The sequence below is a fragment of the Leucoraja erinacea genome, unplaced genomic scaffold (genome assembly GCF_028641065.1).
Source record: "Leucoraja erinacea ecotype New England unplaced genomic scaffold, Leri_hhj_1 Leri_634S, whole genome shotgun sequence".
Lineage (NCBI taxonomy): Eukaryota > Metazoa > Chordata > Chondrichthyes > Rajiformes > Rajidae > Leucoraja > Leucoraja erinaceus.
In genome coordinates, this window is record NW_026576547.1 from 18,329 (window position 1) to 89,242 (window position 70,914).

General features: G+C 45.8%; 2 protein-coding genes across 2 annotated transcripts in view; one reads left to right on the forward strand and one right to left on the reverse strand.

Moving 5' to 3' along the window:
* Nucleotides 1–4,042, reverse strand: part of LOC129694354 (tubulin alpha-1 chain-like) — a gene marked incomplete at its 3' end in the record, with an annotated part of 22,283 nt that extends 18,241 nt beyond the window's left edge. The window contains exons 1-2 of the mRNA XM_055631057.1: nucleotides 3,893–4,042; nucleotides 1–145 (exon numbers count right to left, since the gene is read on the reverse strand). The exon at nucleotides 1–145 is cut by the window's left edge and continues 89 nt beyond it. Of these exons, the coding sequence (XP_055487032.1) occupies nucleotides 1–145; nucleotides 3,893–4,042 (295 nt within the window). The remainder of the gene's footprint in view (nucleotides 146–3,892) is intronic.
* Nucleotides 4,043–24,475: 20,433 nt separating this feature from the next.
* Nucleotides 24,476–45,309, forward strand: LOC129694355 (NXPE family member 3-like). Its single transcript, XM_055631058.1, has 5 exons — nucleotides 24,476–24,692; nucleotides 26,426–26,562; nucleotides 30,912–31,699; nucleotides 42,010–42,103; nucleotides 44,533–45,309. Exons 2-5 carry the CDS (start codon nucleotides 26,461–26,463, stop codon nucleotides 45,109–45,111), a joined length of 1,563 nt encoding a protein of 520 aa, XP_055487033.1. The 5' UTR covers nucleotides 24,476–24,692; nucleotides 26,426–26,460; the 3' UTR covers nucleotides 45,112–45,309.
* Nucleotides 45,310–70,914: the final 25,605 nt, after the last annotated feature.

Below are 70,914 nucleotides of genomic sequence, written 5' to 3' on the forward strand. Positions count from 1 at the left end.
CTCCAAGATTTTCCTCCATTGTATTTAGAATCTTCGTCTCTTCCTCTCGGATATCTGCCAGTACGCGTTGCTCTTTCTCAGTGACAATCTGGTGCTGTTCAGCAAACTGGGATATGATATTGGACTGAAGGTTGTGTGACTGTTTCTGTGAAAGGAAAGGTGAAGATCAACATATAATGTCACTGATTGTGTTTCCTCACGACTTTGACTGTGACATTTGCCCGGTGCATTTTTTATTTGCTTTGGTATTTCAATAGCTTCTCTAAATGCTTCTGAAATGTTGTGAGGGTAATCTTATAACTCATCAATCCAGTAATTTACAATATATATTTTGATGAGGAAATTAAATGTAACATCTCCAAGTTTGCGGATGACACAAAGCTGAGCGACAGTGTGAGCTGCGAGGAGAATGCTATGAGGCTGCAGGCTGACTTGCATAGGTTGTGTGAGTGGGCAGATGCAGTACAATGTGGATAAATGTGAGGTTATCCACTTTGGAGGCAAGAATAAGAAGGCAGCTTATTATCTGAATGGTATAAGAAGCAACTTCAGATGCTGTTTAAACCGAAGATAGACACAAAAAGCTGGAGTAACTCAGCTGGAATAGGAAAAGGAATACTTTATTGTCACATGTGACTAGGCACAGTGAGATTCTTTGCTTGTATACACAATGTATACAAATAGCAGCCACCTGCGGCGTTGACAAAGTTGCAAAGCACGCCTCTCCCCATTTTGCCCCCCCACACCAAATCTCCATTGTTCTTTGCCCCTCCCCCCGGGGGAGAAGGAATGGGTGATGTTTCGGGTTGAGACCCTTTTTCATTCAATTGGTGTTAGATTAGGAAAGGGGAAGGTGCAATGAGACCTGGGTGTCCTTGTACATCAGTCACAGAAAGTAAGCATGCAGTGAAGTATTGTGTGCAGTATCGTTCTCTTAATTTGGGAAGGATATTCTTGCTATTGAGGGAGTGCAGCGTAGGTTCATCAGGTTAATTACCAGGATGGTGGGACTGACATGTGATGAAAGAATGGGTCGACTGGGATTCATTGGAATTTAGAAGGATGAGAGGCAATCTTAGAAAAACATACAAAATTCTTAAGGGATTAGACAAGCTAGATACAGGAAAAATGTTGCCGATGTTGGGGGAATCCCAAACCAGGGGTCACAATTTAAGAAAAAGGGTAGGCCATTTAGGACTGAGATGAGGAAAAAAATGTTCACCCAGAGAGTTGTGAATCTGTGGAATTATGCCACAGAAGGCAGTGGAGGCCAATTCACTGGGTGTTTTCAAGAGAGACTGAGATTTAGCTCTTAAGGCTAACAGAATCAAGGCAAATGGGGGAAAAAGCAGGAACGGGGTACTGATTTTGGATGATCAGCCATGATTATATTGAATTGCGCTGCTGGCTCGAAGGGCCGAATAGCCTACTCCTGCACTTATTTTCTTTGCTTCCAGGACCATTGAACCAGCGTATATCGGGGTCGTGGAAGGAATCCGACGCGGTCGCAGGGAGAAGACGTGAACCACACGGGCAGCACCCGAGGTCAGGATCAAACTCGCTCACCAGAACTAGGAGACAGCAGCACTACTTGTGTCACTGCGCTGCCCTATTATTACACGCATCACAGGGATCAAATCTACACAAGATCAGGAAATCAAAGCTGGAAAGCCTCACCAGAACTCCAGAAATTATCTGTTTCTGTTGCTGCTCCATTTGCTGGATCTCTGATTTCTTTATTGTGAGAGATTCGAAGGAAGATTTCACCTAATCCTGGGATTGTGATTGAAAATCAGATAATTAAATTGTTGAACAATAAGAAGGAATTAAAATGATGTGATTAAAATCAGTTTGCATTTACCTTGTATATTTGAACAGCTTCTTTGATTTAAGTCTTTTTATTTGAATTTCACAGCAATTTGAATACATACAATGATAACAGACAGTGACAGTCAAGGTATAATTGTGCAACAGCATGTAAGCGGCCCTCAAAGCCCTTACCCTTACCCACCTACAACCCACCCGAATCAGGTCGGAACCAAACGGGGACAAACAACACTCACATACGTACACATCCACACAAATGTGGTTAGATAAACAAAACAAAAAGCACGAAAAAAAAAGAAAAAAGAAAAAAAAGGGGGTCACTAATAACAGTAAATAAGTAAGTAATTAAATAAATAAGTGTGGGGAGAGGGGGGTGGGATTAAGGGGAGACCAGCTGCAGTAGAGCAGAACAATGGTGGAGAGCACTCAGTCCTCTTCCGAGTCTGGGGACAAGTTGAAAGAGTTAACAAGTTCCAAGAAAGGGTTCCATGTATCTAGGAATGTCTAGGTAGAGCCTTTGAGAGAGAACCTAAGGTTTTCAAGCTTTAAGTTGTAAAGCACCTCCTTGATCCAGCGGGGCTTTAGAGAGGATTTTGAGGTCCACATTCAAGAGTGAAATTGGTCTATAGCTACTACAAGGCAAGGGATCTTTCTCCTTTTTAAGAATTAGGGAGATAGTAGCCCACGACAAGGTGGGCGGTAGGCGACGATGTAAAAACGCCTCATTGTGCATATCTCTCAGGACTGGTGCGAGGAGAGCAGAGAAAGCTTTGTAATATTCTGTAGTGAAGCCGTCAGGGCCGGGTGATCTTCCGCTTTGCAGCGATGTGATGGCTGCATGGACCTGAGCAACAGTTATGGGTCCACCCAAGTCTCTCGTGGCTTCATCGTCAATTCGGGGAAACGTCATACTACTGAGCATGTCACCTGCAGTGGGAGGACAATCGGAAACGTATAGTTCAGCGTAGAATTTAGCAAATGCTTCATTAATTCTAAGAGGATCGGTATGAATCTCTCCTAAGCTGGATCTAATGGCTGGAATTAGCCATGAAGTCGCCTCGGTTCTGGCCTGATGGGCCAAAAGCTTCCCAGCTTTATCCCCAGATTCAAAAAAGTGTTGCCTAGATTTAAGCAGTCGTAGCTTGGCTTTATTAGTAGACATGAGGTCAAAGTCTGTTTGTAACCTAAGGGGTTCTCTATAAAGGTTAGGGTTTGGGTCAGATGCGTATTTATCATCAATGTCCTTTATTTTTCGTAACAGGTCTGCCGTTTGGGACGTCTTGGTTCTTTTCAGGTTGGAGACAAAAGAGATAAGTTGGCCCCTAATGTAGGCTTTTGAAGCTTCCCAGAGTATACCTCTTTCTATGTCCAGCGAGTCATTCAGCTAAACATATAAGGTGATTTGGGAGTGCAGGAATTGCTTGTAGTGAGCCTCTGCTAGTAATGAGGAGTTGAACCTCCACTGTTTAAAGGGGTTAGTTCGTTTACGAAAGTGAAGATCGAGGGAAGTCGCAGCGTGATCTGATATTACGATACTATGGTACTCGCTGGATTTGATTTTGGAGAACAGTCTGTCATCTAAGAGGAAGAAGTCTATACGGGTATAGGGACGGTGCATGTGGGAAACAACTGAAAATAATTTAGTCGTGGGAAATGTATGTCTCCATAGGTCTGTGAGCCCATGTTGTTTGGCAAAAGCATGCAGAGTCTTACCTGATTTAGTTAAAGTGGAGGCTTTGTTCGAAGATCTGTGCAGTATAAGGTCTTGGACCAGATTAAAATCTTCACCCACAATGACGTGGTAATTTTCAATATTTGGGAGAGATGTAAAAAATGTGGTTACAAATGAGCTGTCATCCCAGTTGGGACCGTAAATACTGGCCAATATGACAGGTGTGTCTTGCAGTTTGCCAGAAACCATGACAAAGCGGCCAGCAGGGTCCTCCACAGTTTCTTGTGGTTCGAACATAACGTTCTTACGAATCAGGATAGCAGTACCCCTAGCCCTATAATTAAATTTTGAGTGAAATAAGTGGCTAATCCAGCCTCTCTTAAGCCGTGTTACCTCTCTGTTACGAAGGTGGGTCTCTTGAATAAAAAATATATCACCTTTGAGCTGTTGCAAGTGGGCAAAGATCCTGTCAGTCTTGGTCGGACTTCCCACCCCCCTCACGTTCCATAAGACAAATCTAAGAGTGTCGTTTGTGTTGGCCATACTTAGCTATATCCAAGCGAATGGGCAGAGCGCTGTAGTACTGCAAGTCGAAACGGAAGAGCACATCAAAACCAGCTGCCGAGAGTGGGGATGTGGGGGGGAGAAGGAGTGATAAGAAAAAAACAAAGAAAAAAAAAGATACATACACACGTATACACACAACAAACAAGTGGGACACATATCACTTAACCATCTTTCAAACCTGAGTCCCCGGACCTGAGATCCCCTATGTCCCAACTGAACCTTGAGTGCCCATTGCTCCAAGATGCGTTGTCCTCGCATCCGCATGGAGATATCCGATCTTAACTCCCAATATTTCCACCTCCCAAAGCAACAAAATCGCTCAATGTCAGTAAAGTAACATAAAATGAAATGAGTGTAGTAATAATAATAATAACAATGATAATAATAATTTGAAAAATAGAAAATAGAAATAAAGTAAAATTAAAATAAATAAATAAATACAAAGTTGAAATAATTGCCATAATAGTTGCACTGCCAATGTCATTGCTAACACTAATGGTAATCTTTATTTATTCATCTATTTATTTATTTATCTACTTATTTATTTGTTTATTTATTTATCTATCTATCTATTTATTTATTTATTTATTTGTCTATATATATATTTATTTATTTATTTATTTGTTTGTTTGTTTATTTGTTCCGAACAAGTAAAGACATAAATAGGAATAAATAACAACAACAATTCGAAATAGTCAAATAATTGGACATTCCAGGCAATATTTGCAAAGCAATGAAAAGCATAAAGCAAAATTTAAATGTCCAATACTTTTTCTTTACAAGCTCGAAAAGGAGTGAGAAGAAGAATAACTTATTTAATCTCACCCCTTCTCCCTAAACCCTTCTTCCATATTTAATAATTAATTAATTAATAATAATAATACCCCAGACAATTTTTAGAGATGCATACAGACATATATATACATACAACTGATATACACATACAAGTAATATGTATGAAGTAACCAAAAACATAAATTAATAATAAATAAAATAATAAATAAACATTAACCCCTGTTTGTCACCCATCCACTTCATCCTTGTACCTTGTGAAAAAACGTTTTTTGTATGTCATTTTGAACAGGGTTCATATTTGGTTAATGGTTGTAATGATGATAATAATAATAAAACAAAGCAAATTAACAAAATGGTGATACTGAATAAGCAAGCCAACGTATAAGTGGAGCAAGAATAGCTTCCTTTGGTATTACATAGTATATCTTAAAATCAACAAGGTATAAAGAAAGAGTTAGCGTCAGAGAAGTTAGCGAGTTGCAAACTGGGCTCTTGGATTAAAGCGCATGGCAAAAGAACATCAATTAAGTATTGTTAAACAAAAACGCTGTAGGAGCAGATTAGTATAACACAGCCTTGGCTGTAATGAGCTCTTATCAGCCCCAGCCAGTCCGCTAGGAAGACTAGTGTAAACAAACTAGCCGAATGCTGGCAGCGTTAGCAGCCAGCTGCTAAAAACAAGAAGTCATGAATCATGGTGAATTCTTACCAGCCTCATACATTTCAAGACAGGGGTCTAGTATAATCAGCAAGGCCGAGCGCTAGCAATGGCTAGTTGCTAAGAGCAGTCAAGCTAAAGTTAGTCCATAGTATAACCGTAGATTAACCGGACCCCTGTGCCACTCGGATATAGACGTACAGAGCGAAGTCAGTCGTCTGTGGGTCCCGGTCTGCGTCGACGGTAAGATGAGATGAAATTCTGAGCGTCCTCGGGAGATGTTAGTCGTCGCCTCTTTCCTTCCCCGGCCATGATGAACAGCTTGGCTGGATAATGAAGGGAGGGTTTGAGACTCAGGTTGTACAGCTCCTTCATATCGTCTCGGTACGCGGAGCGTTGTTCAACTATCTCGGGACAGTAGTCTTCGAAAATGTGGATCGGGATATCCTTGTACTTCAGCTTACCCCTCTGCCTCCGAGCCTCACGCACCACCAACTCACGGGTCTGGTATCTATGGAAGCAGATCACAACTGCTCTGGGTTTCTCACCAGGGCTTGGCTTGGCTGTTAGCGTGCGGTGGGCTCGGTCTAGCTCCGGGGCTGATTCCAGTGTGCGTTCGCCAAGTGTCTCGAGCAGGAGTTGAGAGAAAAAGCTGTTGTTTGGGGGCCTTCGATGTACTCGGGGAGACCGACTATCCGTATGTTATTTCGGCGACTCCTGCCTTCCGGGTCCATAAGCTTAGACTTTAGCTTGCCGTTCTCTTCGGTCACCGTAGTTAGCATTGTCGCTATAGCTCGTATGTCTTGGCTGGTGGTATCAGCAAAAGACTCTAATGACGAAAGACGGTGTTGGTGATCTAAAATTGTTGTCCAGCTTCGTTTCCAGTTTGGTGAATGCTGCGTTGAATTCTGTCAGTAGCGATACCTTGTGCTCTGTTAACATGGCTGCTAGCGTGGCCATGCCGGTGCTGGTCGTCGGGTCTTCCGTCTTTTCCTCCTCTTTCTTTCCTCTGCCTGGCATCTTTACAGCGTGGAGAGGTGCTGTCAATGGTGTTTAAATATTTATGGGTAATTATAAAACTTAGGCTGAGCTATAATAAAAGTTGGAGGTGAACAGGTCGGGAGCGTGGAAAAGTGCTACTACTCCAACATGTCGCCCCCAGCGGATCTCCGAACAGCTTCTTTAACGGTGATCACTGTGTTCCCGCGCATCTCGACAAACCAGGCAGATCAGCTTCTTGCCCATTTCACAAAACAGCTTCAGTTCTTCCTGATGTTCCTCGCACTGAAGTTCACTTTCCTTCTCTGTCCGATTCAGGCTCAGTGTTCGAGCTTTCTCAGACAGTCTCGCCAAGGCCCGGTTCACCCTGAGGCTGTGGTCTGTAAACTCCTCTCTACAATCCGGGCAGAGGTTTCTCCCATCCTTGTCCCAACTCTGTGTGATACAGGAGCGGCAGAAGTTGTGCCCACACTCCAGTATAACCGGATCGGTGAAGAAATCCAGGCAGATGAGACAAATTGCCTCCTCAGTTAAACTCTCGATGGCAGAACAGATAGCTGGAAAGAGAGCAGGAAAGATTTACAAGGATGTTGCCAGGACTCGAGGTCACGAGCGAAAGGGACACATCGAAGGCGGTGGGTGTATGAAACAAACTACTAGAGAAGGGAGATGAGCTCGGAACTATAACAGCATTATAGGAAAGGATACAGGGACATGGACCAAACACGGGCTGGTGGGACGTGGTAATCCGGCGTCTTGGTCCGCATGGGCAAGTTGGGCCGAAAGGTCTGTTTCCGTGCAGTGTGACTATATGACTCTGTGAGGAAGGGACAGGGCCGGCGCTAACGAGGCCTCGGGTGTGACTGACTTGCTCCTGTTGGGCAGTGGAACCCGCCACCCGTACCTCCGTTCACAGCCCGGGATCAGGATGGACCCAGTCCTCCCTCCGGCTTCATTCTAATCCCCGTCACTGCACCTGCTTCTCATACACCAGTCTTCAGCTCACACCTACCCTCGCCGACAATGGGTCTACCTAGGCACCATTTGTCATTTGCCCTGTTCCCTTCTCCCCTTTCCCATCAAGCAAATGATGTAGAAGTGTGAAAACGCACTCCCACAGATTCAGGGACAGGTTCTTCCCAGCGGTTATCAGGCAACTGAATCATCCTATACAACTAGAGAGCAGCGCTGAACTAGTATCTTCCTCATTGGTGACCCTGGGTCGATCCTTCTTTCCGGCGACTGGATAGCACGCAACCAAAAGCTTTTCACTGCATCTCGGTACACGGGACAATAAACTAATGTAAACTACACTTACAGCCAGCTCGAATTGGTCCTCGCCTCCAGATCTCCATTCCCACCCCACCCACCCCTCTCGTCTGAATAACGGACTCGACCCGAAACGTAGGTGAGGCTCACACCAGGGTCTCTTCCATACCCCGCAACACTGCTCTCTCTCTCCCCATCCCCCCACTCGCAACAAGGGCAGAGTCCCCCTAGTCCTCACCTTTCACCCCACCAGCCGGCACATACAACAAGTAATCCTCCGTCAGTTTCGCCACTTCCAACGTGACCCCACCACTCGCCACATCTTCCCATTTCCCCCCATGTCTGCCTTCCGCAAAGACCGCTCCCTCCGTACCTCCCTTGTCGATTCTTCCCTTCCCTCCCATACCACCCCCTCCCCGGGCACTTTCCGTTGCAACCGCAAGAGATGCAACACCTGTCCCTTCACCTCCCCCCTCGACTCCATTCAAGGACCCAAGCAGTCGTTCCAGGTGCGACAAACGTTCACCTGTATCTCCTCCAACCTCATCCATTGCATCCGCTGCGCTAGATGTCAACTGATCTACATCGGGGAGACTAAGCGGAGGTTGGGCGATCGTTTCGCCGAACACCTCCGCTCGGTTCGCAATAACCTACCTGAACTCCCGGTGGCTCAGCACTTCAACTCCCCCTCCCATTCCCCATCCAACCTCTCTGTCCTGGGTCTCCTCCATAGCCAGAGCGAGCAACACCGGAAATTGGAGGATCAGCACCTCATATTCCGCTTTGGGGAGTCTGCATCCTGCGGGCATGAACATTGAATTCTCCCAATTTTGTTCACCCTTGCTGTGTCATCCCTTTCCTCAGTCCTCGGGCTGTCTCCTCCCTTCCTCTGCCCTCGTGCTTCTCCTCCTCCTTTTTCCTTTCTTCTCCCCGCCAATGCCCATCAGTCTGAAGAAGGGTTTCGGCCCGAAACATTGCCTATTTCTTTAGCTCCATAGATGCTGCTGCACCCGCTGAGTTTCTCCAGCATTTTTGTAGGCCTCTCTTCTACCCCGGTCCCGGGGCCGCGCTGCCCGAGTCTCCCCACGGCCAACCCCCGGGGATTCTCTGATTCTCTGCTTCTCCCCCCAGTCTCCGTCACCCTGGATGTGGAAACAGCGCATCCGCAGCTCGAGGTGTCTGAGGATCGGAAGAGGGTGAGGTGTACCCGGACCCGGAGGAGTCTCCCTGATACCGGGAAAAGGTTTACAGACAGTTTGTGTGTGCTGGGATTGGAGGGATTCACATCGGGGAGACATTACTGGGAGGTGGAGGTGGCGGGTAGTTGGTGGTGGAGTCTGGGAGTCGCCGCAGAATCTGTGGAGAGGAAGAGACCGGTCACATTGACCCCGGAGACTGGAGTCTGGAGGATCAGCCAGGGGTGGTTTGACGGGTTTGATACAATCACCTCCCTCCATTCCATCTCCCTGCCCGTCCCATCCCCGGAGGGTAGGAGTTTATCTCAGTTACAAGTCTGGGACAGTTTCATTTTACGACACGGACACCAAGTCCCATCTCCACACCTTCACTGGGAATAAATTAACGGAGAAACTTTATCCTTCCTTCTGGACTTGGGATGAAAACCAGTGGCTGAGAATCTGCTCCGGTTCCGCTCCAGGTGTGTAAAAGGGTCGGGTCCCGGGACCATGTCAGGAGTGGGGCTCGGGCTGTGGGGCAGAAACCTGGTGGACAACAGGTCGGCGCTGAACGGCTCCCATTTAATCCCCAAATTCCGCGTCGTGAAACCCCAGTGAGCGCGGAAATAAAACCAGGGGGAATGTAAATGTGGGAAGAGTGAGATAAACAGCAACTGAAATCAGAGCTGTCTGTCTGTCGATCCGTTCGTTTTAACGCGTAAACCGCGCCCGGCAACGGAACAGAAATTACTTTTGTGAACATATAAATATTGAAACAATCTCCCTTCTCACGGGTTCAGCAGCAGCCTCGGGTCCTGAGCTCCGGGCTCCCCCAGGTCCTAAAGTCCGCCGGCTCAGATAATTCATAGCGTGTTTGCAGCATTTGCTCTCCACACAACAGACTCGTTTACTGTGGAACGGATCTTTGCAAGAATGGGTTCAAACCGAATTCCCAGTCCAGGTGGGAGCCTGTTGTGCTGAGGCTCTGCCTGTCTCTCTGTAGGATACGTAGATCATTCCTTGTTTCAGTTGCCGCCAGACCCCTCCCTCACCTCTCTCTCAGGTACATCATGCCTGTATCGGTGCTGCTTCCTGCTCTCATTCACCACTTTAACGCTTCATTTCCCTCACTGCCAGTTTCCAACCAGCTCCCACTTTCCTCTGCTCGAGCCCCGACTCTTCCCTTCGATTTCTCACCGTCTCTGTCTCCGTTTCAGAGAAAACCGCGAGTGACCAAAGTCCATTCCAAGCCCGCGGACACCATCAGCTACTTTGTCCATCCACTACCCCTGTTTGCGCATCGGAAATGGATTATTCCATCCAAGATCGAGTGCGTACAGCAACAACCCGCTTACATTTACACAATGCCCTCGCATTTCTTTTAGGAGACCCCAAAGTGCTTTACTGGTGGAATTCTCTTTGAAGTGCAGCCAGGAATGTCAACTGAAATGCAGGAGTCAATTTGCTGACAGGTACATTCACAAACAGAGTTCAAAAGCAAGCTATACTGTCCAAAGTGATTTGTGTTTATTTCCATTGCAGAATTGGAAGCATCAAGCACATCGTTCGAATAAACACAATCTTTCAATTCGGTTCTTGTGAATGTTACTGGTCGTGAAAATTATCCAACTTAAGCGACAGGGTATTAAATTTATCTGTTGTATTAATCTACTGACCTACAATATTGGAAATGGGTTTGAATTCAATGAACCAACCCTTTTTTATATGTTTTTCTCTCTGATTATCTACCTCTGTTTCTTCCCTTCTTTCACCCCAATACATCAGGTGAAACTTTAATCACCGCCCTCAGCCCAAGAGAGAGAAATAGTCATGAGTTGTTAATTGTCATATGTACCGAGGCAGAGTAATGACATATTTACTTGTCCTTAATCTGAGTTTGCATCGAAATCATTCCTCACAACTTTCCCCCTTAAACTGCGGGACACACTTCTCTTCCTGACTCCAATGTTAGTAAATGATCCTCACTCCTCATTCAAGGAATGTTGCTATTCCATCCCCCATGTCCGTAATCTTCCGGATTTGTAATCAGCATTCCCAACTCCCAACAAAGTGGGTTGCAAAATCTCTGACTCAGACATTTTTGCCTGAGCCCAGACCTCTGTTGTGTGGGTGGACAAAGCTGAGATAGTCAAGTGGGCTTGGCATGGGTCCGCAGTTGGTCAGGCAGGATCTGTGGAGAGAGGACATGAGTTCGCTTCCGTGTCTCTGGGTGAAATTTTCCCTGACCCTGTCAGTCCTGCTGCACATAAAAAAATACAGTTATTGATGTTGTTGAGAATATGAGGCACTGTCCCTCCAGTTTGTGCGTGGCCTCAGTCTGGCAACGGAGAAGGCCCAGGACAGAAAGGTCAACGTGGAAATGGGAAGAGGAGTTAAAATGGTTGGCATCCGGCAGCCCTTGGCGGACCGAGTGCAACTGGTCAGCCAAATGGTCGGCGACTCTGGACTTTCACACAAATGTGCACCAGGCGTCACCAGGAATACAGGATGCAGTAGATGAGGTGACCGTGAACCTCTGTCTCATTTGGAAGGACGGGTGATCCCTGGATGGAGGTGAGGGGGAAGGTACTATAAATGCAGTCAGTTCCGTTGTTCAGTTTAGTTTATTGTCACATGTACCGAGCTACAGTGAAAAGCTTTTGTTGTGTGCTGTCCAGTCAGAAGAAAATCAAGCCATTTCCAGTGTTTCGATACATGATAGGGGTAGAACGTTTAGTGCCAAGTAAAGCCAGCAAAGTCCGATCAAGTACAGTCCGACGGTCACCAAAGAGGTAGATTGTAGTTCAGCCTGCTCTTTGGTTGAGGAAGTATGATTCAGTTGCCTGATATTAGCTGGGAAGAAACTGTCCCTGAATATGGAGCTGTGGATCTTACTAGTGTCTTGTACAGTTGTGTCAAATCCTGTATTTCATTCCCTCACGGACCCAGCAAATGTGCCAACCGCATTCGTCACCACCCTACCCATCCCTGATACAATTTTCATGGAGCTGTGTGCCTGCATTCCAATGTCTCTCTTGTCTGCTAAAAACAACGCATGGTGTAACTTTTTAATGTGTATAATCTGCCCTGGCATGTTTGCATCACTTTTAACCGAGTTAAATAAATCAGCCTTTAATCTGCCGATTGGCCCAGTTCATGAAAATCTTGTTCCATCCCAGATAAATGTATTCACACTACAAAATGTCACCATAGAGAAGATAGAAACATAGAGACACATGATCATGCTGTTCATCCAAAATCAGTACCCCATTCCTGCTTTCTCCCCATATCCCTTGATTCCGTTAACCGTAAGAGCTATATCTAACTCTCTCTTAAATACGCCCATTGAATTGGCCTCTACTGCCTTCTGTGGCAGAGAATGACGCTGATACACAACTGTCCAGGTGAAAATGTTCTCCCTCATCTCAGTCCTATATGATATCGTTGCTGCTTCACACTCTCGTTCATCGCTTTCTTCTTCTTCTTCTTGCCTATGGCGTCCACAGCCTAAAGTTGTCGGACAACTTGTTCTATTTGATCTTATTTGATTGTGCACACTGGGTTGATTGCATTCGTCGAAACAGGGTGGACCACGCGAAGGTTGCTACCCCGTTCATCGCTTTATGATTTCATATCCCCCACAAATATTTCCAAATGTCCCCCTCCATTTCTCAGCGACTCTGTCTCCAATTCTGGGCTAGGGCGGGCGACCAGTTTCCAATCCAAGCCCACGGACACCATCGGCTACTTTGTCCACTCACGACTTTACAGCATTGGAACTGGAGTTTTTTCTTCCAAGCTCGAATTTGTGCAACGAACAACCTTCTTGCATTCATCTCATCTCACATAGGAGACTGCAAAGTACTTTACTGACAAAATAATTATGAAATGCAACCACTATTTTGCAATGTAGGAAATGTTGTGATATTCAAAATCGGAGTTTAAAAGCAAGCAGTACAGTCCTATCATTTTGGGTATTATTTCCAACACCATATTAGAAATACCAAGGCAGATGAAAACCATTCTTCGATGAGATTCCTGTGCATGTTACATGTTGTGCAAATTATCCAAATTCAGTCAAGTGACATTGAATATCTCCATTGAATTTATCTATTAAATTGAATAGAATTAATGATACTGCAAGTACATTTCATCTCCAAGGTCCAATACCTTGACATTTTTACAACCCTGATCATCTTCCCCTGTTGCTTCCCTCCTTCTCCCTAATCCTCGAGGTCAGACTTTGAAGGCCGCCCTCTACCCTGACATAAGAAGCTCTGACACTTGGTGTTGAAACAAAGAACTGCAGATGCTGGTTTATACCAGGAGTAACTCCGCGGGTCAGGCAGCATCTCTGGAGGAACGTAATGGATCGGGTCGGGGCCCTTCAGACTAGTGGGGTGAGTGGGATGGGGGTGAAAAGCTGGAGGCGAGGAAAGTCCAAGATCAATCAGAGCTGGCTGCAACTTTAGTTCAGTCTAATTTATTGTCACGTGTACCGAGGTCCAGTGAAAATTTATTGGTTGTGTGCTATCCAGTCAGCGGAAAGACAATACACGATTACAATTGAGCCGTCCACATTTACATGATAAGTGGCTAACGTTTATTGCAAGGCAAAGCCAGTAAAATCCGATCAAGGATAGACCGAGGGTCACCAATGAGGAAGATAGAAAGGGAGGGAAACTTGGAATGCAAAGGTCCCCGGGTGTTGTACCTCTTGTGAACAGGTTCACCCACTTAGAAGCCGTCGAGACAGAAAACGTTATCACACTGAGCGGCGGATTGGCTTGCGAAGCAAAAAGTGCTGTTGAGCCAAAACCAAAGAGGCCAACGTCAGGCAACGCCATTGTAGTGGGAGACTCCATTGTGAGCGGTACGGACAGGGGTTTCTGCGGCAACAGACGGGATGCGAGGATGGTGTGCTGCCTTCCTGGTGCCAGGATCCAGGATGTCACAGACAGAGTGCAGAATATCCTCAAGGGCGAGGGTGAACATCCGGAAGTGGTAGTGCATGTCAGCACAAACGATGTCAGAAAGAAGGGGATGAATATTCTGCAGCACGACTTTAGAGAGCTCATAAAAATGCAGAAATGCTGGACCTCCAGGGTTGTTATCTCCGGTTTGCTTCCATTTCCTTGTGCTGGCGAGAGCAGGAACAGGGAGGTACGGGACCTGAATATGTGGCTGAGGAATTGGTGCAGGGGGCAAGGATTTAGATTCTTAGATCACTGGGATCTGTTTTGGATAAAGGGGGAACTGTACAAAAGGGGCGGATTGCATCTTAACAGGTGGAGGATCAGCATTCTGGCAGGCAGGTTTGCCACTGCTACACGGGTGGTTTTAAACTGAATATGGGGGGTGGGGTGTCAAATGGGATAGTGGAGGACGGAGTTAAAGGGAAAGTAAAGGGATGGTTAATGATCCCAGAATTAGCGGGAAAAGAAGCTCACAAAGGGATAGGAGAGTGTGGCCAAGTGTAATAGGGATCGATGTGAAAGGTGAGATGCGTAAGGAATTAAAAGTATTGTATATGAATGCGCGAAGTATAAGAAGTAAAGTAGATGAGCTTGAGCCTCAGTCAGAGGTTGGTAGATATGACATTGTGGGGATTACTGAGACGTGGCTGCAGGAGGATCGGGCCTGGAAACTTAATATTCAGGGTTATACATCCTATAGAAAGGACAGGCAGGTGGGCAGAGGAGGTGGGGTAGCTCTGCTGGTGAGGGATGGAATTCAGTCCCTTGCGAGGGAAGACATAGGGACTGACGAGGTAGAGTCACTGTGGATTGAGTTGAGGAATTGTAAAGGCAAGAAGACACTGATTGGTGTTATCTACAGACCCCCAAATAGTAGCCCGGGTGTAGGGTGTAAGTTGCAGCAGGAGTTAAAACTGGCATGTAACAAAGGTAATGCCACTGTGGTGATGGGGGATTTCAATATGCAGGTAGACTGGGAAAATCAGGGTGGTTCATGACCCTGAGAAAGTATTTATAGAATGCCTCTGAGATGGATTCTTATAGCAGCTTGTAATGGAGCTGACCAGAGACCCTTCTTCAGACTGAGAGTCAGAGGAAAGGGAAATGCGAAATATAGAGGGTACATAGCAACGAGAGAGGATGTTACCGAACTCTTGTCATAGAGAGAACTTCAATGTAGGCATACCTTGAGGAGATTTCTCAGTGAAGCAGACAAAATGTGTAGGAAGGAAAAGCAGATGCTCGTTGGCATTGAAGATAGACACAAAATGCTAAAATAACTCTGCAGGTCAGACAGCATATCTGGAGAAAAGGAATAGGTGACATTTTGGATTGAGACTCTTCTTCAGAGTGAGAGTGTGGGGAAAGGGAAACTAGAGGTAGAAGGTACAAAGCATCATGATGAACACTATTAAAGGGCTGTCCCACTTGGGCGACCTAATCTGCGAGTTTAGAAGAGTGTCTTCGACCTTCAAACTCGCATCATGGTTGACATGTGGTCCTAGGAGGTCCTATTTGGTCACTGGAAATTACCTTCATGCTCGAGGGAAGTTCCCGAATACTAGTGGCCTCAGCTAGTCGTGGAAACTTTTTCAGCATTTTGAAAGATTTACCGCGAGTAGAATTTGGTTCAGCATGGTTCTTTTTAACTCGTAGTGGAGTGGGATCGCTATTTAGTTACAGGCACTCGAGGGCAGCCGTTGGCAATCTCCTTCGCTGTCCGAGCATTTTGATTGGCTCATTGGAGTTTTCAGGACCAAGGAAGACCAACCGGTAGGTAAAATGCCCACTAAACTTTATTAAACTTCTTAAAAGTGTCTCCCCTCCTTTCCCCCCCCCCCCTCTCCGCTTCTCCCTCTCATCTATCCCCTTCTCTCCTTCTATCCCCTTCTCTCCTTCTCTCTCCTTCTCTCCCCTTCTCTCTCCCCTTCTCTCTCCCCGTCTCCTCTTTTTCTCCCCTTCTCTCCCCCCCCCCCCCCCCCCCCCCCACTCCGCGCTCTCTAAAGGACTGACCGTTACTGTGCATCCGTTTGACCTTCATCTTCATCGCGAGTGTAAATTTCAGACAGCGCTCCCCCGCTTTCCCTGGCCCCCGCTGTTGCGATGTGTTTGTGTGTGTGTGTGTGCGGTCGGTCGATCCAGCTCGCGGTTTCAACGCGGACGGTCGATACAGCTCGAGGCTTTCCAGGCGAGTGCCGTCGAGCAGGAAGGTTGAAGACACTCTTTTTAACTGGCGGATTAGGTCGCCCAAGTGGGACAGCCTCTTTAGGCACAGTAGAGCAGTGGTAGACGCTGCCCTACAGCACCAGAGACCCATGTTCAATCGTGACTACTGGTGGTGTGTGTACGGAGTTTGTACAGTACCTTCTCCCTGTGACCGCGTGGGTTTTCTTTGGGTGCTCACATACACTGGTGAGGGCATTTGGAAGTTCCGTGGTTAAATGTTACATCTTTGGTAGTCACCCAGGAAAAACAAAATGCGCCTCAAATAATCATTCTAAATGAAACAGCGATTCACTTGCACTTCATTCAATCAGGTACAGTGCATTCGGTGTTCACAGTTTGGTGTCGTTTACACTGGAGAAATGAAACGCAGATCGAGTGGTCGTTTTGCTGGCCACTTGCACGCTGTCGGCAAGGATGACCTGAATTTCCTGTAGTCTGCCACATTTATTCTCAATTTCACCCCCATCACCACCTGTCTGTCTGCATCTCCTCTGTTGCAGCATTGTACTCATCAATGGAATGGGTACAGATCAACAGCAGAGAGGGTTAACAGCTTCAGGTTTCTTGGTATCCCTGTCACAAGCCACTTTACCAGGTCCCTTTACACTGATCTAGTGATCAAGAAAGTGAATCAGCAAGGTTACACAAAAAAGCTGGAGAAACTCAGCGGGTGCAGCAGCATCTATGGAGCGAAGGAAATAGGCAACGTTTCGGGCCGAAACCCTTCTTCAGACTGATCGGGGGCGGGGGTGGGTGGGGACAAGAAAGGGAAAAGGAGGAGTAGCCAGAAGGCTGGGGGATGGGAGGAGACAGCAGGGGGGCTGAGGAAGGGGAGGAGACAGCAAGGACTAACAAAATTGGGAGAATCAACAAATTGGGAGATCAAAGTGAATCAGCATTTCTTACAGTAGGTGCATGAGAAGATTTACCCAAGGATTCTCTCGAATTTTTACAGATGCGCTATCGAAAGTATATTGGTGGGATACACCTCTTCCTGGTATGGCAACTGCTCTGCTGTTGAGTGCCTGAACCTGCAGAGAGTGGTGAATGCAGCCCAGTCCACCAAAGGCTCATCATTCCTTCCATCCAGTTCATATACAGTGTGTTGCACCAGGAAAGCTGGAAGTACCTGGAAAACAAAAACACCTACGCCAGAATCTTGTACATTGACTTCAGCTCAGCCTTTAACACCATCATCCCACAGAGACTTGTGGAGAAACTAACCCTGCTGGGCCTCAACACCACCCTGTGTCACTGGATCTTGGACTTTCTGAGAGAGAGACCGCAGTCAGTCCGTGTTGGCAAGAATACGTCGGGCTCGATCACGTTGAGCACCGGCTCCCCTCAAGGCTGTGTACTCAGCCCACTGTTGTTCACATTGCTCACACATGACTGTGCTGCCAGATTCAGGGACAATAAGATCATAAAATTTGCGGAAGACACAACAGTGGTGGGACTCATCAGCGGAAATGACGAATCGATGTACAGGGAGGAAGTGAAACAACTAGTGGACTGGTGCGGCAACAACAATCTAGCATTAAATGTCGACAAAACAAAGGAGATGGTTGTTGACTTCAGGAGGGCGCAGCCCAAACACACACCCCTCAACATCAGTGGCACCACAGTGGAGAGAGTGGAGAGCATAAAGTTCCTCGGTGTGCAAATTACGGACAGCCTCACCTGGTCCAGGAACATCACTGGGATTGCCAAACGGGCCCATCAGCGACTGCACTTCCTGAGGAAACTCAAACAGGCCTCACTCCCCACCCACATCCTCAGGACTTTCTGCAGGGGCACGGTGGAGTCTGTACTCACGTACTGCATGTACACGTGGTACTCCAACTGTAACTGCTCAGACAGGAAGGCTCTGCAGAGGGTAGTGAGGGGAGCAGAGAGGATCATTGGCGTCTCCCTACCCTCGGTACAAGAACTGTTCCAGAGCCACTGTCTGAAAAAAGCTCTGAGAATAGCAAAGGACAAACTGCACCCCCTCCACACACACCTGGATCTCCTGCCATCAGGAAAGAGATATCGTAGCATCAAAGCCTGGACTACCAGACTGCTAAACAGCTTCCTGCCACAGCCTGTGAGGCTGCTAAACAGTCACCCTGTACTCACTGTCACCTGATTCTGCGGCTTTGCACTGACATTTTAATAACTCTGGCACTTGACATCTTAATGACTGATTTTACTGTATTTTAATGTTGCTGTTTTACCTGCTTTTAACTATTTATACTGTTTCATCAGGGACTGGATTGTTTTTACTGTTATTATGTGTGAAATGTTTAAGTTTTATGTGCGATGCTCCGCTATTCCCTGGGAAACGTCTTCTCATTTTGGACTGTACAACTGTTGCTTTGCAAGATGACAATAAAGGTTGATTGATTGATTGATCCTCAAGAATGCCTACCACCCTGATGAACCGCTACTCCCCAGACCAAGAATACCTCACAGTGAAATGCCATTCCTACTACCTGCCATAGAAATGTATATTGACTATCCTGTTCGCAGTCTACATTCCACCCCATGCTGATGCTAAGCTTGCACCTGAGGAACTGCACACCATCCCCATTAGTGTTGAAACAAAGTGCCCTGAGGCTTTGTTCATAATAGCTGAGGAATTCAATCTGGCCAAACCCAGGAGCTTGACTTCAAAATGCTATCAGCACACCTCCTGTCCAACCAGAGATGTAAACACCTTCAACAACTGCTGCAGAACCAGCAAAGACTCCATTCCCCAACCACACTTTGGTAAATCTGACTTTGACGTTGAAGGACCAAGTACAGGAAGTCATGCAGTGCCGGTCTGAAGAAACAAGTGAGATTCTAGGCGACTGCTTTGAGTTGATGGACTGATCCTTATTCAAGGAGTCTGTCGCTAACCAAAATGAGTGTGCCACACATGTCGCAAACTTCATCAACAAGTGTGCAGAGGAATGCATACCAAACACAATACGTATGTGCCCCAACCGGAAACTATAGATGAACCGCAAGGAACACGTTGAAATCCAATTCTGTAATCAAACGGGTCAAACAATCCCAAAAGGTACAAGAAATCTATCCAGCAGTTTTGCAAAGACATTAAGGATGTCAAGAGGGAATTCCAGACCAAGCTGGAGTCCCCAGGCAATAACACTCACCTGTAGATTGTGGCGAGGCTTACATGTTATAAAAGGCTACAAAGTGAAGTCAGATTGTATCGCTGGTAAATGGGCCCCTCCCCAATGTGCTCAATTCTAGGCTGTAGATCAGTGCATGTTCCTTTAACCATAGTGACCTCCCCACTACTAACCACTCCCCATTGTCTCCAGTATAATTGTAGTGTCCCCACCTCTAGCTCGCTCTCTAGCTCCAGTGATGACCACGGACAGCTACAGCATAGTGTAAAAGAGTTAGTTTAATAAACAGTTACAGTAAAAGACTTGTGTGTGCAATAAGTCATTTTTACATAGGCCAGCTTTGATCAGAAGGTCAGTGGAAGAACGTCACCCACCCCATCAGTCTCGGGTGTGGCTGAACCAATGATTACTGTGGCTGACATAAGATCGGCCTGAGAGTGATTCAGCAGAAAGCCACTGGCCTGGATGAAGTCTCCAGTCACGTTGTTTGGGCCTCCATGGACCAGCTGCCAGAAATATTTACAGATATCTTTAATCTTTCACTACTCCATTCTGAAATCCACACCTGCTTTTACAAGACATGCAAATAATTTATTAGCCAAGTATGTAAGAACATACAAGAAATTTGATTTGTCATACAGTCATACCAAAAAAGCAGCAAGACACACAACTACATAAAAATTAACATAAACATCCACCACAGCGCACTGTGATGGAAGGCAACAACATAATAGCTTCTTCCCTCCTTTTTTCCGCGGTTCGGGCTGTCGAACCATCCGCAGCCGGTGATCGAAGCTCCCACGTCAGAGCGATCAAAGCTTTTAGACAACCACTATCATCGTGGGGCCAATGCAAAGCAAGGTAGTGTGCCTCAATAACTATCATCCAGTGGCTTTAACATCCACCATCATGAAGTGCTCAGAGATGTTGGTGGTAACGCACATTAACACCAGCCACCAGCCTTGATTCATTGCAGTTTGTTTACACGGCAGCAGAGCAGACTCCAGCTCGCTGGCCCAAAACTCATCTCTGGAACACTTGGACAACATAGACACATATGCCAAACTACCATTTATCACCGATAGATTCACCTTCATCACCATAATCCCACCTAAACTGGTTACTGTGGCAGTTGTAAGATCAGCTTTCCTGAGAGTGATTCGGCAGAATGCCACTGGCCCGTGTCCTCATCTCCAAAATCTGGACCAAAGACACAGCATACTTCCCTGCTCCTGGATCCTCGACCTTCTGATCCATAGACCACAATAAGTGAGGATAGTCAACAACACGTACTCCACAATAATCATCAACACCGGTGCCCCTCAAGGATGTCATCTCAGTCCCTTACTGTACTCTCCATACACTCACAACTACTTTGGGGAAACTCTACTCTAATTCCAACTACAAGTTTGTAGATGACACCACTGTGGTGGGTTGTATCATGCACAATGAAGAGACAGAATACGGAAAGGAGATAACCATAACCATATAACCATATAACAATTACAGCACGGAAACAGGCCATCTCGGCCCTACAAGTCCGTGCCGAACAAATTATTTTCCCCTTAGTCCCACCTGCCTGCACTCATACCATAACCCTCCATTCCCTTCTCATCCATATGCCTATCCAATTTATTTTTAAATGATACCAATGAACCTGCCTCCACCATTTCCACTGGGAGCTCATTCCACACCGCTACCACTCTCTGAGTAAAGAAGTTCCTCCTCATATTACCCCTAAACTTCTGTGCCTTAATTCTGAAGTCATGTCCTCTTGTTTGAATCTTCCCTATTCTCAAAGGGAAAAGCTTGTCCACATCAACTCTGTCTATCCCTCTCATCATTTTAAAGACCTCTATCAAGTCCCCCCTTAACCTTCTGCGCTCCAGAGAATAAAGACCTAACTTATTCAACCTATCTCTGTAACTTAGTTGTTGAAACCCAGGCAACATTCTAGTAAATCTCCTCTGTACTCTCTCTATTTTGTTGACATCCTTCCTATAATTGGGCAACCAAAATTGTACACCATACTCCAGATTTGGTCTCACCAATGCCTTTAACATTTTAACATTACGTCCCAGCTTCTATACTCTATGCTCTGATTTATAAAGGCTAGCATACCAAAAGCTTTCTTTACCACCCTATCTATATGAGATTCCACCTTCAAGGAACTATGCACGGTTATACCCAGATCCCTCTGTTCAACTGTATTCTTCAATTCCCTACCATTTACCATGTACATCCTATTTTGATTTGTCCTGCCAAGGTGTAGCACCTCACATTTATCAGCATTAAACTCCATCTGCCATCTTTCAGCCCATTTTTCCAAATGGCCTAAATCACTCTGTAGACTTTAGAAATCCTCTTCATTATCCACAACACCCTCTATCTTGGTATCATCTGCATACTTACTAATCCAATTTACCACACCTTCATCCAGATCATTGATGTACATGACAAACAACAAAGGACCCAACACAGATCCCTGAGGCACCCCACTAGTCACCTGCCTCCAACCCGATAAACAGCCATCCACCATTACCCTCTGGCTTCTCCCATTCAGCCACTGTTGAATCCATCTTGCTACTCCACCATTTATACCCAACAGTTGAACCTACTAAACCAACCTTCCATGAGGAACCTTGTCAAAGGCCTTACTAAAGTCCATATAGACAACATCCACTGCTTTACCCTCGTCAATTTCCCTAGTAACCTCTTCAAAAGATAGAGAGCATAGTTAGAGGATGGAGGACAATATCCATCCCCTCAATGTCAGCGAGACAAAGAAAATATTTATCAACCACAGAAGGTGCGGTGAAGTAGATGCCCCAACCAGCATCAATGATGCCAAAGTGGAAATGGTTGAGAGCTTCAAGTTCCTTAGGGTAAATATTATCAAAAAGCTGTCGTGGACCAATGTCATTGAGGCGACAACCAATTAGGCACATTAACACCTCTGCTTCCTCAATAGACTGAGACAATTCAGCATTCTCCAATGACTCTTACAAACTTCCACAGATGCACCAATAAAATGTCAGAGGGTTGTGTCACAGCTTGGTTTGGAACAGCTCTGCCCAAGACCACAAAAAATTGTAAAGTGTTGTGGAAGAAGCTGAGACTATCACACAGACCAGTCTCCCCACCATTGACTCGACATTTCACAATACCTCAGGAAAGTAGCCAACATAAGCAAGCACCCTGGCCCCGCTCTTTGATTAGGCAGGAGAAATAGAAGCTTGCAAGCGCGCACCATCAGACTCACAAATAGCTACTTCCCCACCTGTTATTAGGCTTCTGAACGGTCCATTCATAAGATAGATTACAGTTCCAATTCTCCAAACAACGCCAATCTGGACAATGCAATTTTCTCTGGAACATGTGTTGGATGAGATTGGAGAAGCCAATTTCTCTTTGCCCTACTTATTGTACTTGAGTTTAACTCGATTGTACTGATGTGTGTACTTTCTGATTTGATTGAATAGCATCTAAATAAAGCTTTTCACGTACCTCTGTCCAAGTGACAAACCTGAAATATTTGTGTTTCTTTTCTTCATTCTGGGAGAAGAGACAGGAGCTTGAAAGCCTATCGTGCAGATTTAAAAACAGCTTCATCCCCTGAACCAACGCAACCACCTATTTCACACTCCCTTCCAGAGGTGCTGACATATTTTTATTCTTAACACTACCTGATACAGTTATTCCACGATTGCACTTTGATTCTTTGCTCCACTTCAAAGAGTACAGCCATCCTTTCCCCAATCTGCTGCTTTGCATTTGTTGTTGTATTTATAGGTGTATCTATCATTGCCATATACTGTTTGACAGGAAGGCACTGCAACGGGTGGTGAAAACCGCTCAGCACATCATCGGTGCCCCGCACCTTGCCATGGATGCCCTCCACCGAAAACGATGTCTGAGACGGGCCGGGAAAATCATCAAGGACCCCTCTCACCCTAACCATGAACTGTTTGCCCTCCTCCCATCAGGGAGGCGGTACAGGAGCCTCAGGTCTCGCACAAGCAGGCTGAGGAAAAGCTTTTTCAATAACACCATTACACTGCTGAACTCAGAGTCCCATCGCTAGCTATCTTTAGACTCTCCCATTTGCATACAGTTATCTGCCTATGTAAAAGTTTTTTTCATCCACAATCCACACATTAACCAGTACCATTTTTTTTGTATGCTTATTTTTGTATTTTATTTATCTTCTTCTATCTTGCACTATGACTATGTCCAGACGCTAAACTGCATTGCGTTTTACCTATACTCGTATCTGTGCAATGACAATAAAGTTGAATTGAATTGAATTGCTGTGTAAAATTCATCTGAACAAGGAAATGAATTGCAACCTATATATATAACCACAAACTAATCTGAATTTGACTCATTTATTTTCGTGACATAAAATGTAATAACCTCTGTACTCTCTTACATAACTAGATATCTTTTAGCTTTTAACGGTATCATTAAGTCTGGCGCTGATCCCAAATCACTTGAAAGAGTTTGTGGCCATCTTTAAGGGTGATCTATCCATTGTGCAGTCCCTTTCAAGTTCTTTGGGAAAGAGACTTTTATAATTGGTTTCTTTTTTTTTTTTCATTCCAATGAAGAGTCGTTGATCTGAAAAATCAATTTTGTTTCACTCTCTGATCTCCTTAAACTTTCTTTTGTTTAAAGAGATATTGAGAAAGCACCTTGACTGATGGTATAATTGTATGGTGTGGCAATGCAAACGCCGGAGGCTGCAGCGGGTGTTGGTCTCATCCCGATCTATCATGGGAACCACACACGTCACAATTGATAGCATCTATATGAATCATCTTAAATATGGGCCATCTACCATCAAGTCCATGCCCACTTCTTAATGCTTCCGCCAGCTTCAGCTACTTTCCCACAAATGTCAAGTGTTTGAACTCTAATCCTGACTTGGCAGCGGAACATTTCGGCCCACTTCTTGCAAAACCATGAATTCGTTTTGCTCAATGTGAACACTGATGTCCTGCTTTTTATATTGTTGTATTATCACCTCCTGAGGAGGAATTCAGAAATGCTCTCATAGAAGTTCAAGACACAGTTTTGCTCCGTGTTGTTCATGATGTCAATGGCCAAACTAAATAACTTTTACTGATACTTTAATTTTTATAAAAATGAGAGTCAAGTTTATTTCGTCTGAAGAAGCGTCTGGTTACTTGTTGCACACGGAACAGGAGTGCGTGCCGAATGTGTAATGGGTGTGCCATTATATAAGGACATATATGCGGAAGGTCAGCGAACGTGGGAAGAGATCATTCAGTTTGACGCATTCATTCGTGTTAAATGTGACCAGGTAATACCAACAGCAATCTGTCTCCTGCAGATAATTTCAAAGCTTCTCGACATCAATGAAAATAAAATAATTGCGAATCACAGGTAATTCAACGCCGTCGCGAACTCGTTTATGTTATTATGTTTTAGAATCAAATGAACAGTTGGTGCCTGAGAAACCACCCTCGCGATAAAAGCAGATACAAGGAACCGCAGATGCTGGTTGACAAAGAAAAAAGACAGGAAGTGCTGGAGTAACTCAGCAGGTCAGGCAGCATCTCTGGAGAACATGGATTGTGGTCAGGACCCTTCATCAGACTGAGTGTGGCGTGGAGGGTTTTTTGAGGGGTAGATATTAGTATCTTTGGTAGATATTGTTGGCCCTAGAAACAGTAGTATCCGACCAACCACCACCACAACCTCTCCAACCACCACAATCAGTCTGAAGAAGGGACTCGACGACAAACTCCATCTTATCGATATTCTCCAGAGATGCCGCCAGATAAAGGCTGCGGCTTTAAAGTCTCGGAAGTAAACTGGTCGATGGAGGGCTGATTCATAGAACTATTATTTCATGTGTTTTTGACAAATTTATTTAAAGTACGGGGCAGATTATAGATTGACTCACGATGAATGACGTAACGCTAAATCAATATCACAGGTTGATCAATAAATCCGATGACGGGCGGAACATTGCGGAGGATGCGTGCGGGTGTTTTACCCGGGGTCTTCATGGGTTCAGCCGTTCAGGGACCAGAATATTCGATTATATTGACAATTGCAAAACTTGAGAGCTTCAGCAGAAGTCATGAAATATACGCGACGGCCGGGTGACAATTTTCCTAACAGAACGCTGTACTTAACGTAGTGAAGCGACAATTACATACGAAACATAACTAACTTCATACCAATGATGTTCCTCCAGTCCTTTGCCACAGTTTTACTCCCACTGTATGCCCCCACTCTAACCTACCTCGGAGTGACCCTTGACAGGACCCTATCCTTCAAGGAACATCTCAAAAGAACAGCAGCTAAGGAGAAGTCCAGAAACAATCTCCTCAGTAAGCTTGTTGGCTCAAAGTGAAACACTGCGCATTTCAGCACTAGCCCTTGCATTTACTTCACCAGAATATTGTGCCCCTGTTTGGTCCAGGTCATCCCACACACACCATGTGGACACTCAACTGAACTCAACAATGTGGATCATCACAGGAACAATCCGCTCAACACTACTCCCCTGGCTCCCTGTCCTATCCAACATTGGCCCCTCCACACATCCGGCGAGTAGTCCTCACTCAAAGGATGCTCCAAAAGACCAAAAACTCCCCTCACCTGCCAATTCACATGGACATCTTCAACCCACCCACTGCTCGACTTCCATCTAGACGACCAATTTGGAAGAACCCACCACCAGCTGATTTCACCATCCAATCAGCTTGGAAAATAGAATGGGAGTCCAAGGACGTCCCAAATAAACATCTGGTGTCAGACCCCACCCCACCGGTCCCTGGCACCAATCTCCCAAGGAAGCAGTGGACGACGCTGAATAGATTCAGGACTGGACATGGCCCCTGCTTGGCCAGCCTTCACAAATGGGGCAGCAGTCCAACCCCACGGTGTGCTTGTGGAGAGCAGCAAACAATGCAACACATCATTGAAGCATGCCCTCAACAAAGACTCAAAGGAGGACTTGTCACCCTTCATACAGCAGATCAAGAGGCAACTGCTTGGCTAAAGGACTTTGCATTCGCTAAATAAATAAACTCCCACTGTCATTTTGTAAAGTTAACGTGTGAAGCCACGGGCGGAAACTCTCGAGCTGTTAATTGTTTTCTTAGTTGTAGATGTACACGGGAGTGCGGGGCCCTCCAACATGGACAAACAAGCTACAAAAACCCCCACTCATGTCGGACGCTTCCTGATTGTGGTGTTGCTGGCACTGGCATTGGTGTTTCTAAACTTGCGGCATATAAAGGTGCGTAAAAAGATAAAAACTAACGCTCATGCCACCATGCATTAAATTGATAACTATGTAAAATAGTAAGATTAACCGAGAACTTACCGATGGAGTTTGATCTTGAAGTGCCAGATGGGCATCAGCCTGGGGTGGGATGTAGACCGCGGTCAGGATGATGGAGGTGAATTCCCTCGGTAGGTAGACAGGATGGCATTTCACAGCCAGAAGTTCCAGGTGTGGAGAGCATGAGTTGGACAGGACTGCCACGTTTGAGCACCACACAGAGTTGACTATGAGGCAGATACCCCCTCCTCTCCCTTTCCCAGATGCCAGGGAACGGTCCATATGGTGGATGGAGAAACCCATCAGGCTGGACCGCTGAGTCTGGGGAGCTGGGGGTGAGCCATGTATCTGTGAAACAGAACACAGAGCATTCCCTCAGCTCCCTTTGGTAATGCAGTCTTGCCCTTAATTCCTCCACTTTATTTTCAAGGGACTGTACATTGGCCAGTAGGATAGTAGGGAGAGGGGATCGAAGTCCCCTGCGCTTCAGTCTGACCTGAAATCCTGCCCCTCGGCCACAATTTAGCAACGTTACAAAATTTTGAGATTTAAAAAATCAATTCTGCAATTTATCCCATCAGATAAAGCATAAAAATAAGTTTAATTTGACACCAAATTCACTTTCATATCTTCAGTATTAAAAAAGCTATGGCCATTTTCATACTCGGAAATTAGCATCTTGTTCCCTATTGCTTTTGCATTGACAACACAAAAGCTGTGATCAAGGACAGTCAAAAGCCCATACATTTCTTAAAAATTAAGAGAAATTCATGAAATTTTCAGTTATTATAGATTGAAGCATTCTGAAACAAATATAAAACATCTTACTTGGATGACCTGAAATATAATGAGTTAGTTACCTTATTGTAGTTAATTACAAAATTGACCGTTGTGACGGAAATAGTGATACACACCCAGACTGCCTTGAAAATTCAAAAATGTGATATTCTCAAGATCAGAACTTTAATATATTATATAGTGTATTATATGCTGTAAGTCCGTAACAGATAGGTAAATAAATTACAATTTCTAGCAATAGACCAAGACTTTATGGAGAAGATCAGTTGCTAGCTGGTACATTGGCATATCATAATCAGTAGCATCATCATACTCCTCAGATTGTAAACAATAAGCAACTCTGTACACCTTGTTTTTCCTCAACTTTTCAATTTAGGCATTGTAAACTACAGGTTTTTGCTCTTCAAACCACGCATGATATGCCTTCTGCCCACTACTTTCCCATTAAGAATGTCCTGTAGATTCAATTTCTTAAGAAAAGGATATGTTTTTTAAATAGCCTAAGTATCCAAATAACAAACTAATCCCATTCACACAAGAATTCACAATATAACATGATTTTTAAATCTCACTGTCATAAATTCATATTCCAAATGGAATGAATTTGATGTTTAATTCCCATAAATTAATCTAGAAACGTCCACTCAATATAATCAAAATTTTAATTTTTTTGCACAATACATGTGACTAAAACTGATATTTATTATAAAAATATTGACTATGGGTAGACAATAACACAAAATATAGACGATTTAGATGCTCTTATGACATGATTGTCCAAAAAAAAGAGCATTTAAATCATCTTGCGAGTGGGTTTTTCTGGAACGCGATCGATTGGATCGTTGCATTTGCGGTGAATTTGAACCCCATATCGGCAGGAAAAACATTGCCAGTTCGTATGGGGCCAAGACACATTTTCGCAACATCAAATTTGATTAAAGCCATCCCAAGAAGCAAGTTTATATGTAAAATAGACGGCTTACCCGGAGTTTTGTCCCGTTCATGCGATCCGTCACATTGTAAGTGGTGAGGGCGTTAGAAGTCACTTTTTATTTTAATCAAATCATTAAATTGTCTCGCGATTAACAAAGAAAAAACAAACGGGACGCAAGTCATAGAAACATAGAAACATAGAAATTAGGTGCAGGAGTAGGCCATTCGGCCCTTCGAGCCTGCACCGCCATTCAATATGATCATGGCTGATCATCCAACTCAGTATCCCGTACCTGCCTTCTCTCCATACCCCCTGATCCCCTTAGCCACAAGGGCCACATCTAACTCCCTCTTAAATATAGCCAATGAACTGGCCTCAACTACCCTCTGTGGCAGAGAGTTCCAGAGATTCACCACTCTCTGTGTGAAAAAAGTTCTTCCCATCTCGGTTTTAAAGGATTTCCCCCTTATCCTTAAGCTGTGACCCCTTGTCCTGGACTTCCCCAACATCGGGAACAATCTTCCTGCATCTAGCCTGTCCAACCCCTTAAGAATTTTGTAAGTTTCTATAAGATCCCCTCTCAATCTTCTAAATTCTAGAGAGTATAGACCAAGTCTATCCAGTCTTTCTTCATAAGACAGTCCTGACATCCCAGGAATCAGTCTGGTGAAGTCCGATCGATTTTTCTTCATCAGCTAGCAGCCCAAGGAAGTCCGCCTCCGACAGACAGGAGAAGACATCATTTTAAATCCCGCCCCCCCCCCCCCCTCCCCAAGCGCAAAGTCCCGCACACGGCCAGTGGCAGAGCTGCAGCACTGCTGAAGGTAAGTTTTGTAACATTGCTGCACAATGGAAGCCTCTCCGTTGCTTACTGTCCCTGCTGTTTCTGTGAAACTGCGCTGGAACGGGAATCCCCTTCTACAGAGCAGCTCCAGCTCCGTTGTGATCAGGTATTTCCACACAGTTGGCAGCTCCAGCTCGGTTGCCCCTGGGAGATCCTGCCTATCAGCTCCGGAGGTCTTCCCGCTGTTTCCACATACGGTGCCTGTGATCCTCAGTTGGGTCGGGTGTTCTCCAGCGATCGAGGGATTGTTCTCAGTCGGGGGCTCCCGCAGCTGCAGGAGATCGTGATATCGCTAGTGCCTTCAAGTGCACAAGCAGCTTGTCCGTTACGGCACTGATTTCTGCCGTTTCTCTGATCCAGGTGAGTTGAGTGAAGTTATAAATAATTCTCTTCTGTTGAGCTGCTGGCAAAATGTCGCCACAGGCAAGCGCCATCATTTACGGGTACCTTTCAGAATAGCAGGCAGTGACTAGTGGGGTGCCACAAGGCTTGGTGCTGGGATCGCAGCTATTTACAATATATATTAACGATTTGGATGACGGGATTAAAAGTAACATTAGCAAATTTGCAGATGACAAAAAGCTGGGTGGCAGTGTGAACTGTGAGGAGGATGCTATGAGGATGCAGGGTGACTTGGACAGGTTGGGTGAGTGGGCAGATGCATGGCAGATGCAGTTTAATGTGGATAAATGTGAGGTTATCCACTTTGGTGACAGGGAGGCAGATTATTATCTAAATGGTGTCAAGAAAAGGGGAAGTATAACGGGATCTGAGGGTCCTTCTTCATTACTTACTGGAAGTAAGCATGCAGGTACAGCAGGCAGAGAAGAAAACGAATGGCATGTTGGCCTTCAAAGAGGAGTTGAGTACAGGAGCAAAGAGGTCCTCCTGCAGTTGTACAGGGCCCTAGTGAGACCAGACCTGGAGTATTGAGTGCAGTTTTGCTCTCAAAACTTGAGGAAGGACATTCTTGCTATTGAGGGAGTGCAGCGTAGGTTCACAGGTTAATTCTCAGGATGGCAGGACTGTCATATGTTGATAGATTGGAACGGCTGGGCTTGTATACTCTGGAATTTAGGATGAGAGGGATTCATATTGAAACATATAAGATAATATGGGTTTGGACACATTAGATGCAGGAAACATGTTCCCAATGTTGGGGGAGTCCAGAACCAGGAGTCACAGTTTAAGAATAAGTAGTAAGCCATTTAGAACAGAGATGAGAAAAAACCTTTTCACACAGAGAGTTGTTAGTGTGTGGAATTCTCGGCCTCAGAAGCGGTGGAGGCTGGTTCTCCGGGATGCTTTCAAGAGAGAGTTAGATAGAGCTCTTAGGGATAGCGAAATTAAGGGATATGGAGAGAAGGCAGGAACGGGGTACTGATTGTGGATGGTTAGCCATGGTCACATTGAATGGTGGTGCTGGCTGGAAGGGCCGAATGGCCTACTGCACCTATTGTCTATTGTCTATCTTTGTTTGTTTGTTTATGATTTGATCTATTGAGTACAGTGTTGCAAACCTGTTGTGCTGCTGCTGCCAGTAAGAATGTCATTGTTCCGTTCTAATACATATGACAAGAAAACACTTCAATCTTGAATAATAATATTCTAATCACGTTTTTAAAATTCTGTGATTGAAACTAAAATTTGAAATTTTTAGTCTTGATGATTATAAATGCTGTAAAACAATTTGAATTTTTTTTTAATTGAATTTGCTGTTTTCCATAGTTTGCGCAATTTTCAATTTCCGGAGCAAAGTCAGTGTGGATCAGATACCCAGCTCCGAAGAATCATTCCACACTACAGCAGGAAGTAAAAATGCCGAAGACTGAATGGATCCACAAGCTGATGCAGTATGGCTATCAGACTCATAGTTTCACCCTTGAAGAAAGAACAGAGGGGACAGTATTGATGAAAATGATTGAATGGCCAAAGATTCCCGATACCAGTGTGCCCTTTAGGAAAAGCAGCGACCCATTGCATACTTGCTTTATCGTTTTAAATCCTGAGAAGACTTTCCACGTTGGAGATCAATTGCAGGTGATGCTGCGAATGTTTGACTTTGACGGAAATCCAAAACAATATGGAGGTGACTATCTGCAAGCGCGGATTCACACCCCAGACGTAAAGGCTGGTTCAGCAGGGACAGTTATAGATAACCAAAATGGATTTTATTACATTAATTTTACTTTATCCTGGCCGGGAAAAGTCCAAGTGTCAGTTTCCCTCGTTCATCCCAGTGAAGGGGTCAAAGTACTAAAACGGCTGCGTGAAGAACGACCAGATCGAATTTATATGCAAAGCACTTTCAAGGCTGGAGCAATTTCAAAGACTACTGTTTGCAGTCTGTTTTTAACTCCAACTAAACCACTATGTAACTTTACTGATCTCAGGACAGGAGAGCCTTGGTTCTGTTACAAACCAGAAAATCTTCCATGTTCTACTCGAATCAATCATGCTGGAGGTGGACGTTTGACAGATATTTTAATTGGAGAAGAGAGGCTGTTTATCCAAAGGTATTCCACCTACATTTTAACTTTTATATTTTGATATTTCCATTTAGTGTTTTCTGTTTTAATTTCAGATATCTAGCATCTGCAGCTTTTTGCTTTTAAGTTACAATTCATTTTGGTTCTTTATTTATGGAGTTCTTAGTGATTTAAAGTATTTAGAGTATTAACTTATTAATAAAAATTTAGGTAGTCCAGTTTCGTCTCGTATCCCAAGTACACGTTGGTTGGTAGGTCGGTCAGTTGCTTATTATTAAGGCTGCCTTAAAACACATAAAGGGGGATAAATCCCTGGAGCCTGACCGAGTGTATCCTAGAACATTGTGGGATGGGAGGAAATAAATTGCAGGGGTTCGGGCAGAGATATTTAATTCATCGTTAACCATAGGTAAGGTATCGGAAGACAGAAGGGTGGCTAAAGCTGTGCCTTTATTTAAGAAGAGGATAGGCTAGGGAACTATAGCCTGGAGAGCCCAACATCAGTGGTGGGAAAGTTACTGAAGGGAATTCTGAGAGATTGGATCCACCAGCATTCGGAAAGTCATGGACTGATTTATGGATAGCCAGCATGGCTTTATGCATGGGAAATCGCATCTCCTAAATTTGATTGAGTGTTTTCAAGAGGTGGCTTTGAAGAGGACAGGTTAGTAGACATTGACTGCAGGGTATTTAGTGAGGTCTTTGATAAGCTCCCACATGGTAGGCTGGTCTTGAAGGTTAGATCACATAGGATCCAGGGTGAGCTGGCAAAATTGGCTTGGTGGTAGAAGTCAGAGAGTGATAGTGGAGTGTTGTTGATCAAATTAGCGGCCTGTGACCAGCGGTATGCCACAGGGATTTGTTGTTTCTCAACTATATGATTTGGTTGAACGTGTAGGTGGCATGGTTACTAAGATTATGGATGAGACCAACATTTTTGGTATAGTGAAGTGAAGAAGGTTATCTAAGATTACAACAGGATCTGTATTAGCTTGGGCTGGGGACTGACAGATGGAATTTAAGTCGGACAAGTGCTAAATATCTCACCCTGGAAAAAGATTCTGATAATCTGGCCTATCATTATCTCTCATAAATTAACATAATTCTATATTTTTCTTGCATATGGCGTGCACAGCCTAAAGTTGTAAGACAACTTGTTCTGTTTGATCTGTTTGTGCACGCTGGGTTGATTGCATTCGTTGCAATAGGGTGGACCACGTGAAGGTTGCAATCTCCCACCCCGACATAATTCTCTCAGGTAGCCCGTCAGCTTCTGACATTCCAGAGAAAACAATCCCAGTTTGTCCAACCTCTTCTTATAACCAATGGTCTTTATATTTAAATGATATTGTTTATTTTTATTTATGCTACCAATGTGATGATATTATAATGAATGCTTCATGGGTTCAGGGAAAATGTATTTTTATTTTGTCTGTTTATCGTTTTTCTCTACTCTCTATTTGGAGGGTACTTTTTACATGCAGAGGTTCTGATCCATCCTGATAATATTGGTCTTATTACACATTTGTTACCTTGCACAACCATCTTGTAATTTGTCTTTAATTTTCTAAATGGTTCCTCAGTTGAACCCCCACTACCTTGGTCCACTCCTTGAAGTATTATAGGGAGGTATTTTATTTTCCAGCACAAAGCCAGCAAGCCTATCCATATTGAACTGGTTCCTTCTCCCTAGGTGTCTACAGAAATTAATATGCAGCCTGCATTTTCCCCACAATGGCACACAAGCCATGGATCTATCTGATGTATTCACAAACAGAAGTAATCTCCATGGAGAGCAATGTCCAAACAAGGCCACATTGATGCTCCAAAACGTTTCAGTCTTTCTCACCACAATGTTGCACCTTATCACCAACAGACATCCAGTTGGAATGCAGCAAATCTAGTCTTTGCAGGGATAGGTTTATACTGGCAAACCCTTTTGACCTTTAATCACAGCCTTACTTTATTAACTTTGTTGTTTGATCCCTCTGTCAAAGCAGGGAAGTTATACTGAGCACTGGTTGAGGCTGACTTGCAGAGTTTACGCTAACTCATCCAGCTTACCCTAACTAACTTCTCTGCAACTCCTTTTTGTTGTTAAGACATCTGCATTGTAATGATGAGATGATCACTTGACATGCCCATCCAAGGATGCTGACTGACTGAAACCTCTGCAATGTGGGGGCTCAATTGATGTGGTGACAAAGAAGGCACTGACACAACTCAATCTTTATCAATATTCATATCAGTTTTAAATTAGTTAAACTATTATAAAGATAGTTAGATCTAGCTCTTAGGGCTAAAGGAATCAAGAGATATGGGGAAAAAACAGCAAAGGGGTACTGATTTTAGATGAGCAGCCATGATCATATTGAATGGTGGTGCTGGCTCGAAGGACCGAATGGTCTACTCCTGCACCTGTTTTCTCTGTTCTATGTTTCTAAATTTACAGGCATTTGACTAAACCATTAAACAAGAGCTTTGTAACTCTTAATCGCCTAATTTACTAATATACTTTTCCCATCTTGCTGCCCAATAATTGAAACAACCAAGACTTGGATTCCAGATGTAAAATTAACTGGTTGGGATTACTTCAATGGGTTGTAATCTTCTCCGAGTTAAGATGTCAGGGTTCGCCTTCTGTGTCAGTTGTCCTTGAGTAATATCACTCACTTCTGGTGTACTTGATGTTTTTTTTGATGTTTTCACATCAATCTTCTAGAAGGCTGGGGGTCCTCAAATCCCAAATGAGACAATTGGAAATTGGAGCTTGGATTTGATTGCTCCTGACAATATTCTCACATTGGTATCATAACTAAGTCTTCCTACATTGCTATTTCATCATTTTAAACTGTACATCTGGTTATTCCTTATTGCCATAGTGATAAAGCCCTTTTTTCCTGAGTTTGATGCCTTCGTTACTATCGGATTTTCTTGCCTTAATACAACTAAATGGTCACTGTTGTGCTTTCACTTCATTTTGCCTCTGAGCCTGGAAACCCTGTGAGAATGATGAGAAGATAGACTGTTACTTGCTTCTGCTTTTCCTTCTATCATGAAGATCTGATTACAGTTTGTCCCACATAGTTTAATCGCCATCGATGGCCTTTTGCAACAGTTCCTGATTCTCTATTCTGTGTCAATATTCTTCCAGTTAAATTGTTGTTAATTATTTTAATCTTCTCGGTAAACTTTATAGATCATGAGGCGAGCATGTGTGAAGTAATCAAATGGAAAATGATAGTAAGATTAAACGAGAATTTACCAGTTTGAAGTTTGAACTTTATTTTATGAGGAGTTACGTTGAGGGATTATGTGAAGAACCCGCCAGCCCGCATGCGCATCAATCTTCAAAGCAGCGGTGTGAAATCACAGATGATAGTTGGTGAACTAAATATAGTAAGATTAGAGAACTAGCATACCAGCTGACCTTTATGATAAGGGTTGGGAGTGGAGGGCATGTAATCCCTCAACGTAACTCCTCATAAAATAAAGGTCAAACTTCAAACTGGGAAGTTCTCGTTTAATCTTACTATTTTACTTCAGGAGTCACGTGAGTGACTTCGTGAAGATTTCAAAGCTCTGTGATTTCATGCCGTGGAACAAGTCCATGCGTCACACACTGTAATAACTGACTGAGGAGGAGTAACTGTAAAATGCACTCAGACATAACAGTTATTTGAACATGCTGATGCTTTATTAACAAAAATAATAATGACCCCTTACAGTCGGGGCAAATTATAAGACAGAGTTTAGAATTGAGTCAGCAAATAACCCAGGCTTGTCTATGGGTTTATTATAATATGTTTGAAAAGTTCTTTCACTAGATCATCCTGCTGTCGCAAGGATGTGGTCCATGGGAACTTCCAAAAGTAGGATGACAGTGCACTTCTGGCAGTTAATGGCACTGTAGGACAGACCTTCATCAAAGTACAGACCGGTCAAGATTTCTAATACATCAGTCATGCAAGGCGTATTTTACGTTATGTCAGTTCGTTCACAGAACGTCTCCCATTTTCTGATATAGGAGATATATTGTTTCTTGGTGGAATCTCTCCATGCCACTGTGATCATATCCACGGTTCGATCCGCTAGTCCAATTCCCAAAAACGGTCTCATCAGATTCTGCAAATGAACAAATTTGACCGGTCATGGCACGGGTGAATCTCACCTGTCACAGGATGAACCAACAAACTATAGTATTTGGGATTTGCCATGCAGGGTTCTGATACCATACCCAGAACCACAGGGAACCATGGTTGAGGAGGCCAGTTGGGTACTGCCAAAATACCCGAAACGGAGTCTTTTTGCATTTTTTGCAAGACCCGACTGATGAGGCAGAAGGGAGGAAATGCATAGAAAAACAGTCCTCCCCAATGCAGCGAGAATGCATACATCGCCACTGCCCCAGGATCTGGCTGCCAAGCAACATATGTTGGCAATTGGTGATTGAGCCTGGATGCAAACAGGTCGATATCCGGCTACAATGTCAGTAAACACTTTGTGGTCCAACATCCATTCGGTGTTGTCATTAAATAGTCGTGACCTGGTGTCCGCCAATGTGTTAAGTTTACTGGAAGGTAAGTAGCTGATACCCAAATATTTTTCTTGATGCTCCTGTGCCAAATAAGTTTAGCCAAATAATCACAGGATATCGACTTAATTCCACCCATGCGATTAATATAAGATACCGCAGTGGTGTTGTTGACCTGAAGTTGAACATGCAAATGGTACATGTCTGTGCAGTAGCTCTTAGGCCATAGAACACACCCAACAATTCTAAATAATTAATACCATGTGATTGAAGCAACGAGGATTCATGCATATCCCATCTGCCACCACAACTAGAGATGGTATCAGTAGCACCCCAACCTAGAGCACTAGCATCAGTCTGGAAAACAACTGAAGGACTACTGACTACAATGGTATTAGAACAATGCCGAATATTTGATATCCACCATTGCAATTCAGAAATAGCACTGGCTGGTAACCGCATAGGTCTGTCAAAGTGACCAGCACGAATTGTGAGTGCTTGTACCTTTGCCCTCTGTAAATTTTGATAATGTAAAGGTCCAAACTGTGGAAATGCTGCCACTAGCTTGGCAATGACACTAGATACTTGTTGAATTGAGAGTTACTTAACAGCAATAAGGCTGTAACATGCCTCCACTTATTCTGTGGCCTTGCCCCACAGGCAGAGTCACAGACATGTGAAGAAAGTTAACAGTAAATCCTAAATAATCCATAACCGTGGAAGGTATCAACTTGGATTTATCTGGATGGATAAGAAACCCCAATATTTCCAATAACAGTTTGGTGGCCGCAAAAGCTAATTTAGCTGATTCCATAGTTTTCCCAATAATTATGATATCATCCAGATATGCCACGCCAATATATTTCTGTACCCTAAGAATCACAAGTGCTGGTTTTAAGATTTTGGTAAACAATCTGGGGGCTGATATTAAACCATTAGGCAAAGCATTAAACTGCCACAGTTGCCCTATCCAGTTAAATTTCAAATACCTACGGTGATCCTTGTGTATGGGTACTGAATAGTACGCATTTTTGAGATCAATGCAAGCCATAAAGTAACCTTTGGAAATCATATGCTTGGCAGTAACAAATGTTTCCATTTTAAAGTGTTTGTACTGCACAAAAGTATTAAGCTGTGTTAAATCAATGATGATGCGGCAACCGTCATCTTTCTTTTCCTTTGTAAATATATTAGATACAAATTCACGAGAGGTATGCCGGGATTTCTCATTTATCCCTTTCGAATATAACCTCAAAAATTCTGTATGCACATGTAAATATTCTTGCTGTGAAAGCACAAATATCTGTTTAGGTGCATGCTCAAGAGTCAAGAGTCAAGAGTCAATTTAATTGTCTTTTGGACCCCTTGAGGTCCAAACGAAATGCCGTTTCTGCAGCCATACATTACAAACAAATAGACCCAAGACACAACATAATTTACATAAACATCCATCACATTGCTGTGATGGAAGGCCAAAAAAAACTTATCTCTCCACTGCACTCCCCCCCCCCCCGATGTCAGAGTCAAAGTCAAAGCCCTCGGCTGGCGATGGCGATTGTCCCGCGGCCATTAAAGCCACGCCGGGTGGTGCAAGGTCGCACACCGGGTCTTGATGTTGGAGCCCCCGGCATGCGCTCGCAGAGTCCCGCGGCCATTCCAAGCCGCGCGGGGCGGTGATGTCAGGCCCCGCTCCATGAGCTCTTCGACCCCGCAACTCGGGCGGGAGAAGTCGCCGTTGCAGGAGCCCTGAAAAGCGGTCTCCCTCCAGGGACCCGCGGGCTCCCGGTGCCGCCGTCCGCAGACCCGCAGTTGCAGCCTCCGAATCAGCAGCAGCAGCAGCAGCAGCAGCAGCAGCAGCAGCAGCAGCAGCAGCGCTCCACCACCGCTCCACCCGCTCCGGACTCGGCCCGCTCCGCGACGGTGAGGTGAGTCGGCACCAGAGTCCCCGGTCTTCTTCTGTTGGAGGCCGCTCCTCATTGCAGCCCCAACGACAACGGAGACCCGACAAGAAAAGGTCGGGTCTCCCGTGCAGGGAGAGATTTAAAAGTTGCCCCCTCCCTCCGACCCCCCCCACACACACACCCCAACAAAAGATAACAAAAACTACATATAAACATAGACAAAAAATAATAAAAACGCGGACGGGCTGCAGAGGCCACTGCTGACGAGAGTCGCGCCGCCTACCGATGTGTGGGTGGGTGGAAAAGAATTGTGAAGGAACTCAATTTTATAACCTTGAATACTGTGCAGTATAAAAGGGTCAGACGTTATTGAACTCCATGCACTCAAAAACAAGCGTAACCTACCACCAACTTGTGAATCATTTTCACCCCCTAAGTCCCGGAAGAAGCTAGACCCACCTACCTCCATGGTTACCAATGGGTTAGTATTTACTTCTTCCGTACCCGAGTCCTGGGGGGTAGGGGTGCTGGGATGTGGGGTTGGCGCATTTTACAAGTAGACCATTCTGGGCCTTGGTCTGAAACAGACCTTTGTCCAGAGTACACGGGCTTCGAGCTTTCACCAGCTTCCGGGTATCGTTTCCTGCTGGTGGATGCATAGGGGTGCTGTCGCCGAGGTTGGGAGGTCTTGCCGGTTGACGGCCCCTTTATCAGCCCAACCTTGACCTGTTATGACAGGTTCTCCCCGAACAGTGGACTTGGCAGCTGGGTGTTGCTGGTTCTGCATAACCCCGCAAATTTAGTGTTCAAGGCCGGTCTGATGGCACTTTTCCTAAAGCGGTTGATCTTGTACCGAGCACTGCATAACAGTGCCAGGGTAACCTCATGTACATCTGATAGAGATGTTCTATCTATAGACCTGACAAACGCCTTAATGCCCGATGCCAGCAACTTGAGGACCTTTTGGATTTTCACATCTTGGGCTCTGATGCCGCCACTAATGTGTCCCCAACTGAGGTGCAATAGTAATTTAAAAAAAACAAATATATAAATAAGTGGTATCAGGACCTGGTAACGGGAGGTAAATCAACAAAAACAGACTTGGTTGGTAGTCCCCTTTCTGTGGAGTTTAATGTTATAATAGAGCGATTGTTTCTATTTTCTCTTTCTTTCTTTTCTAGGGTCTATTTTCTCACTTTACTTCCTTCTCTAACTTCTTTTCTAAGGGGCTTTATTTTCCCAACACTCTTGCACTTCACGACTCTCGCGCACTTTCTTTACTTTCCTCACTTCTACCTTTTTCTTAAAGCTCAAAAAAAAAAAATGAAGCGGTACAAAAAATGTATTAAGATATATGTGTTGTGTAGGATTGTAATTTACCGTACTTCTAATAAAAAATAAATTAAAAAATAAATAAATAAATAAAAAACTAATGTGTCCCCAAATTGAATTGTTCACCACAGGAACATTTAGGGAAGCACAGTTCACAGGTGCCGCGTACTTGGCAGCTGTATCTGTCATGACTTGCTCTTGCAGCTGGTGGGATATGAAGTAATCGATACTGGCCAGCAGCTGTTCTTGTAAAGGTTCCCCAGACAACGAGGGTATCGCGAATTTGGAAATCAACAGCGATAATTTCTGAGCTTCTTGCACCCCCAGCACACTGGACGTACCTTCAGCCAAATCCCCGACTTCAGAGTCAGCCCAGTACTGACCCCGTATACTCCCCTCCGAGGAGAGGGAGATACTGTGCAGCCCTGTACCAGGTGCTGCCATGGGTGTCCGAGGAGACCCACGGTGACAAAGCTCTGTCTGCTGGAGCATGTCACATTGGAGCATCTGCTCCATCAAACGCTCCATGCGAGACATACGCCCTAGGGCGCTGTCCATCGCAGGAGGTGCATCTTCCCAGCCCGATTCATCGGAATCCACGGGCCTATCCGACTTACGCTTGGCTTTACCCCCTTTTTGGGAAACCACTGCGGATGTTAGAGGGACCAAGTCGGAGGTTGCTGGCTCCGCTGGCAGCGACCCGGGAGGTGAATTCGGCCGCTGCTGACTGCCTGTACTTCCGCGTCTGTAGCCTGTTTCGCGGTCCATTTGGGCTTGACCCTCGATTTGTCCATACTACTGGAACACACCGTTCTGCAAAGCAATTTCCAGAACAAGAAACAACCTCAGAATAGATAAGAACTTACCTGCGGGTCTTTTTTTAACTTACCCCTGGAGACACGTGCCAGCCGTCCAGTTGCTGCGCCATATGATAGATGATATGATGCGCATGTGGGCTGGCGGGTTCTTCACATAGTCACTCACGTGACTCCAAAGTAAAATGTCCAGTCTATGTTTCATGTTTGAGACCCTGCATCAGTTTCAATCTGAGACGACTATCCCTTTGGTTCCACAGATGCTGCTGGACCCGCTGAGTTCTTCCAGCAGTTTATTTTTTTGTTCCAAATTCCGGCATCTACCATCGCTTGTGACTACCCTCTGTTCTGGAATGATTATCTTCAACAATTGTCTCACAATAACTTGCTTTATAGAAGTTTAGTTGCTAGCCATGTGGCTACAATAAAGACATACAGCTGCTCATACTTAACTACATTAAACTCCATTAGCAAGCCCTGGGCACATTTGCTCAGCTGATCAAGACCCTGCCATAGTTCTTGATAATCATCTTCATTGTTTATGAAACTATCTATTTCAGTATCATTTGAAAACTCGCTTATCATGCCTTGTACATTCTCATCCAAATCTCAAGCAGATGACAAACAGCGATGGACCCCATACTGATAGAAACATAGATATTAGGTGCAGGAGTAGGCCATTCAGCCCTTCGAGCCTGCACCGCCATTCAATATGATCATGGCTGATCATCCAACTCAGTATCCCGTACCTGCCTTCTCTCCATTCCCTCTGATCCCCTTAGCCACAAGGGCCACATCTAACTCCATCTTAAATATTGCCAATGAACTGGCCTCAACTACCCTCTGTGGCAGAGAGTTCCAGAGATTCACCACTCTCTGTGTGAAAAAAGTTTTTCTCATCTCGGTTTTAAAGGATTTCCCCCTTATCCTTAAGCTGTGACCCCTTGTCCTGGAGATCCCTGAGGCACACCACTATTCACAGACCACCAGTCCAAAAAGCAACCTTCTACCACCATCTTCTTACTACCATGAAGCCAATTTTGTTTCCAGTTAGCTATCTCTCCCTGGATCCCGAGCAGTCTACTCTTCCAGAGCAGACGGCCATTGGTTAACCTGCTACCAAGGCCTTGATATTGTCTATATAGTTTACATCTACAACCCTGCCCTCATTAACATTCATAGTTGCTTCTTCAAAAAATGAATCAAATTCAGTTGTTTCCATGGAACATGAGACTGAGGGGTGATTTATTTGAGATGGATTAAATTATGAAGGCCCTGGATGAGGAAATAGAAAGAGACTCTTTTCTTAGCAAATGATAAAAATGTAAATGAGTTACTGGAACAATGACTGGATATGAGAAGTTTTGTCACCCTCATGTGCATGAAAAGCTATGACCTGCCAGGCTTCGGACCTTGTTCTAGAAAACGAGTTTTGCTTGAATTGTGAATAATCTCTGATTATCCTCTAACCTGATGTTTTAGTTGTTAGTTACAGAGTCTGATATTTTAAGAAAATCAATTGTTACCAGTAGAATAAAGTAATTTAACGTAGATCAATTTGGATTTAGATGGATTTGCTAAATTACAGGTTCCATACTATTCAGAAGATGACATTTGAAGCTAATATTGTGGAAGCTACATTAATTGCAATGTGCTAGGTTGGATAAGTAGATTATTTGATGACTTTCATGGACTGTCCTTTGTATGCATTTTATATTGGCACAGTGACTTAATGAATGGTATTAACATTTTCAGTAAAGTCAACGTCAAGATGCCCATATTACCCTGTGCCATGGGTTATATAATCGTAGAGCCATCACCTCAACCAAGTAAGATCATTTTCAATCATGTCTAAAAAAATTATAGTCTAGTGTATTGGAGGAAATAATACTAGAATAGTGAAGCAGTTCCTCGCAGAATAAATATGCAGACCTTACAAACAAAATATAACATTACAGCACATGTAGTTCTTTCTTGAATTTGAAGATCATTTATGTTATAATTTATTCAGCAAAATGTAGTATTTTCCAGGGCTAGTAGTGATTCAATATTATGCACCTGTCACTTCTCAACCAATACAATCCATTTATTCTTATAGGAGATATGGTTGCCAATTGTATTTTTATAATTTTAATAGATGGTTGAAAATATAATCTAAGATAAAACTGCATTTTTCTGGGACTGAACCCTCTTTCCTGGTGTGGACCATCTGTAGTGGAGGCAGATCATCACCCAAAATACATCTAGTCAGTGCAGCTCTTCCATTGAGTTCACCGAGCCAGCTCTCAACAGCAACTGTACCAATAAATGAAGGTGTTAACTTTTTGAACAGAAAAGGTATGGGCTTGAAGTACTATTGGTTAACCTGCTACTAATCACTTCGAGCCTGCACCGCCATTCAATGTGATCATGGCTGATCATCCAACTCAGTTTCCCGTACCTGCCTTCTCTCCATACCCCCTGATCCCCTTAGCCACAAGGGCCGCATCTAACTCCCTCTTAAATATAGCCAATGAACTGGCCTCAACTACCCTCTGTGGCAGAGAGTTCCAGAGATTCACCACTCTCTGCGTGAAGTCCTTTCCCTTTGCTCTCTAACTTTAGAATCCTCTAAGTTGGGATAAATACTGGGTGTTCACTTTATTGCTGCCTCTCATAATTTGATATAATTTATCTGTAGTAACTCCATCCGCACCATTTTACACGGTTCTACTATTTACTGTGCAAGTCCAACCCTGGTTGACAGACCAAAATACAATGTATCACACTGATCACAGTTAAATTCCATTGGCCAGTCCTTAGCTCACCTCCCCAACTGAGCTATTCTGTTGTGTACTTCAATATTACTGTGAGGTTTGAGAAAGCATAGGGTAAGAAGGATCTCGGGCATCATTTTCACTCTTGAATGAGCTGCCAGATAAGGCTACAGAAGAAGATACAATTGCTACTTTAATAAGATAGAAATTGATAGGAACAGTTACAGGCTAATTGTGGGACTAGCTCAGAATCCCAGAATGATCAACATGGACAAAGTAGTCCGAAGAATCTGTTTCCACGCTCTATAGCTCTGTGATTCAGTAGAATATGGAGAAAATGAGCTCTGTTGTGTAAGTATTACTCACTGTCCACCATATCAGCAATTTGGGTATAAATTTACTAACAATGTTAACTAACAGCAGTGGATCCACACTGACCCCGGCCATACACAACTGGTCACAGGCCTTCAATCAGAAAAACAACCTCCACAACTACCATTTCTATCTCCACTGACCTCCTTACCCCTCCTCCACACTGCTTCCTCTCCCAGTTTGACCTGGTCACCCCTACTGAAATCTCCAAACTCATCAGCTCTTCCAAACCCACTACTTGCTCCCTGGACCCTCTCCCCACTCCCCTGCTGAAGTCCTGCCTCCCCGTTCTCTGCCCCTCCCTCATTAATCTGTTCAACTCCTCATTGTCCCAAGGAATTGTCCCCTCTGCTTTCAAAACTGCTGCTGTCACACCAATCTTAAAGAAACCTGGTCTTGATCCCTCCTCTCTCATTAACTATCGCCCAATCTCAAACCTCCCCTTTCTTTCAAAAACCCTGGAGCGCATAGTTGTGTCAATCAATCAGAAAGGCAAAAAGAGAACATGATCTGGCAGTCAAGATAAAGGCAAATCCAAGATATTCTACAGGTGTATTAAGAGGAAAAAGGAGGCTAGAGAGAGAATAGGTCCACTTAGGTATTAACATAGCCATCTTTGTGTAGTGCCACAAGAGTTGAGGTAGGTATTAAATAAAAATGTCTAATCAGTTTATTTACTGAGGAGACAGTCATGGAAGCTAAAGAATTGGGACATAGATGTTGATGTCTTGGACCATATATGATTTATCAAAGAGAAAGTATTGATTTGTTTTAAAGCACTTAAAGGTGGATAATTCCCAATAGCCTGACCAAGTGCATCCTCTATGGAGCCTAGGTGGAATATAGATGCCTCTGATGCAATGGCAGTGTTAGATGGGGAACATAAAGATGGTTGCATCACTTTTTAGTTTGGTACTTCAAGCGCTGAAGAACGAAGGAGGATGCAGCAGTAAGTGGTGGACATTGTTTAGCCCATTACAGATACTGTTCTCCCCACCAATCCACTGTGAAAACTATCTCCCTTTGTTCAACCTTTACCTTGGGTGGCAGGTAAATTGACAGCTCCCTTTGGTGTGATGTTGTTTGGATTGAAGTGCCCATCCTAGTTTCTTCAATATTAACATTACCAATATTGTGACTTAACAATTTAAGTGTTCAGGTATTTTTCTGTTTAGGTATTAGAAGGTTTGACCTTGGAAATAGAGAAAAGACTGGCCCTCTGTGTGCCTTCGACGTGCAAAACAACATCATGCTGGAATATTTTGCTCATGGCCCGCCAATCTATTTCGTCCCCTTTTCAAGCCGGCATGTGTTCTACATTTCAAATAAACTGAATGAAATTGAAGGAGGGAAAAACACAGTTATTACCATTTGTATCTGTGCCCATTTCTGCATTTTCCCAGTGGAAGTGTACATCAGAAGGCTGCAGCATATTCGAAGATCGGTTCTACAGCTGCTCAGCAGGAATCCAGATACGGTGGTCGTTATAAAGACTGTTAATGTACGGGCCCTTATACAAGATGTAATTCTTAACTACAGTGACTGGTACTCTTTTCAACTTGATTTAGTGTTGAGAAGGATGTTTGCCGGCATCAACGTAGCATTTGTGGATGCATGGGCAATGACCATAGCCCACTACCTGCCCCATAACCTACACCCTCAACAAATCATAATAAAGAATGAAATAGATGTGTTTCTTTCACACGTGTGCCCTTCCAATAAGTGGTAACGACATCTGCTTACCATGCATCACCACAATTACATTGCAAATCATAGATCTACCCGTCTAAAACTGAATGTAATTTTAAATATTTTGAACATTTTGATTTCTATGTTTTGAATTCATCTTTTGTCACTGTATCTTTTGATTCGATTCTATTATTTTAATTAGTTATAATTCTTAACTATTACCTGATATTAATAATGTTAGCTTTGATATTAAATCTTTGTTTGTGTGGAAGAAATTAATTTGGTGGGAAATTAAAGGAAAACCAGACTAAGTGGGACCCGTTGGGTCACAGTTACACTGGAACCTGGTCCCCAACGCAAACCATTCCCCAACGGGGGTGTGTGGGGGGTGCAGGGGACGGGAGGTGTGGGGGAGTGGATGTGTGTGGGAGAGAGGGGGTATGGGGGGGGGGGAGGCGGGTTGTGGGGGAGGCGGGGTGTGGGGAGGGGATGTGGGGGAGGGGGGTTTGTGGGGGAGGAGGCTGTTGCGGGTGCTGTGGGGGAGGGGGGCTGTGGGGTAGGGGCATGTGGGGTAGGGGGGTGTGGGGGTGTGGGTGTATGTGTGGGGGGAGAGTGTGTGGGGGAGAGGCGGTGTATGGGATAGGCGGTGTGTGTGGGGGATAGGAGGGTGGGGGTATATGGGGGTGTGTGTGGTGTAGGTGGGGGGTGTGTGGGGAAGGGGGGGTGGGGGGGAAGGAGGGGGGGAAGCAGTCAACATGATCTAAGACCTTTCCCACCCAAGCCATTCATTCTTATCCTCACTCGGGCAGAAGATACAGAAGGTTGAACGCGCTCACCGCCATTCTCAGGAACAGCTTCTTCTCCTTTGGTATCGGGAAAAACCTTCCATAGGCTGGGGAACTGTCTAATTCCCCTCTACCTCATTGCGAACATTGGACCTTGTCTCTGGAACGGGTGCACTACAATGCTGAAAACTATATTCTGCACTCTGGATTTTTCCCTTCACTTTACCTATTGTACTTGAGTTTGGTTTGATGGTATTGACATGTAATATTATCTGATTTAATTGGACAGCATGCAAAATAAAGCTTTGCATTGTACATTGGTACATGTGACAATAATGAACCTGGCCATACTTTGCAATTCTGTAACAGTACAGTATGTGAAGGAACATGGATGATGGCCATTTAGTAACAGTCAAGGTCTTGGTCACTGGGTAGTGTTGAATGTTGTTCCTACTGTGTGTACTGCTTAATGACTCTACCCCAGTGCCATAAAGATTTTCTCCAGGCCTCTGAGCACTTCTTCTGTAGTTCCTCAAAATGACACACATCTCATTGAAATCACCTCATAATGTGTAATCTCCAGTCATACCCAGTCGTAACCCTGAAGGTTCTTTCATCCCATTTATTTCAGATGTAGAATTAAATTGTATCTCATAAGGAGAAGGATGGCACGATGCCAACCAATGAACATTTAACAGGGTGGTTATAAGTGGCAGCTGCATCCCTGGCAGGCAGGATACAAGTGGGGGTAAAAGAGGAGGGGGAGTTGTTTTATTGATTGAGAAGAACATCAAGGCAGTTGTCCAAAGCAACATTATCGTGAGGCTTTCTGGGTGGAGCTGAGAAATAAGAAGAGAATGATCACCTTGCTGGGAGTTGTACTTTTGACACCCGAATAGTCAACAGGAATTAGATGGAAAAATGTGCAGGAGAGATGGCATGGTTAGTACGTTTGCAGATGACACTAAAGCAGGTGGTCTTAGAGTACTTGAAAGAAATCCATATGGTCGTGTGGAGTATATTCAAACTCTAACCAGAGATGAGGTCTGGATTGCTGGAACAGTGACAACTGCATTAACTTGGTAGTTGGCAGCTATTCCACCACCTGGCTAGGTTGGTGAGCTGGAGATACATGGGAGGTCACAAACATTTGGCTTGTACGCGCAACATGTGCAGATGTTCTTGGAAACAAAAATGACACTGGGATCCTGGGAGGAGACGCAAGCTCGAGCTATATGGCCAAATGTGATCAGTGCAAAACAAGACTATCACAATCAGTAAGACTGGAGATGTATATCTTACTGTTGAGTCTATTAATACCACAGACTAAGGGCAAGGCCTTTTTATAAGAATCTTGCAAAACATTTGAAGTGAGATTTTTCAATACCTTCAGAGATTTTCATGAGTTTCACATCTGACATTCACGAGCAAAACTTAAAGAAATGGTTAGTGACTGGAAGGTCATGCTGAAAACTCTGGTTAAAGGGTGCAACTTCATGTTGTTTTCTTTTCATTGGGCGCTGAGGAATCAGTTAAGGTTTAGTTGTTTAGAGTTTAGAGATACAGTGTGGAAACAGGCCCTTCAGCCCACTTAGTCCACGACTTGCTCCAATACAATAATGTTTTAAAAGCAATTATGCTGAGAACAGAAGGTCATTCTTAAGAGAATAGATTCATAGATTCATAGCATGGACTTGACAACCTTTACCTGCAGGGGACTGCAGGAGTGGGGCGCCGTTGTGTATGGCTGCTCCGCCTGCAGTCCGTCCTTTCACCCTTTTTTATTTTTATTTTTAGTCCTGTTACTACAAAATGTTTGTTGGAGGTCTTCTTTTATGTGGTGGGTGGGGGCAGGGGAAGGGGGAAACTTTTCTTGGTCCCTACCTGGTCGGAGAGGCGGTTTCCCTCCGAGCTGCGTCTTCGCCCCTTCCTCGCGGCCTACCATCAGACTGTTGCGGTGTTTCCTGTCGGGATCGGCCGGGACTACAGCTTCGGCGGTGGTGCAGCGCTGAGACACCAACACGGAGCGGGTGATGCCTTACCGGATCACCGTGTGGTAAGCTCCGGTGTACTGTGACCGCCGACCAACATCCGAGGAGCTGTGGCTGCGGAGCGTTCGGTCGCGGGCGGCGCTGGATTTCAACACTGCGGTGCCTGGGATTCGAGATCACCATATTCGGAGCTCCAACCAGCGCGGTCTGAAGACTTCGGGTGCCGCGGTCTCCGGTGAGGAAGCGGCCGCTCCAGACATTTCCAAGCCGCCGAGGAGTGTTCACCCGATGCCGGCATTCCAGCTTTCTGGCAAGAGGGCCTGAAAACATCGGACTGGCTGCGGAGGCCACAAATACGCCCCGACCTCGGGTGATCACAGAGGGAGAGGACTGAACTTTCTGATGCCTTTCCCCACAGTGGAAATTTTTATTCTGTTGTGGGGGGACGTTTGTGTTGAATTATACAATATGTTGTGTCATTTTTCTTAATTTTAATTTTTCTATGGATGTACAGAAGTTTAATTATTTTTTTCTATGTAAAGCACTTTGGTCTCAACGGGAGTTGATTTAAACGTGCTATATAAATAAATTTACTTACTTACTTACTTACCGAATATTTACGCTTCCAAGGCTTCATGGATCTCCCGGTTGCTCTACATTTAGAAACATAGAAACATAGAAAATAGGTGCAGGAGTAGGCCATTCGGCCCTTCGAGCCTGCACCGCCATTCAATATGATCATGGCTGATCATCCAACTCAGTATCCTGTTCCTGCCTTCTCTCCATACCCCCTGATCCCTTTAGCCACAAGGGCCACATCTAACTCCCTCTTAAATATAGCCAATGAACTGGCCTCAACTACCTTCTGCGGCAGAGAATTCCACAGATTCACCACTCTCTGTGTGAAAAAGGTTTTCCTCATCTCGGTCCTAAAAGATTTCCCCCCTATCCTTAAACTATGACCCCTTGTTCTGGACTTCCCCAACATCGGGAACAATCTTCCTGCATCTAGCCTGTCCAACCCCTTAAGAATTTTGTAAGTTTCTATAAGATCCCCCCTCAATCTTCTAAATTCTAGCGAGTACAAACCGAGTCTATCCAGTCTTTCTTCATATGAAAGTCCTGACATCCCAGGAATTATGCATGTCTTCAGAAAGATGTTTTTTAAAATGACTTGATTTAGCATTACGTGTTTTTGTCGTACACTGATTCCTTAAGGACCTATATTTTTCCCAATCAGTAGGGTCCTTTGTTTCCCTGAAAGTCTTCCAGACTTTATCCCGCTCATTAAAAAGGTTGATCAAATCAGCACTAATCCATGGTAAATGTTTTTGCCTTGACTTTTATTTCTCTCCAGGGGGCATGCTTATCGATAACTCTTGTGACTTCAATGTATAAATAATTCCAGGCATCCTCGACAGTTGGTATAAGTTGAAACCTGTCCCAGTTTATTGCAATCAGGTCATGCATATAATTATCATAATTAAATTTTCTACATTGTCTAACACGAATATGTTTAGGAGGGAGATGGGAAGGTTTAATCTTCCACACACAGAAAATAGCAGAATGATCGCTAAAGCAATCTGACAAAACACCAGATGTTAAGATTCGGTCAGGATGGGTAACAAGAATCCAATCTAATAGTGATGTAGAATTTCCATGAACTCTGGTAGGTTCGTTGATTAACTGGGTCAGGTTTATACTTTTAAGCAAGTTATGTCGTTAGAAGAGGAGCGATCGAGCCAGTTTTTATTGAAGTCACCAAGAAGCACTAATTCACATGGGTGTTCAATAGAGGTGAGAGTGGAAATTAGGGACTTAGTTGAGTCAGGGTGAACAGGGGGAGATCGATAGAAAGTGCCGATAATTAGATGTTTATCCTCATGAAGTTTTAACCTAATAAAAAGGCTTTCAAAGAGGAATGAGGTTACTTTAGGGATGGCAGGTTCAGATACAAAGCTAGTTGACACATAACAAGTCACACCTCCAGCTCTCGTAGTCCTATATGCTCTATATAATACAAAATTATCAATATGAATATCATTGTCACAAATTTCACTATGTAACCATGTTTCTGAAAATGTTATTATGCCAGGTTTATTCTGTGCAATCCAAACTCTAATTAAATCTATCTTTGGAAGAAGACTCCTAATGTTCAAATGGATGATTTTTAGACCTTTAGCTGTATCAATTGTTGATCAATTGGGTGTGGATAAGGTTGGGGGAGTGGGGCAGGGAAATAGCATGAGAAAGGGGACAAGAGAGCCACATACACAGATTGACACAAACACACACACACAGAAGACAGGACAGACAAAGCACACAAGATCAGGCTGCGTCATCGAGAGAGAGAGAGAGAGAAAAAATTTTAAAAAGCGAGCATACACACCTCAGTCTGCATAGCTCATGTTTATGCAAATAGATCAAGTATGAGTTCCTGGACCATTTATGTTTAACTTAATGGGGCATTATGAGGCCCAAAATAACAACTCATATTATCTCATATGGTTAATAAAAAATAAAAAATAAAAAGAGAAAAAATCTAGATTAAACTTCATATGCCTTTAATTGTCAATTTATCAAATTTGTCCATTTCAATATTCAAATAATTGGTAATTGATTATAATCAATTGTTTATAGGGACCAGTCCTTTACCATTCAAACAACCTTTTACATTTCGTATAGAAAAATAAAACTCAACTCTTAGTTACGACGTTTTACGGCAATTGCGACACTTTTTACGGCAACAGTAGTAAAGCAGCATCAATCATAACAACTCTCATGCCAGCTACAACTTTGCAAATAAGACAGAAAAATCAATGCTGGTCCAGCGGTTAAATAATTACAAGAGGAGCCGCCAGCATCATTTTATCAAAATCAAAAGTTGAGTAGGAAAATTATAGAAAAAATACAACCAAAACCAGCTAAACACAAAGTTCATCGGCAGACAACATTATTGTGCTAACGCTATCACCAGCCACTGGCCACCAACATTAGGCTGTTATATCAGAGTCCATGGAGGAGTTAATGGAGGAGAGCTCACCAAGAAATGTCTCAACTTCATCAGGAGTGCGAAAGAACTGTGTCTTGCCAGCGTGGACAACTCTCAGTGTGCAGGGAAAGATCAATGCGTATTTGATGTCACGGTCGCGTAGCTTCTTCTTAGCCGCATCATACTCCCGGCGTCTCTGGACAAGACCAGCGCTGAAGTCCGGGTAGATATGAACCCGAGCTCCGTTGTACTCAAGGGGCACATTTTTCTCCCGGGAGAGCTTCATTATCCTCGGCTTATCCTGGAAATAGTGGAACTTCACCAGGATCGGCCTCGGACCCTTGGCTCTGGAGTTATCCTTGCGACCGGTACGGTGACAGCGCTCAATCACTAGAGGAGTGGGGAAATTCGCTTCACCGAGAAGCTGTGGTATCAGACAGCCCATGAATCCGGTGATATCTTTGGACTCGACCCTCTCGGGGATGCCGACGAAATGTAAGTTGGAACGTCTGCTTCTGTTCTCAGCGTCATCTGCCCAAATTTTCAGGTCAGCGTTTTCTTTTTCAAGTGATTTTACACGTCCAACCAGGTCTATTATATTATCCTCGTTGGAGCTAACTCTATGCTCAAGCTCCGTTACTTGCTCTCCAAGCGTTTGAAGTGAGCCTTCAATGTTAGTCAGGCTTGCTCCAATTGGATCAATTTTATTATCCATATGTAATATCATGTTGAGCTGCATTTGCTGCATGTTATCCAAGACACTTTGGAGGGCAATTGGCTCGCCCATTGTAAGACCAGTAGTCTTTTCCACTCAATTAAATAGTAGAAGGTAGAAGTAGTCCAGTAATTAGTTATTTTTAGTGCTAAAGTTGTTCTACCTTGCTTTTTAGATTCACCAAAAGTTGTTCATTGACACCAGGAGAGTTAGAGTGGAAAAGGAATCTCAGAACGCCATCAGTAGACAAATAGTTGAGCCAGCAGACTAGAGCTTGCCCCTCTGTCCCTCTTCCACCACTCTCCCCCCTACCCCTCCCTCCCCACTCTACCACTTCTCTCCCCTTACCCCGCCCCTCTTCCTCCCCCACCCCTCTCTCTTCCCCTCTCTCCCCCACCCGTACCCCTATCCCTCTGTTCCTCTTCCACCACTCCTCTGTCCCTCTTCCACCACTCCCTCTACCCCCCTCCTCCCTCTTCCACTTCTCTCCCCTTACCCCACCCCTCTCCCTCCTCCACCCCTCTGTCTCCCCCTCCCTTCCCCTCTCACCCCAACCCTTCCCCTACCCCCTTAGTCCCTCTTCCACCACTCCCCCTGTCTCTCTCTTCCACCATTCCCGCTACCTCTCTCTCCCCTCCCCCCCTCCCTCCCTCCCTCCCTCCCTCCCCCTCTCTCTCTCCCTCACACTCTCTCCCCCTCTCCCTCTTCCTCCTTCTCCCTCCCCCCCCTCCCCCCCCCCCTCCTTCCCCCCCCCCCCTCCCCTCCCCCCCCCCCCCTCTGCCTGTGAGTTTGGGGGGTGGTTAGTGTGAGTGTGATGCCACCAGCCCCCCCCCCCCAACCCCCAACGCGCGTTGGGGAAACAGCCCGCACACAGTCTCTGTCTTTAAGAAGGAACTACAGATGTTGGAAAATCGAAGGTAGACAAAAAAAAAGCTGGATACACCCAGCGGTTGCATCAGCATCTATGGAGCAAAGGGTTAATAGGCAACTTTTTGTGCTGAAACCCGGAAGAAGGTTTTCAGCCTAAAACGTTGTCTATTTCCTTCGGTCCATAGATGCTGCTGCACCCGCTGAGTTTCTCCAGCTTTTTTGTTGTTGTACCAGCCTCTCTTTCTCTCTGCCCTTCTCTCTTCACAGCCCACAGCTCGACTCATGCACGCCCACTCCAACCCCTCCCCCTCTCTCCTTCACCTCTCTCCCCCTCTTCACCTCTCCCCACCTCTCCCCCCTTCACCTCTGTCCCCCCTACCCCCCCTTCACCTCTCCTCCCTCCATTCACATTCTCTCCCCCTCTTCTTCTCCCCCCCTTCACCCCCTCCCCCCCCCCTTCACCTCTCCCCCCCCCTTCCCTCTCCCCCCTCTTCCTCCCTCTCCCTCCCCCCTCTCACCACCCCTCCCCCCTCTCTCTCTCCCTTCCTCTCTCCCCTCCTCCCTCTCCCTCCCTATTCCCCTCTTCCCCCCTCCCCCCCCCTCCCCCCCCCCCTCTCCTCTCTCTCCCCCCCTCTCTCTCTCCCCCCCTCACCTCTCTCCCCCTCCTCTCTCTCCCCCCCCTTCTCCACCTCTCTCCCCCCTTTCTCTCCCCCCCTTCACCCCTCTCCCCCCCCTCTTCTCTCCCCCCTTCTCTCTCTCCCCCCTCCCTCTCTCTCCCCCCCTTCACCTCTCTCCCCCTCTTCTCCCCCCTTCACCTCTCTCCCCCCCCCTCTTCTCCCCCCCTTCACCTCTCTCCCCCTCTTCTCCCCCCTTCACCTCTCTCCCCCTCTCTCCCCCCCCCTTCACCTCTCTCCCCTCTCTCTCCCCCCCCCCCTTCTCCCCCCCTTCTCTTCCCCCCTTCACCTCTCTCCCCCTCTTCTCCCCCCCCTCTCTCTCCCTCTTCTCCCTTCACCTCTTCTCCCGCCTCCAAACGCGCGTTGGGGAAACAGCCCGCCCACAGTCTCTGTCTTTAAGAAGGAACTACAGATGTTGGAAAATCGAAGGTAGACAAAAAAAAAGCTGGATATTGTATTGTATTGTATTGTATTGTATATCTTTATTGTCATTTCCTGAGTATTCACATACCCAGAGGAAACAAAAAAACGTTGCTCAACCAGTGTCCATTCAGTGTGCATTAAAAATAAATAGAAATAAAAATACATATATCATGAACAAATTTAACACTCTACTAAACATTCAACAGGCGTTCCGATCGGCAGCGGCACAACAGTGGCTCTGCTGCAGTGTGTCCAGGTTGGTGGTTGGTGCGCGATACTTTGGCAGGTGGCAAAGTCCATTTAGCAGTCTTGTAGCCTGCGGGAAGAAGCTGAGGAGCATCCTGCTGGTTTTGCAGCTAATGCTCCTGTACCTCTTCCCAGATGGCAGGATGGAGAAAATGTCATGCGATGGGTGGTAAGGGTCTTTGATGATGGAGATGGCTCTGCTGATACATCTCTTCCTGTATATGTCCAGCAGGAAAGGGAGTGGAGCACCAATAATCCTGCTGGCGGTCTTCACAATCCTGTCTAGTTGGTGCCGTTCGTACGCCTTGCAGCTCCCGAACCAGGAAGTGATGCCGTAGGTCAATGTGCTCTCGACTGTCCCCCTATAAAAAGTCCGTAGATGTGTGGTGGGGAGGCCTGCTTTACGTAGTCTTCGGAGAGGGTGAAGTCGCTGCTGGGCTCTCTTGACCAGTGCTGTGGTGTTGGCCGTGGACGTCAGGTCATCAGACAGATGCAGTCCTAGGAACTTCACGCTGCTGACCCTTTCCACATCAGCTCCATCGATGTGCAGAGGTGTATGGTGTTGTTTCCCCGCCCTCCTCAAGTCAACCACCATCTCCTTAGTTTTTCCCACGTTAAGAATGAGGTTGTGGGATTTGCACCAACCTGTGAGCAGCTCCACCTCCATCCTGTACGCCGATTCATCATTGTCACTGATGAGACCCACCACTGTTGTGTCATCAGCGAACTTGTTGATGAAGTTGTTGTTGAGTCTAGCAGTACAGTCATGTGTCAGCAGACTAAACAGCAGGGGGGCTTAGGACACAGCCTTGGGGTGAGCCAGTGCTCACGGCTATGGTTTTTGATGTCCTACTGCCCACCCTGACTGTCTGCTGCCGTTGCGACAGAAAGTTCAGGACCCAGTTGCATGTGCCAGCATCAACCCCCAATAGCTCCAACTTCTCCACCAGCTGCTGCGGAATGATTGTATTAAAAGCAGAGCTGAAGTCTATGAAGAGGATCCTGGCATAAGTATTTTTCCGATCAAGGTGTGACAATACGAGGTTCAGTGTTGTTGAGACTGCATCCTCTGTGGATCGGTTGGCTCTGTAGGCGAACTGCAGTGGGTCTAGGTCGGCAGGTAGACTATTTTTGATGTGCTGCATAACTAGTCGCTCAAAACACTTCATTACTATGGGTGTTAGAGCCACTAGTCGAAAGTCATGATGGCAGGCTGGGTTTGGTTCCTTCGGGACAGGGACGATGGTGGCACTCTTAAGACAGTTGGGCACTACTGCCTGGCTGAGTGAGATGTTAAAAATGTCTGTGAAGACATCTTTCAGTTGCTCGGCGCAGTCTCTTAACACGCATCCAGGAATGTTGTCCGGCCCTGCAGCTTTGCGTGGATTGACGCTGGCAAAGGCCTTTTTAACTCCGGCTGCGGACAGCCTGAGCGACTGGTCATTGGGAGATGGCAGTAGTGCACGTGTCTGGGTGCTGTTTTTAACCTCAAACTGTGCGTAGAACTCGTTCAGTTCATCTGGTAGAGAGGGGTCGTTTTGGCATATCCGCAACGGGGGGGGCTTGTAGTCAGTGATGGTATGAAATCCCTGCCACAAGCGACGTGTGTCTTTGTCATTTGCGAAGTGGCTATTAAGTATTTGTCCATACAGCCTCTTCGCTTCCCTGATCCCCCGGGATAGGTTACCCCTTGCCAGTTTGTATGCTGCGTTGTCCCCAGATTTGAATGCAGCATTCCGGATTCGCAGTAGGGAACACACTTCCCCAGTTAGCCAAGGTTTCTGATTGGCACGCCTCCTGATGGTTTTTACCACCGTTACATCCTCAATACATTTATTGATGTATGCGATGACGGATTCTGTATATTCTTGGAGGTTGATGCCACTGTCATCTGTTGCTGCCTCTCTGAAAATGGCCCACTGTGTGGTTTCAAAACAGTCTTGTAGTGCTGCCATAGCTCCCTGTGGCCATGTTCTGACTTCTTTGACCGTTGGCCTGTCCTGTTTCACCCTGGGTCTGTATGCAGGTATGAGCATAACCGCTAGGTGGTCAGAGTTGCCGATATGGGGGAAGGGGGGCCGCTTTATATGCATCTTTAATGTTGGTGTACACCAGGTCTAGTTTGTTCTTCCCCCTGGTTGCAATGTTCACATGCTGGTAGAATTTAGGCAGAACAGATTTAAGACTTGCCTGGTTGAAATCCCCAGCTGCCATGAAGAAAGCATCTGGATGTTCCCTCTGCTGCTCACTGATGTTGTTGTAGAGCTCTGTCATAGCATCCTTCACGTCCGCGCTCGGTGGTACATAGACAGCCGTTATGAAGACTGCCGTTAGCTCCCTGGGTAAGTAGAAGGGTCGGCATTTCACAGTCATTAGCTCCACGTGGGGTGAGCAGTAAGTGGAAATCACCACAGCATCCCGGCACCATGATCTGTTCACATACACAGCCAGCCCCCCTCCCCTTGCCTTACCAGCTAGCGAAGCTACTCTATCAGCTCTGTATAGCATAAGTCCCTCCAACTGGATCGCAGCGTCTATGATGTTCTGATTCAGCCAGGTCTCCGTTAGGATGTAGGCACAGCAGTTCTTCACGCTTCGTTGGGAGGCTCTCCACGCTCTGAGGTAGTCCATCTTGTTGTCGAGGGAGCGGACATTTGCCAGCATGACTGTAGGCACTGCCGGTTTGTGAGGGTTAGCGTTTAGCCTAGCGTAGGCTCCTGCGCATTTCCCCCGCTTCTGCCCTCTACTACACCGCTTGCGATGTTTCCCCACCAGCGTTGTTCCAGGTGCGGGTGCGGGTGCAGCCGCGGCTCTCCATGGGCCTGCGCGCCTCCGTGGGCCTACGCGACGCAGAAGTCTCAGCTCCACCAGGACGCTCCGTAAGGTAAGGCGGTTGCATCAGCATCTATGGAGCAAGGGGAATAGGCAACTTTTTGTGCCGAAACCCGGAAGAAGGTTTTCAGCCTAAAACGTTGCATATTTCCTTTGGTCCATAGATGCTGCTGCAACCGCAGAGTTTCTCCAGCTTTTTTGTTGTTGTACCAGCCTCTCTTTCTCTCTGCCCTTCTCTCTTCACAGCCCACAGCTCGACTCATGCACGCCCGCTCCAACCCCCCCCCTTCACCTCTCCCCCTCTTCTCCCCCCCTTCATCTCTTCCCCCCCTCACCTCTGTCCCCCTCTTCTCCCCCCCCCCTCACCTCTGTCCCCCTCTTCTCCCCCCCCCTTTTCGTTACATCTTTACCATTTTGAAATTTCTAAATTCTTAACGATTGTCCTTAATTCTTAAAGACAACATTTCATTTCAAAAACCGTTTTTAAAAATAAATTTGCTGCCTTTTCATTGACAGCTTGTTGTGTTTTTGGGGGCATCATTTGTGGGGGCGGGTCCTCAGTGACTGTTTGTTGAGGCGAGCACGCGCTCTCCATTCAAGTTTGTGGCGGCGCGTGCTTAGTGTGTGACAACACACGCCCCTCGCCCCCTCCCTTTGGTGCAGGAGGCGCGCGCAACATCAGAACGCACAGCGATTATTCGAATTCTTCACCAACCGTCATTCTGACCAAAGATCCTAGAGGAGCAAGATAGACCACTCCTCGAAAAACGCGTAGTATCACGTGTGTGATCGTCGACGCCATTTTTTTGGGCATTTTATTGGGCTCCCCCTCCCCCACACTGTCATGGCGCCCTTATCTAAATCTTCGTATCACTGCTCTGCTATCAATTATTCTAATCGTCAATCTAAACGACCCGAGCTGTCACTCTTTAGTTTCCCCAATTAAAAAGAAAGGTGAGAAAATATTTTTATTATTTTCAGTCGATATTCTGTCGTGAAAATGTTATTTTCTGTTCTCCCCTCAACGGCCATTGGGAAACTAGGTTTGTCGGTACATTAGAAAGTTATTAGACTTATTTTTAATAGATCTTTACTTACCACAATAATAAAGACAATTTTAACACTTCTGTACGTTTGTGGTTTTGTTCTTGTAAGGGATTGGTCTCCACAATATGGCCCGCGGGACACATTAGGTCCAGTGACCAGGAGATTTTTCGAGCTCAGATTCAAGTCCGAGAATGGGCGGCTGTTACCCATTATATCCCTCGAATTGTCAAGACATCACAAGCAAAGATCACAAGCCCGCCGTGAAGAAGGGTGCAATCAAATATTATACAACTCTGCTCTATCATCTTTGGGTGCAATGGTGGGTCGGGGGGTTCGGTGGCGGCGGCCGCAATCAAAGATACTAGTGGAGCTCTGCTCTATAATCTTTGGTCGGAATGGGACGGCTGCGCGTTATAATGTGCTATCGTTCCTCTCCCTCTCCCCCTTCTCCCTGTCCCCCTTCTCCCCCTTCCCCTCTCCCCCTTTTCCCCTTCTCCCTTCTCCCTCTCCCCTTCTCCCTGTCCCCCTTCTCCCTCCCACCCTTCTCCCTCTCCACCTTCTCCCTCTCCCCCTTCTCCCGCTCCCCCTTCTCCCTCTCCCCCCTACTCCATCTCTTCTCTCCATCTCTCTCTCCCTCTCTCTCTCTCGCTCTCTCCCCCTCTCTTCTCTCGATCTCCCTCCCTTCCCTCTCTTCCTCCCTTCCCTCTCTCCCTCCCTTCCATCTCTCCCTCCCTTACCTCTTCGTGAGAGTTGGCAGCTCTGCTATGCCTTGGGTCCAAAAGAGGATAGAAAGAAAATACTTAATGGTCTTTGTAAGAAGATTTTAATAAGCTCTTCTACATTTAAGGTAAATTGACATATTAGAGGCAAAAAGCATCTTCAATATACAGGTCTCTCCACACAACTGAAAACAATTGCATTTAAGTGATATATCATCCATTGTTCAGGCATGTAGCACTAGGTTACAATAAACTTCCGACATATTCCAGGAATGCATCTCATAAAAATGGAAGAGGCTTAAATGCATTGTAAAATCATAAATCCATGTTGACTTGGACTAATCCTTTTACTGCTATCCAAATGCCCCATTATTACATCTTTATAATTGACTCCAGCATCTTTCACACCACCAGTCAGGCTAACTGGTCTGTAATTCCCCGTTTTCTCACTCGCTCCTTTCTTGAAAAGTGGGAAAGCATTAGCTATCCTCCAATCCACAGGAACTGATCATAAATCAATTTGTAGATGGTTATGCATGCAACCATATATGTAACTACCTCATTAGCATATTGTCCCTCCCACATTCTATAGTATAACTGTAGTGTCTGCATGTTCCCTCCCTGTTAGGTTCCAGTACGTGTGTAGACCAGTTGTGGTTAGTACTGGAGCGTGTGTTATTAGTGCTTGAATAAAGACTTAGTTAAAGGACTATGGACGACGTCTAGCTTCCTTTACATGGTGTCAGACCCTGTAAATCTGCGCCTCTGTTTATCGGTTTTTATTTAGTTTATTGTGTAAGTGTGTGCTAGGATGGCTTTGTCGTGTCGCAAGCCTTCCCCGTTAGTTTTTGATGCCGACATCGCGGAGCGATGGGAGACGTTTGTAATGGACTACAATCACTATGTTAACATCGCACACCACAATGATCCTCCTGCTCTCAGAGCATCTTTGCTGCTGAATCTCGCTGGACCTGATGCCATGAGGAGGGCTAACTCGTTTGAATACCGTCCAGCAGTCATGGATGCGGCTGACCAGGTTGTTGAGCCTGCTGAATCTCCTAACGACCCAGCCTGTCTCGAGGGGGGGATGCTAGTGTTTACGCTCTGCTGCACAACCAGACTCGACTCCCCGATCCATCGGTGCTAGTCACTGTCAATAACAAGACCTTCACAGCGAAGTTGGATACGGGTGCGAAGGTCAGTGTAATTTCAACAAAGCTCTTCCACAAGATAAGAAATAATGAGCAACTGTCTGCTGATCGCTCAGTGCTGCGAGCCTACGGTGGGGAGGAGCTGACTCCTGTGGGGAGGGTAACTTTCCACTGCAAGCTACAGAAGACATCTCGTGATTTATCGTTTTTTGTTTTGGACTGTGATTGTGTGCCTCTGCTGAGTAATCAGGCTTGCCAGGATCTGGGCCTGGTTGCATTTGACAGTACTGTCCATGAGGTGCGGGTAAAGTTAGACCCCGTGTCCGAATACCCCGATCTTTTCGATGACAAGTTGGGGAAGCTACCTCTCGTATACAAGATTGCCATTGACTCATCTGTCACCCCAGTGTGCCGTCCGTCTCATAGGGTTTCGTTTGCGATGAAGGACAAGGTCAAAGCTATGCTAGACAAAATGGTGAACCTGGGGGTCCTGGAAGCTGTCAGCGAGCCCACAAGCTGGGTGTCCACCATGGTCGCAACCATGAAGAAGGGCAAGAACGAAATTCGGGTCTGCATCAACCCGAAGGACTTGAATACTGCCATAAAGAGACCACACTACCCTATGCGGACTGTCGAGGATGTAGCTGCCCAGGTGGGCCAAGCCACCGTGTTTTCTGTTCTTGATGCCAGAAGCTCCTTCTGGCAGATTCCTCTGCACAGCAAGTCGTCCGACCTAACTACTTTCGCTACGCCTTTTGGGAGGTACAAGTTCCTCAGAATGCCTTTCGGGATTAGCTCCGCCAGTGAGGTTTTCCAGCGCTCCATGGAGCAATTGTTTGCCGGGCTCCCATGTGCCATCATTGTAGATGACATCCTTGTGTACGGCCGGGATGTCGAGGAGCATGACCGTAATCTCCGCCGGGTCCTCGACCGCGCTCGTCAGATAAACCTCAAGCTGAATCCCTCCAAGTGCAGATTCCGACTGTCTGAGGTTTCCTATGTCGGTCACATTTTCACCTCTCAGGGCCTGAAGCCCGACCCTGCTAAGACTACGGCTATTTCAGATGTTCCTGCCCCTGTTGATGTTGCAGGTCTGCAAAGATTTCTCGGGATGGTGAACTATTTGGGCAAGTTTGTCCCGCGCCTCAGTGAACTCAGTGCGCCGCTGCGCCTCCTGACCAAGAAGGACGTTGCCTGGTCATGGAGCCCGCAGCACCAACTGTCTTTTGACGCTTTGAAAAAGAAGCTGATTGACACTCCAGTACTGCGATTCTTCGACCTCAAGCTGCCGATTGTCATGACCTGTGATGCTTCCCGTTTTGGCCTCGGTGCTGCCTGCATGCAGCTCTGCGAAGGTGATTCTCTGCTGCCTGTCTCGTTTGCCTCTCGCACCATGACTGACACGGAGCAGAGGTATGCTCAGATCGAGAAGGAGCTCCTGGCTGTGGTGTTTGCCTGTTCGAAGTTTCGGGATTTTCTTTACGGTGTGCGGTTCACAGTCGAAACGGACCACCAGCCGCTGGTTACTATACTCAATAAGCCCATTCATGCTGCCCCGGCCCGTTTGCAGCGGATGATGTTACAGCTGCAACGTTTTGAATTTGACATAGTGTACAAGAAGGGCACGGAAATGCATGTTGCTGATGCCCTGTCGCGGGCGCCTTTGTCCTCCTGTGCACAGCATCCATATGAACAATCTGATCTGCATGTCCTCAACGTGAATTTCGTCCCCTCGAAGCAGTTGCAGACACTGATTGAGCACACCGCTGCGGACTCTGACTTGCAGCAGCTGTCTGCTGTTATTCTGCGTGGTTGGCCCTGCAAGCCACACTCCCTGCCTGCTGCCGTGAGGCCGTTCTTCCTGGTTCGGGACGAGCTCGTACTTCGGGATGGTATTGTCATTAAGGGTCACAAAGTGGTTATTCCTGCCTCGTTATATGACGCCTACTATACTGCTGCACACTCCGGACACCCGGGTGCAGACGCCACCGTTGCCCATGCCCAAGGGCAATACTATTGGCCTGCTATGGCCAAGTACATCAAGGCTCGTGTTGCTGCGTGTGCTGCATGCAACTCCACGGCCCCTCACCATCAACGACAGCCCCTGCTACAACAGCCGGCACCTGAAATGCCCTGGTCTTCACTGGCCGCCGATATCTTTGAATGGCGTGGGAAAAATTATCTGGTACTTGTTGACTCATATTCATCTTGGTTTGATGTGGACCTTCTTCCCACCATCACCTCGGAGATGGTCATCAGTAAGCTGCGACGTCACTTTGCCACTTTTGGCTCACCAGTGAAGCTTCAAACTGATAACGGCCCGGCAGTTTACTAGTGCTGAATTCGCTGCTTTTGCGACTAAGTGGAACTTTGCCCATTACACTAGCAGTCCGGAATTCCCTCAGAGCAACGGGCTGGCAGAACGTGCTGTGCGCAGTGCCAAGACTTTGTTGGAGCAGTCTCGTTTATCAAATTGTGATTTTTACCAAGGACTTTTGAATTTGCGTAATGTTTCTCGCGATGGGGTTTTGGGTTCTCCTGCTCAACGGCTCATGTCTCGCGTCCTCCGTCCTCCTATGCCTATTTCTCAACAATTGCTGACTCCTGTGGTTCGTTCCCCTGAGGCGGTCCACCGCCGCATCTCTCATCGCCATGAGATCCAGCGCCGGTCTCATGACAAGTCTTGTCGTCCTCTGCCTTCCCTTTCCGCGGGCCAGGTCGTTCGCATGCAGACTCCTACCGGTTTTTCCAAGCTTGCAACTGTTGTAGGGCTGGCTGACTCCCCTCGCTCCTATTTGGTGGATTACGAGGGCACTGTATATCGTCGCAGTCGCCAGCATTTGCGTGCTGTCCGTGAGCCTCCTCCACCGATCCCTTTCCCGTACACATCCACTCCTTCACCTGTCTCTCCCCCTCGGGCTATCCCATGTGCCCCTGCTGTCATTCCTGCGCCTACCCAACCTGCTCCTGTGAAACCTGATTTCGGCTCTCCTGTTCTTTCCCCACGGTCTTCTCCTGTCAGTTCTCTTTTTTCGTCCTCCCCTTCTAGTTCGTCTCTTGCCTCGCCGGTTTCTAGTCCCCGACCTGCTTTACTGCCTGTTCCGTCCCCCCGATCTTCGCTGCCTTTGTCTTTGGGAGAGGGGAGTGAGGGTGCTGTACGGACCCGCTCTGGCAGAGTTGTGCGGGCCCCTGATCGGTATGGTGATTATGCTTAGTTTGGGATGTTCACTTACCATTATTGTTATTATGTGCAGGTCTGTATAATTGCCTGCTGCTGCTGTTTATCTTACGGGAAGGGATGTAGATGGTTATGCATGCAACCATATATGTAACTACCTCATTAGCATATCGTCCCTCCCACATTCTATAGTATAACTGTAGTGTCTGCATGTTCCCTCCCTATGGTGTGAGACGCGTATTGGCTTTTGATGGTATGATACGGGAATTTGCTAGGATAAACTGAATTCAGGAAGGTCAGAGGGGGCAGACATAACATCCATATAAACGGGACTTTGGAGCGCTTCTAAATACAAATTCTTGGTAGTACACATCAGGAGGATCTGTCCTGGTCCCTCAACACCTCCAAGCTGATCAAAAAGGCACAGCAGCGCCTTTACTTCCTGAGGAGGCTCAAGAAAAGCCCACCTATTCCCCCCCAGATCCTGTTCATTTTACCGCTGTACCATCATTTTGCATCCTGACCACCTGCTTCACAGTATTGTTGCCACCGCAGCGGACTTCCTGAGGATGGTATGGTGAAAATCGGGTACATCATCGGTGTGCTCCCTGCCATGGATGCCCTCCACCGAAAACGGTGTCTGAGACGGGCTGGAAGATCATCAAAGAGACCCCTCCCACCCCAACCATGCACTGTTTGCCCTCCTCCCATCAGGGAGGCTGTACAGGAGCCTCAGGTCTCGTACCAGTAGGATGAGGAACAGCTTCTACAATAATACCATCACATTACTGAACTCGGAGTCCCGCCGATAGATTTCTCCAGTCTCTCCGTCCACACCGTTCGATTTCGATTATTGTTTGATTATTCTGTATTTTTATTTTTATTTCTATATTGCACTATACTATGGACTGACGCTAAACTGCATTTTGTTGTACCCATACTCGTATTTGTGCAATGACATTAAAGTTGAATTGAATTGAATTGAATTGAAATGATACTTAAAGGCTTGATGATAGATATGCAATGGCAAACATTTAAAGATCCTATGGATGAATTGCACCAATTGTTCACCCGTCAGGTGTAAAAATAAAACAGGGAAGGCGGCTCAACCGTGGCAAATAATGGAAATTAGGGAATATTAAATCCAGGCATATAAATTGGCCAGATAAAGCAACAAACTGGGAGAAATTTAAATGTAATATTTAACAGAGGAGGACAAATGGATGAATTCATGGGGGTAAATAGAGCATGAAAGGAAATTTGTGGGGGAAATATTAGTGAAGACAAATATAGGCCCCTTACAGTCAGAAACAGGTTAATTTATACTGGGAAACAAGAAATTGGCAGACCAGTTACACAAATACTTTGGTTCTGTCTTCACTAAGGAAGACACAAACAATCTTCCAGAAATACAAGGGGACCGAGGATCTAGTGGGAGGGAGGAAGTGAAGGGAATCCACATGATTCAGGAAATGTTGTTAGGTAAACTGTTGGGACAGAAGACATGTAAATCCCCAGGGCCTGATGGTCTGCATCCGAAACAACACAAGGAGGTGGCCCTCGAAATCGCGCATGTATTGGTAATCATTTTCCAATGTTCTATAGACATTTGATTAGTTCCAGTGAACTGGAGGGTACCTAATGTAACCCCACCTTTTAAGAAAGAGGGGAAAGAGAAAACAGGGAATTATAGACCAGTTAGCCTGACATTGGTAGTGGGTTGTACAGGGCTCTGGTGAGAACACACCTGAGCATCTGGTGCAATTTTGGTCTCCTAATTTGCGGAAGGACATTCGTGTCAATGAATGAGCACAGCGTAGGTTCACAGGGTTAATTCCCGGGATGTCTGGACAGAGATATGATGAAAGAATGGATCGACTGGGCTTAAATGAAGGGATTTAGATGGATGAGAGGAAGGAGATCTTATAGAAAGATATATAATTCTTAAGGGTTTGGACAGGCTGGATGCAGGAAAAATGTTCCTGATATTGGGGGTTCAGACCTATGGGTCACGGTTTAAGAATAAGGATTAGGCCATTTAGTACTGAGATGAGGAAAACCTTTTTTTTAGCAAGAGAGTTGTGAATTTGTGGAATTCTCTGCCTCAGAAGGCAGTGGAGGCCAATTCACTGGATGTTTTCAAGAGAGAGCTAGATATAGTGCTTGGGGCTAATGGAATCAAGGGATATGGGGAGAAAGCAAGAACGGGGTAATGATTTTGGACGATCACATTGAATGACGGTTTGTGCTCGATAGGCCAAACGACCTCCGCCTGCACCTATTTTCTATGTTTTTATGTTTAACTAATGTGTTCTAAGTAACCTGCGAACCCTGGTATACCTGCTTTCTGCACTGTGGGATCAATTAACCTGTTCCTTTCTATATAACTTGCTAGCCTCTGTGCCACTATGCTAAAGAAAATCTTGCCATCTACATTTAGGAGACAAACAGCCTAAACTGATTTAACTCTGGAGACTCTTTCTTCTAGGGAATGAACATTCCCCCTGCTCTATGCCAAACCCTTGGTATGACCTGCTTCTACCAAACTATTGGACAGAGCCTCTGCGAGAATCTAAGCACATCAGGTGCACTTTTATTTACCCGGTAAGGGACTCCATTTGGTCCCGGTGCAGAAGAAGCCTTTCCACGCCATATTACTGCTTCCACTGCCTTCCACTTTTGTGGCAAAACATCTAACTCTAACATCTGTCTCGTAAGGTGGTAACTCTGGAGGGAGACACGGGCCCGATACTGGGGCCCATGACGACTGAGGATTGGCGGGTAGCAAACGTAACCCCACTTTTTAAGAAGGGAGGGAGAGAGAAAACGGGGAATTTCAGACCAGTTAGTTTAACATCGGTAGTGGGGAAACTGCTAGAGTCAGTTATTAAAGATGGGATAGCAGCACATTTGGAAAGTGGTGAAATCATTGGACAAAGTCAGCATGGATTTACGAAAGGTAAATCATGTCTGACGAATCTTATAGAATTTTTCGAGGATGTAACTAGTAGCGTGGATAGGGGAGAACCAGTGGATGTGGTGTATCTGGACTTCCAGAAGGCTTTCGACAAGGTCCCACATAAGAGATTAGTATACAAACTTAAAGTACATGGCATTGGGGGTTTTCAGTATTGATGTGGATAGAGAACTGGCTGGCAAACAGGAAGCAAAGAGTAGGAGTAAACGGGTCCTTTTCACAATGGCAGGCAGTGACTAGTGGGGTACCGCAAGGCTCAGTGCTGGGACCCCAGCTATTTACAATATATATTAATGATCTGGATGAGGGAATTGAAGGCAATATCTCCAAGTTTGCGGATGACACTAAGCTGGGGGGTAGTGTTAGCTGTGAGGAGGATGCTAGGAGACTGCAAGGTGACTTGGATAGGCTGGGTGAGTGGGCAAATGTTTGGCAGATGCAGTATAATGTGGATAAATGTGAGGTTATCCATTTTGGTGGCAAAAACAGGAAAGCAGACTACTATCTGAATGGTGGCCGACTAGGAAAAGGGGAGATGCAGCGAGACCTGGGTGTCATGGTACACCAGTCATTGAAAGTAGGCATGCAGGTGCAGCAGGCAGTGAAGAAAGCGAATGGTATGTTAGCTTTCATAGCAAAAGGATTTGAGTATAAGAGCAGGGAGGTTCTATTGCAGTTGTACAGGGTCTTGGTGAGACCACACCTGGAGTATTGCGTACAGTTTTGGTCTCCAAATCTGAGGAAGGACATTATTGCCATAGAGGGAGTGCAGAGAAGGTTCACCAGACTGATTCCTGGGATGTCAGGACTGTCTTATGAAGAAAGAATGGATAGACTTGGTTTATACTCTCTAGAATTTAGGAGATTGAGAGGGGATCTTATAGAAACTTACAAAATTCTTAAGGGGTTGGACAGGCTAGATGCAGGAAGATTGCTCCCGGTGTTGGGGTAATCCAGGACAAGGGGTCACAGCTTAAGGATAAGGGGGAAATCCTTTAAAACCGAGATGAGAAGAACTTTTTTCACACAGAGAGTGGTGAATCTCTGGAACTCTCTGCCACAGAGGGTAGTCGAGGCCAGTTCATTGGCTATATTTAAGAGGGAGTTAGATGTGGCCCTTGTGGCTAAGGGGATCAGAGGGTATGGAGAGAGAAGGCAGGTACGGGATACTGAGTTGGATGATCAGCCATGATCATATTGAATGGCGGTGCAGGCTCGAAGGGCCGAATGGCCTACTCCTGCACCTAATTTCTATGTTTCTATGTTTCTATGACAGGCCCACTCAGTATTCAAACAACGTAAGGTCCGAAAACACAAGGCCCATTCAGTGTTGGTGTTGCATGATGCCACAGAAAGTAGGCCCAATCTCTATTCAATGTACTCTGGGCCCAATCACTTTAGTCGCGGTTACCCTGATAGTGCGCTGAATGGGCCAAATACAATCAGCCGAGAGTAGTCCAGGATACCCAACTAGTGGGATGAGTGGCTTTGTGGCTCCATGTGGCCTATTCTTATTTTGGGGGCCGATACTAACTCACTCACCCGCCATCAAAGGCCCAATCAATGTCTAAGTGAAAGCGCACCCAAGATGGGTACCAGGCAAATCGATCTGAACTAATTTACAATCCTTTGGAGTCATGCGATCCCAGCTAATTCCAGAAATGGTGGAACACGAGGAAAAACGAGAGCACATTTAGAGCAAGGTGCTGGTTCCTTCGATAAACAAATATAGCAAACTAGGTTAGGCTTTTGTAGTTCCGCTTTTATTTGTGATTTAACAGAAACACATTACAGAGATGTTTTTAAAAGCATAACACGAAGTGGTCAAAACAACTGAATTCCACACTGAGACCAGGTACATTGAACATGTAGCTTGAGAGTCAAAGGTTAGCTCTGAATTAAGGACAATTGAGCAAAAAAGGAGTAAATAGATATTTGCTCATATGCAGAATGTGTGCATGCGTTGGATTGTTGGGTATGTATTTACACAGGCATTGACATTACATTTATTTACAGGCCTTCGGTTAGGCCGCACTTGCAGTATAGTGTGGAGGTCCAGGTCGTCCCTTCGAGGGAATAATGTGGAGGCTTTGGAGAAGAACTTAAATCGGGCGTGGGGCTTTATTTCACAGAGGCCCAGGACCGTTGGAGAGCAGTGGACGAGGGTCAGGGCTTTTACCGAAATCCGTAACGTTCCACATTCCATAGGGAGGGTTCTGGTGGAAGCCGCTGATTGGTGGAAGCAGACTAGAGGAAGCAGCTGATTGCGTGCAACCTCAGGTTAGCATTTATGCTTTCTGGTTAAAGGTACAGTGCTTTAGTAAAGGTACAGTGGGCTAAGGGTACAGTGCTTTTTGTTTATATAATAAAGGTGCAGTTTAAAGGGCAAGAGGGAGCAGCTGTTTGTGAGTCGGATACCTGCTGATTTCTCCCAGCAGTTTCTATTGTATTATACTGGTATCAGATCCAGGGTAAGGCGGGAGAATGACAGTCAGAGCAGTGTACTGTTCTGGATGTCAGATGTGGGAGGTCATGGTGTCGGATGGCCCTCCAGACGTCCACATCTGCACCAGGTGCAGCGAGATGGGGCACCTAAGGGACCGTATTAGGATCCTGGAGCAGCAGCTCGATGACCTCTGTCTGATCAGGGAGAGTGAGGAGGTCATAGAGGGGAGTTATAGGGAGGTGGTCACTCCAAAACCACGGGAGAGAGACATGTGGGTCACGCTAAGGAAGGGCAAGGGGCAGAGGCAGGAACGAGTGAGTACTCCAATGTTGGTACACCTCACAAATAAGTACTCCTGTTTGAGTACGGATGGGGGTGACAGCCTGCCCGGGGGTAGCGACAGCGGATGGGCCTCCAGCACAGAGACCAGCCCTGTTGCTCCGAAAGGTAGGGAAAAAAAGAAGAGGGCAATAGTAATTGGGGACTCTATTGTTAGGGGGTCGGATAGGCGTTTCTGTGGACGCAGTCGGGAGACCAGGATGGTGGTCTGCCTCCCTGGTGCCAAGGTCTCGGACGTGTCTGAACGCGTCCAAGATATCCTTAAATCAGAGGGAGAGGAGCCTGAGGTCGTGGTACATATAGGTACCAATGACATAGGTAAAAAAAGGGAAGAGGTCCTGAAGGGAGGATTTAGGGAATTGGGAGGAGAGTTAAGGAAAAGGATCAAAAAGGTAAAAAGAGATGGGGGAGATATTGAACATTTTTTTTTCTTCGGTATTCACCAAGGAGAAGGATATTGAATTATGTGAGGTAAGGGAAACTAGTAGAGTAGCTATGGATACTATGAGGTTCAAAGTAAAAGAAGTACTGACACTTTTGAAAAATATAAAAGTGGATAAATCTCCAGGTCCTGACAGGATATTCCCTAGGACATTGAGGGAAGTTAGTGTAGAAATAGCCGGGGCTATGACAGAAATATTTCAAATGTCATTAGAAACGGGAATAGTCCCCGAGGATTGGCGTACTGCGCATGTTGTTCCATTGTTTAAAAAGGGTTCTAAGAGTAAACCTAGCAATTATAGATCTGTTAGTTTGACTTCAGTGGTGGGCAAATTAATGGAAAAGATACTTAGAGATAATATATGTAAGCATCTGGATAAACAGGGTCTGATTAGGAACAGTCAACATGGATTTGTGCCTGGAAGGTCATGTTTGACTAATCTTCTTGAATTTTTTGAAGAGGTTATTAGGGAAATTGACGAGGGTAAAGCAGTGGATGTTGTCTATATGGACTTTAGTAAGGCCTTTGACAAGGTTCCTCATGGAAGGTTGGTTAAGAAGGTTCAACTGTTGGGTATAAATGCAGGAATAGCAAGATGGATTCAACAGTGGCTGAATGGGAGAAGCCAGAGGGTAATGGTGGATGGCTGTTTATCGGGTTGGAGGCAGGTGACTAGTGGGGTGCCTCAGGGATCTGTGTTGGGTAGGCGGCGCGACTCTGGCCAGCAGCGGCCTCTGCAGCCTGTCCGCGTTTTTATTATTTTTTGTCTGTGTTTTTATGTAGTTTTTGTTATTTTATGTTGGGGTGTGTGTGTGTGGGGGGGTGGGGGGGGGGGGAAACTTTTTGAATCTCTCCCTGCACTGGAGACCCGACCTTTTCTCGTCGGGTCTCAGGTGTCGTTGAGGCCGCAACGAGGAGCGGCCTCCAACGGGAAGAAGCCGGGGACTCTGGTGCCGACTCACCGTTGCCGTCGCGGAGCTGGCCGAGTCCGGAGCGGGTGGAGCGGTGGAGGAGCGCTGCTGCTGCTGCTGCTGATGCTACCGGAGAGTCGGAGGCTCCAACGACGGGTCTGTGGACGGCGGCGCCGGGAGCCCACGGCTCCCTGGAGGGAGACCGCTTTTCGGGGCTTCTGCAACGGCGAATTCTCCCGCCCGAGTTGCGGGGTTGAAGAGCTCCTGGAGCGGGGCCTAACATCACTGCCCCGCGCGGCTGGAATGGCCGCGGACTCTGCGAGCGCACACCGGGGGCTCCAACACCAAGACCCGGTGTGCGACCTCGCACCACCCGGCGTGGCTTTAATGGCCGCGGGACAATCGCCATCGCCAGCCGGGGGCTATGACTTTGACTCTGACATCGGGGGGGGGGGGAGAGTGCAGTGGAGAGATAAGTTTATTTTGCCTTCCATCACAGCTATGTGATGGATGTTTATGTAAAATGTAATTATGTTGTGTCTGGGGTCTATTTGTGTGTAATGTATGGCTGCAGAAACGGCATTTCGTTTGGACCTCCAGGGGTCCAAATGACAATTAAATTGACTCTCTTGACTCTCTTGACTCTTGGGTCCTTTGTTGTTTGTCATGTACATCAATGATCTGGATGAAAATGTGGTAAATCGGATTAGTAAGTATGCATACCAAGATAGGGGGTGTTTCCAAAGTCTACAGAGTGATTTAGGCCATTTGGAAAAATGGGCTGAAAGATGGCAGATGGAGTTTAATGCTGATAAATGTGAGGTGCTACACCTTGGCAGGACAAATCAAAATAGGACGTACATGGTAAATGGTAGGGAATTGAAGAATACAGTTGAACATAGGGATCTGGGAATAACCGTGCATAGTTCCTTGAAGATGGAATCTCATATAGATAGGGTGGTAAAGAAAGCTTTTGGTATGCTAGCCTTTATAAATCAGAGCATTGAGTATAGAAGCTGGGATGTAATGTTAAAACTGTACAAGGCATTGGTGAGACCAAATCGGGGTGTAGCAATTTCGTCGCCCAAGTATAGGAAGGATTGTC

Coding starts and splice junctions, on each gene's coding strand:
- LOC129694355 (XM_055631058.1), top strand. CDS start 26,461: ATGGACAAACAAGCTACAAAAACCCCCACTCATGTCGGACGCTTCCTG. Junction 26,563..30,911: donor TAAACTTGCGGCATATAAAG/GTGCGTAAAAAG, acceptor TGTTTTCCATAG/TTTGCGCAATTTTCAATTTC. Junction 31,700..42,009: donor GAGAGGCTGTTTATCCAAAG/GTATTCCACCTA, acceptor TAACATTTTCAG/TAAAGTCAACGTCAAGATGC.